Source organism: Microcebus murinus, chromosome 16 (genome assembly GCF_040939455.1).
Source record: "Microcebus murinus isolate Inina chromosome 16, M.murinus_Inina_mat1.0, whole genome shotgun sequence".
Classification (NCBI taxonomy): Eukaryota; Metazoa; Chordata; class Mammalia; order Primates; family Cheirogaleidae; genus Microcebus; species Microcebus murinus.
In genome coordinates, this window is record NC_134119.1 from 63341098 (window position 1) to 63402045 (window position 60948).

Here is a 60948-nt window from a genome sequence, read left to right on the forward strand (position 1 = left end):
CTCGCCTGAATGTTCTTTCAATTAGACAAAAAGGTGAGAGCACCCTCTGATTTGTTGTTAACAACTGCATTTAACTGTGTTTCTTTGCATGGAAGTGCTTTTGTCAGATTTTCCATGAAACTCACCAGTCAGAAGACCCTGTTGGGCCCCAGACCCCAGTTTGGGTTTCAATCTGTGGTCGTGACACCCAATAGTCCCTGAAACTCTCACCCTGTGGGAGTTTTCTAACCTATTAGGCTGAAACCCCAGTCCCTGCTTCTGTGTTTCTATGCCACCCAATGCATATATCGCTTGGGGCACTGCAAGTGGGGAAAATAGAAACCAGCAGCTACCAGTTAAAAAACGCTCTGCCCGGCTAGGACAGTTAGCCCTAGGAAGCACGTGCGGTTATGCCCACGCACAGATGACACGCCTGTGGCTCACAGCAGTGAAGTCACCTGCCCAAATCCACGCAGGTAAGACATACGGAATAGGAACTCAGACCTCTCTCACCCCGAACTCCACATCTGGCTTCTTCCTGTGATTTCCCTGTTTGAAAGCAAGCCAAGCAGAGACTGAGTCCAGCAGAACAGTAGTTCTGACTCGGCCCACTGGGAGGTTTCCCATGACGTCCATCAAGGCCGTTAGGATTCCGGTAGATTAGCCACCAGCTTCATGCCAATGACAGACAGGTCACAGGTGGGGTGGGCACCAGGAAAGAATGACGGGCATATGAGGGCAGAGGAAACGTTTAAAGAACAAAACCAAACCAGAAAAACACTAAAGAGTAAGCTGGCTAAATTTTTCCTCATCCGCTCTCTAAGCCGTCCCCAATGCACGACATTATTGCCACTGCCACGTGGGTTGAAGGTAGAGGTTTCTTTGGCTCGCCTGCTGGGGCCCTGCACTGTGACATAGGGATTTCTGTACCTGCTCCATCCCTACGGCATCCGTGGCCACGTGTGGCTATTTGAGCCATTAAAACAGGCATCCTGGGCCGGGCGCGGTGGCTCACGCCTGTAACCCTAGCACTCTGGGAGGCCAAGGCAGGAGGATTGCTCAAGGTCAGGAGTTCGAAACCAGCCTGAGTGAGATCCCATCTCTACTAAAAACAGAAAGAAATTAATTAACCAACTAAAATATATATATATATACAAAAAATTAGCCAGGCATGGTGGCACGTGCCTGTAGTCCCAGCTACTTGGGAGGCTGAGGCAGGAGGATTGCTTGAGCCCAGGAGTTTGAGGTTGCTGTGAGCTAGGCTGATGCCACGGCACTCACTCTAGCCTGGGCAACAGAGTGAGACTCTGTCTCAAAAAAAAAAAAAACCAGGCGCCCTCAAACTATGGCCCATGGGCCACATGCAGCCCACCAAGGACATTTATCTGCCCAGCCAGGGGTGTTTTTGCCGCTGCTGCCTGTCCTGCTTGACTAGTCCCCGGCCCACAGTGCGCATGTGTGGAATGTGTGCCGCACTCTCCAACGGTCTGAGGGACAGTGAACTAACGCCCCTGTTTAAAAAGTTTGAGGGGCCAGGCTTGGTGGCTCACACCTGTAATCCTAGCACTCTAGGAGGCCGAGGCAGGAGGATTGCTGAAGGTCAAGAGTTCGAAACCAGCCTGCATGAGACCCCGTCTCTAATAAAAATAGAAAGAAATTCATTGACCAACTAAAAATATATATGCAAAAAATTAGCCGGGCATGGTGGCGCATGCCTGTAGTCCCAGCTACTTGGGAGGCTGAGGCAGGAGGATCGCTTGAGCCCAGGAGATTGAGGTTGCTGGGAGCTAGGCTGACGCCACGGCACTCACTCTAGCCTGGGCAACAAAGCGAGACTCGGTCTCAAAAAAAAAGTTTGAGGACCCCTGCATTAAAACATAGCAAGTGGGGCTGAGGGGCTGAATCCTCAATTTTATTGAACTGCAATGAATTTTAACTCAAATGTAGGCAGCCACAGCTGGTTCTTGCGCAGCACTACTCGGTGGGTTGTGGAAGGGCGGGGCAGGGCCACCCCCACGGGAGCTCCCCAAGGCCTTACAGGTAAACTAGTTGTTTTAGGGGCACCCTCTAGGGTTAGATGGCCTGAGTTCAAATCCCAGCTCTGGGAAACCTTGAGGAAGTGACTTAATCTTATCTATACTTCAGTGTTTGCATCCGTCAAATGGACCAGCGGAAGAGAGCATTGCAAAATGTTATCAATTATTGAATCGAAGGGGAAGGCAAACAGGTGTTCATTGCATGATTTTTTCAACTTATCTGCGGGTGTGAAAATTTTCACAATAAAAGTTGGAAAACAAAGTGCTAACACTGTTCACCAGGGTATGCTGAGTATCCAAAGATGCAGCTAAAGTGCCCGGCACATAGAAACAATGGGTGTTTTTAAAAGTTGAACAAGCATTTACTGGGCAAATATCTACTCTCTGCAAGGTGCAAGAGACATAAAGATTTTAAAAAATAATAACTTGTCAATCATACCTTAGTAAAGTTGAAAAAAGAAATAATAACACTATTGAGTACTTCCTAGATGCCAAGGATGTCCTGTTTTATATATATATAATATATATATGAGATATAAATGAGCATATTTATATCATAAATCTATTTTTATATAAAGATAAAATATAAATATGTATAAAGACATGTGTATATGGTTCCCCTAAGCTACCATTTTACTGCATTTATTTTGTCATTCTCTTTCTATGTGTAAATATTTTTTCCTAAACAGTTTGAAAGTCACAGGCAGACATTGCCCCGGTACCCCTAAATAGGCACCAGTGTGCGTTTCCTTAAAACAAGGACATTCTCTTATATAATAGTGCGTTTATCAAACTCAAGAAACTAACATGAAAATAAACGATCGCATGTATAAACTTTATTGAGACTTTGTCAATTGCTGCAGGAAGGTCTCCTGTAGCAGAAGAAAATTCTAGGTCATGCACTGTCTTTCCACTTTCATCTGGAACAGAACCTCCATTATTCTTCGTTTGTTGTGACACTGATATTTTTGGAGAAGAGACGTCAGTTATTTTGCAGAATGTCACTCAGCTGGGGCTTGTCTGATGACATGATTACATTCAGGTCACACGTGTTTTGCTGAATTCCCCAGAAGTGACGCTGTGTCCTTTCTCCATGCCCGTATCAGGCACGGGATGCCCATTTGTCCCGTGACCAGTGGGGTTAACTCTGATCACTTGGTTAACGTGGTGTCTGCCAGGTTTTTCCTATTTTACATCACTATTTCCCTCTGGGTAATTAACAAGTATCTTGTAGGGAGATGATCTGAGACAATGTATTATCAATACATATCCTGTTACTCCTCAAACTTGCACCCACTAGTTTTAGCACCCATTAGAGAAGCTTACCTGAACCAATTATTATAATGATGGTTGCCAAATGTTCAGATTCCCTCATTCCTAATACATTCAGTAGTTGACTTTTTTTTTTTTTTTTGAGACAGAGTCTTTTTTTTTTTTTTTTGAGATAGTCTCACTCTGTTGCCTGGGCTGGATCGCCATGGCGTCAGCCTAGTTCACAGCAACCTCAAACTCCTGGGCTCAAGCAATCCCCCTGCCTCAGCCTCTGGAGCAGCTGGGACTACAGGCATGCGCCACCATGCCTGGTAATTTTTTCTATATATTTTTAGTTGGCCAATTAATTTCTTACTATTTTTAGTAGAGACGGGGGTCTCGCTCTTGCTCAGGCTGGTTTCAAACTCCTGACCTTGAGCGATCTGCCTGCCTTGGCCTCCAAGAGTGCTAGGATTACAGGCGTGAGCCACCGCGCCCGGCCTTGAGACAGAGTCTTGCTCTGTCACCCAGGCTGGAGTGCAATGGCATCATCATAGCTCATAACAACATCAAACTCTAGGGCTCAAGCGATCCTCCTGCCTCAGACTCCCAAGTAGCTGGGACTACAGACCTGCCCCACCATGCTCGGCTAATTTTTCTATTTTTAGTAGAGACAGGGGGTCTCGCTCTTGCTCAGGCTGGTCTCAAACTCCTGACCTCAAGCCATCCTCCTGCCTCGGCTTCCCAGAATGCTAGGATTACAGGCAGGAACCACCACACCTAGCCCTAAATTCCACTCTTAATTGTTATAATCACTCTTTTGCACACACCCTCAGCTTCCTGATTTCGTCCTATTCACAGGGTTATCTAGCAACCAATATGCAACATTTTACCCACATTTTACCCACTCAACCAATGTGCAACATTTTACCCACATTTTACCCACTCAACCAATATGCAACATTTTACCCACATTTTACCCACTCAATCAATATGCAACATTTTTACCCACATTTTACCCACTCAACCAATATGCAACATTTTACCCACTCAACCAATATGCAACATTTTACCCACATTTTACCCACTCAACCAATATGCAACATTTTACCCACATTTTACCCACTCAACCAATATGCAACATTTTACCCACTCAACCAATATGCAACATTTTACCCACATTTTACCCACTCAACCAATATGCAACATTTTACCCACATTTTACCCACTCAATCAATATGCAACATTTTACCCACATTTTACCCACTCAATCAATATGCAACATTTTTACCCACATTTTACCCACTCAATCAATATGCAACATTTTACCCACATTTTACCCACTCAACCAATATGCAACATTTTACCCACTCAACCAATATGCAACATTTTACCCACATTTTACCCACTCAACCAATATGCAACATTTTACCCACATTTTACCCACTCAATCAATATGCAACATTTTACCCACATTTTACCCACTCAATCAATATGCAACATTTTTACCCACATTTTACCCACTCAATCAATATGCAACATTTTACCCACTCAACCAATATGCAACATTTTACCCACTCAGTGCCCTCACCCAAGTAAGTGACCAAAGCTGGAGAAAATTCACACAACCCTGCTGAAAAATCTTACTTTAAACTCATGACTTTACAAAGGTTAAATTCAAATCCTCCAGTGGGCCCTTTCAGCGTCCGTTCACTTGCCTACTCTCCTATGTCATGTCTTCTCCACTGTCCCCAAGCTCCTGCTATCATCCCTTTGGAAAGGGATGGGGAGGGAGGAGCGGATGGGCAGGGAGAGTGGCTGGACACCAGTGTGTGTGGAGAACTCTTCACTCCTTTAGACCTCTCCCAGCACGACAGCCACCTTCTCAAGGAAGGAGCACACAGTCTATGCGGCCACCAGGAAACCCAGATTCAGCGCCAGCTGTTTATAATCACTCACGCTTGAGGCCCACGGAATGTTAAAGCTACTCATCTTGGAGCAGGCAGCAATTAGCCCATTGAGAAACTGAGTTTGGATGAGGCTCCTCCTCCTGGGAGAAGGGGTGGGGGGACATCACACCCCCACCCTGTCACAGCTGGCCCAATGTCTAAGCCACCCAAATGAGCGCTCAGAGACCCATCTCTACTAAAAATAGAAAAATTAGCCAGGTGTGGTGGTGCACTCCTGTAGTCCCAGCTACTTGGGAGGCTGAGGCAGCAGGATTGCTTGAGCCCAGGAGTTTTAGGTTGCTGTGAGCTAGGCTGATGCCACTGCACTCTAGCCCTAGTGACACACCGAGACTCTTTTGCATCTAACTCTGCAGTCTTTGATTTTTTTTTTTTTTTTTTTTTGAGACAGAGTCTCACTTTCTTGCCCAGGCTAGAATGAGTGCCGTGGCATCAGCCTAGCTCACAGCAACCTCCAACTCCTGGGCTCAAGCAATCCTGCTGCCTCAGCCTCCCGAGTAGCTGGGACTACAGGCATGTGCCACCATGCCCAGCTAATTTTTTCTATATATATATTAGTTGGCCAATTAATTTCTTCTTATTTATAGTAGAGATGGGGTCTTGCTCTTGGTCAGGCTGGTTTCAAACTCCTGACCTCAAGCAATCTGCCTGCCTCAGCCTTCTAGAGTGCTAGGATTACAGGCATAAACCATGATTTTTTTTTTTTTTTTTTTTGAGACAGAGTCTCACTTTTTGCCTAGGCTAGAGTGAGTGCCGTGGCGTCAGCCTAGCTCACAGCAACCTCAGACTCCTGGGCTCAAGCAATCCTTCTGCCTCAGCCTCCTGAGTAGCTGGGACTACAGGCATGCGCCACCATGCCGGCTAAGTTTTTCTATATATATTAGTTGGCCAATTAATTTCTTTCTATTTATAGTAGAGATGGGGGTCTCGCTCAGGCTGGTTTCGAACTCTTGACCTGGAGCAATCCGCCTGCCTCAGCCTCCCAGAGTGCTAGGATTATAGGCGTGAGCCACTGCGCCCTGCCTCTAATCCTGCAGTCTTATTTCAGCATTCTTTCTTTCATTGACTAAATTATACTTCCGTTTTGCCTATATATATTTGAATCAACATTGCCATTGTGCTGGTCTCTATGTGTGGAGCACTTCCTTTATGCCAGACACTGTACTTGACTTACATGATCAAGTTCAAGCCTCACAAGAGTGCTATGGGCAGGAACTATTACTATCTTCATTTCACAGTTAGGGAAACTGAGGCTTAAGAGAGGATTTCCCAGCACAGTTTCACCCAGAGTGACATTGCAGTGGTAGCCCAGGGAACAGAGCAGTGACAGAGCTGGGATTTAAACTGGCATCATCTCACACATGTCCTTGTGATGGGGGGGATCCTGTTCCTCTCCCAAAAAGGAGGCCGGGCGCAGTGGCTCACGCCTGTAATCCTAGCTCTCTGGGAGGCCGAGGTGGGTGGATTGCTCGAAGTTAGGAGTTCAAAACCAGCCTGAGCAACAGTGAGACCCCATCTCTACTATAAACAGAAAAAAATTAATTGGCCAACTAAAAATCTATATACAAAAAATGAGCCGGGCATGGTGGCGCATGCCTGTAGTCCCAGCTACTCGGGAGGCTGAGGCAGGAGGATCGCTTGAGTCCAGGAGTTTGAGGTTGCTGTGAGCTAGGCTGATACCACAGCACTCACTCTAGCCTGGGCAACAAAGCGAGACTCTGTCTCAAAAAAAAAAAAAAGGTACGTTGAAGTCCTAACCCCCAGTACCTGTGAATGTGACCTTATTTGGAAATAAGGTCTTTGCAGATTGAATTAAGATGAGGTCATTAGGATGGGCCTTAATCCAATATGACTTGGCATCCTGATTAGAAGAGGAAATTTGGACAGAGATTGGAGTGAGGCCTCTATGAGCCCAGGAACACCTGGGACTGCCAGAATCTGGAAGAGGTAAGATAGAAGGATCCTCCCTAGTGGCCTGGCAGGGAGCGTGGCATATTGGCCAGTATTGCATCCACCTATACATTTATTTCCGCATTTCTGATTGCCTTTGCATGTGCATTCTTTGAATTTCCTTTGAACTGGTGGCAATATTTTACCAGTTCCTTCACTAATTCAGCGAGATAAATATTTGACACATGTTTATTTTATATCTGTGTGAGATTCGTGATTTTTACCTTCTTAAAAATATTAACCTTAGGCCGGGCACAGTGGCTCACGCCTGAAATCCTAGCACTCTGGGAGGCCGAGGCAGGTGGATTGCTCGAGGTCAGGAGTTTGAAACCAGCCTGAGCAAGTCCCCGTCTCTACCAAAAATAGAAAGAAATTAATTGACCAACTAAAAATATATATACAAAAAATTAGCCGGGCATGGTGGCGCATGCCTGTAGTCCCAGCTACTTGGGAGGCTGAGGCAGGAGGATCGCTGGGCCCAGGAGTTGGAGGTTGCTGTGAGCTAGGCTGATGCCACAGCACTCACTCTAGCCTGGGCAAGAAAGTAAGACTCTGTCTCAAAAAAAAAAAAAAATTATCCTTTAACTTGTGCTTCAGCTCTGAGAGTGTGGCATCCCCCAACCCCAGACCTCAGCAGGACTCACTGGGAGGGTGGGGAGGGGACAGGTCGATAGCCCCAGGCCAATAGCCCCAGGCCAAGCGGTGCAAGAGAGAGAATCTTAAGGTCTATTCCCTGCTTTGGAACTTTGCCCAAAGAAGGGGGAAAAGCCCCCATGCAATAGAGGCCATGAAAGGAGGATTTCCAGTCTCAACGCCCTCAAAAACCCAGAAGTACTCTGACCTGCTCCAGGGAGGTGGCAAAAACAGGCCGGGTGACCAAGCTGTCAGTCTGAACCTGTGTAACACGCTGGTTAACAGCAGCTTAGCAGCTCGTGCTTGTCAAAACAAAAGTGCACCAGGCAATGAGAAACAGGCCAGACAGACTTGAACTCAAGTCTGCTGAAACAAAGCATGTCAGGCCTTTCAGGAGCTAAAGTGAAAAGGACATTGTAGATCATCTGTGTTTGTTCATTGCTTTACCCGAAAGGAAAGGGAACTTTCTTGTACCTTCCTGACAGGAGATACTTTTACAACTCAGAGCAAGACACCTACCCAGGTTAGGTTCTCACCTGCCAGGGGAAACTGTGCTATCTCCTTTGCTGTTTATTTTTTCTTTTCTTTTTTTTTTTTTTTTTGAAACAGAATCTTACTTTGTCACCCAGGCTAGAGTGCTGTGGTATCAGCCTAGCTCACAGCAACCTCAAACTCCTGGGCTCAAGCGATCCTCCTGCCTCAGCCTCCCGAGTAGCTGGGACTACAGGCATGCGCCACCATGCCCGGCTACTTTTTTTTCTATATATTTTTAGTTGACCAATTAATTTCTTTCTATTTTTAGTAGAAATGGTATCTCGCTCTTGCTCAGAGCTGGTCTTGAACTCCTGACCTTGATCGGCCTTCCAGAATGCTAGGATTACAGGCATGAGCCACGGAGCCAGGCCCTCCTTTGCTGTTTACATTTCAAAGAAATAGTTCCCACGCCTAGAGAAAGACACTTCCTGGGGGGGTAAACTGGCAGGGGACTTCTCAAGAGATTGGCATTCATCTCAAAAGGACAGAGAATGAAAAGTTTTCTTTCCTGAATGCTCTAAGAAAAGGGAGGGAAATGTTACATGGTAGTCCTGGTCTCGCTGTGCACCGCTGGCCTGCCTGGGTTCAAACCCAAGCTCCACTAATTATTAGCTGGGGGACCTAGGGCAAGTTTCTAAACCTCTCTGGGCCTAATGTTGCCAGCTTGTAAAGCGCAGGTGATTAATACTTACCTCATAGGATGGTTGTGGAGATTAAATACATTAATCCAAGTATGGTACTGAAAACAGTGCCCGGCACATAATAAATGGATTACTCACTGTGGGTCAATTACTTCGCTGTTCTGAGCCTCAGTTTCCCCAATCACCCCATCTGAGGATTTATGTGAAAAATTAAACAAGATGAGAGATGCAAACGCTGATGGCACAGGCCTGGCATCTGGTAGGACGTTCTTGACTTACTAACATTCTATGACTATAGTTACTATTACTGATGTTACACTGACATGCCTAGAGTGCATGTAGTATACAGTAAGAGCTCATGCTCTCCTTAATCTTCTGCTTTGTAACTATAATCCTTATTTCCTATTGTTATGTTGTTAGTGCTTCATACTATTCCCCATTATTAATAGGATATTGGCGATATTACTATTATTATCTCCCTGTTCCCTACATCTGATCCCCTCCCATCAAGCATTCTCAAAGCCTTGTTCCCAAGCCAGGCTTCTCCCCTCTGGGACCGCCAGGGCCAGGCCTTCATCCGACTGGAGGGGCCGGAGGAGTCCCCAACACCAGACAGAGACTAACAGCAGCACTCTCAGGCTCTTTTTTTTTTTTTTTTTTTTTTTTTTTGAGACAGAGTCTCACTTTTGTTGCCCAGGCTAGAGTGAGTGCCGTGGCGTCAGCCTGGCTCACAGCAACCTCAATCTCCTGGGCTCAAACGATCCTCCTGCCTCAGCCTCCCAAGTAGCTGGGACTACAGGCATGTGCCACCATGCCCGGCTAGTTTTTTGTATATATATTTTTAGTTGGTCAATTAATTTCTTTCTATTTTTAGTAGAGACGGGGTCTCGCTCAGGATGGTTTCGAACTCCCAACCTCGAGCAATCCGCCCGCCTCGGCCTCCCAGAGTGCTAGGATTACAGGCGTGAGCCACCACGCCCGGCCTACTCTCAGGCTCTTTACACAAATGCAGTGGGTGAAGCCACCGAAAGATCCTTAATAAACCAGATGGGAGAGTACTTGCTGCGGCGGCGGGAGTCACGGCAGGACAAGCATTTAGAAAGTTTCTTCCGCTTTTTGACCGGGTATTGTTTGAAAGGAGTGCAGCCGAAACTGTAACCAAAGGAGGCCTTATGCTTCCAGAAAAATCTCAAGGAAAAGTGTTGCAAGCAACAGTAGTGGCTGTTGGATCGGGCTCTAAAGGAAAGGGTGGAGAGATTCAACCAGTTAGTGTGAAAGTTGGAGACAAAGTCCTTCTCCCAGAATATGGAGGCTCCAAAGTAGTTCTAGATGACAAGGATTATTTCTTATTTAGAGATGGTGACATTCTTGGAAAGTATGTGGACTGAAATAAATCACTATTGAAATGGCATTGACATGAAGCTCATTCCACTGGAGTTCTGAAATCTTTCATCATGTAAATAATTTCCATGTCTCTCTTTCATAATAAACTAATGATCACTAAAAATAAATAAATAAATAAACCAGATGGGTGGCATGGAGGGTGGCGTCTGGGGACAGTGTGCACACCCAGATCAGACACGGCTTGCCTGCACCCCTCAGCATGGCTAAAAGCCCCACTCACCCCTCCATGCTGCCTGATGGTTTCCCCCATTTCCCCCTCACTCGTGGGACCACCCACAAGCTGGCTAGACACCAGGCGATTAAGGGAGATCCACCCCATGTCCCCCAGGGCTGTGGCTCTAGGTCTCAGCTCCTCTACTCTGTTGAAGGCCTAGGCCTGCCCGCCCTAGCTCAGCTTCAAGGGGTTACTGTGAGAAATGAGGTGGAAATTACTCCTTTAAGGCGCTATACAAAGTAATTAAGTCTTTATTGAAGCCTTTATGTGCTAGAAAACTAATCACACAGAGGCCTAAGGCACAGTCCCTGCCCTGGAGGAGCTCACAGTCTAGTAAGGAAGACGGAGGAGGAACTGACTCCCGGGAAGATGGGGGGACCAGCACCCCGCCACGCACCCCCCATTCCAGGCTGGCCTGAGAAAGTGAGTAAGGCAAGCTTGTCAGCCTCTCTCCCACCTTTGCTGTGACAGCTGACTTGCCTCCCGCTGTCCTAGGCGTCATGAGGGGTCCAGGGGGAGACCAGGATGAGTGGGGTACAGTTGCTGCCCTCAGAAAGCTAGAACACCCCGGCAGGATATATACAACAGTAACTTTATTTCCCGAAGCCGCAAACCAGTGCAGCGGAAGCTGGGGCTACTGGGAGACGTCGGACGGAAGACTAGTGGCTGGGCCAGCCCAGTCCAGTGGCGGGAAAGGGAAGTCATGGGAAGAGGGGGGTCCAAGGCCAGGGGAGTAGGCGAGACGGAAGTTTCCAGGTGGAGAAGCTCATAGTAGGACACCAGTGGCCAGGGTCAGTAAGAGAGCTGCCAACCCGGCCGTGGGAGCCGCAGAGCCTTTATTAGGGGTCTGCTGGCTCCCACCTTTCGTGGGATACTGCCCCAAATTACTGCGGTCCTGGTGGACAACAGCACCTCCAGCCAATCTGGACCCCTCCTTCCCTGAGCCCTCAAGCTCTCCTTCCTTTGCAGCGGTCTGGCTGGTTGGGGCTGGGGTGGGCTTGGTGGTGGAGGTGGAGGTAGCTGACGCCCGGGTGGAAGTGGTGACAGAAGTGGTCGAGGTCACAGTGGTGGCCTTTGGAGCGGGCACGAGAACAAGGGGTGGTATCCTAGACAAGAAGTAGGTCTTGTTGCGCAGATCAGAGTTACAGCGGGAGCCCTGGCAGCAGGAGCCGCTGAGTAGGAACCCCGGGCCTGTCACCCCATCCCGGGTGCATAGCTCATCCTGGACACAGCCGCGGACAGGCAAGGACACCGTCACATTAGCTGCAGGAGGGAGACACAGATAGGTCAGGGGTTGGAGGGAGGGAAGTTGGCATAGTCCGAATGAAACTTAGGGGCATCAGGGGAAGACAAGAGCAGAGAACCCCCAAAACGGATAGAGGGAGTTCTGCATCCATTAATCCAAAAATCTCAACTCAGGCCCCACTCTGAGAAACAGACACACTGTCTTTGGCACGTGGTGGACCATATTTCCCATAGTGCTTTGAGAGGGAAATCGTGCAGGCTGAACTATACGTGTGCCTTGGGACAACGTCTTGGTCTGGGACACAACACTTCTCACGAGGTCAAAGGGCAGAACGACCTTCCCCTACATCCCTCTCGCCATTGCCCCCCACCTCTCACCCCCTCCCATGTCCCCACCAAACTTCAGTCTTAGAGTCACTACATCTCCCATAGTTCACCTGGCAGAGTTCACCTGGGTGGGGTTTGAAGAACTTCTCCCACGGCTCCCTGAGGTAGGGGCCAGGACCCACCTCTCTCCTAACATTCTGGAACAAGTGTGGACCCCTCGAGTTTTAAGGGCTCAGAACTAGATTCCTCTCGGTGCCTGGGTAGGAGCTTAGAGGCTTAAATACATTTCCCATGGCATGTCCTCCTGTTCTGTACCTGGCAGTCCTCTATGGAAATGCATTCCCCCCCAAAATAACTCTGAGACAAAAGCAATATCCCCAGTGCTATATTGGGGGAAGAGACTGCATTTCCCATGATGCTCTACAACAGCGGTCCCCAGCCTTTTTGGCACCAGGGACCAGTTTCATGGGAGACAATTTTTCCATGGAAGGGGGTTTGGGGAGACCGGGAGGGGGAGGCGGGACTCAGGCGGTGACGCGAGCGACCGGGAGCAGAGCTGCGTTGCTCGCCTGCCACTCGGCTGCTACAGTGCGGCCCATGGGAAGACAATTTTTCCACGCATGGGGCGGGGTGGGGGCGGGAAACGGGGAGGCGGAGCTCAGGCGGCGTTGCGCGGCCCGGAGTTTGGGATCGAAGCGCTCCCAGAGAGACACTTAGCCTGCAGTTCCCAGAATGCGTCGGACGCGGGGGACCCTATGGGTAAAGGGCTCCCCACCGCCCGGGACGCCTCAGAAGGGCTACGACAATTCCCGCAGGGCCGGTGCTCCGGGGCTCGCTCACCTGCCGTCAAGGTGACGTTGCCATCAAAGCAGCCTTTGTAGACGCGGTCGCCGGCGTTGTAGCAGCTCACCACGGGCGGCGCGGTGCCCTGGCACGCCTCGCGGCTCAGCCCCACGCAGCTGTAGCACTCGGCGCCGTTGGACTCGTACGCGCTCTCGTTGCCTGCGGGGGACAGCGAGCAAGGGAAGGGGTCAGAGGAGTCTGGCACCGCGGCCCAGCCGCTAGCCCCGCCTCCAGGGCGTGGCCACGCTCCCTCGGTGACCCCGCCCACTGGCTCATAGCCCCGCCCCCAGCGCGCAACCTCCGCTTGCCTCCCGCAATGAAGCCCCGCCTGCGGCTTCTTGGCCCCGCCCCTTAGAGCGTGGCCCCGCCCCCAGCCTGTAGCCCCGCCCCGGGCCCGCCCCCACCGACCTGCGGGGTTGAGCGAGCGCGAGGTGAGGTTGAGCTTGGAGTTGCAGCGGTCCTGCGCGCACTGGTGCAGCTGGATGAAGGCCAGAAGCCCGTGCAGGTCCAGTCCGCGGTCATTCTTGCCGGGGAGTCCCGAACCGCAACCTCGTACTGCCACTGAGAATTGTCCGTGGACTGTGGAGAGCGGGGGTGGGGGTCAGAGGGGCGGGGCCTGGGGCGGGGCCTCGAATGGGACAACACCCGGGAACAGACAGGCTGGGCTTGGCTGGCGGGGCCGGCGAAGACAGATCCGAGGGGAAAGAACCGCAGAAGGACAGAGGGGCGGGGTCATAGAGTGTGAACCTCTAAGAGCTGCGTCCCAGGCGACAGAGGGTGACACCCAGGGATACGGAGGTCTCAGTGGCGGAGCAGAAAGGGTGGATAGGATGTGCCCGCGTCCCAGCCCGGAACCCCTCCAACCCCTGCTGGAGAAGGCCAGGCCCGGACCGAGGGGCGAGGGTGTGTCGAGGGGTCCAGGCCAGGCTGAAAGGGGGGATGGACCCTCATTAAAGGGGTGTGGCCGGGTTCAGAGAGGACTGGAAGAGGCGGGGATGGGCTGCAGGAGCCCGAGGGGTGCGCTGGACCAGGGGTCCCACTCACTGGTCTCCACCGCCCCCACGGCCTCTGTGCAGACGTCCACGCCCGGCGCGCACTTCACCGTCTTCATCTTGTGCGGAGAGCAGCCCTCATCCGCCTTCTGCACGCAGCTGTAGCACTCCAGGGCCTGCGCTCCTGTGGGCGCGGAGTCCCGAGTGATCTGGGCAAAGCCTACTCCCCCAGCAGAGAAATGGTCCTTCCCACGCCCTCCGTCCCCGGGATGAGACAGTCGTGCTGCACACACTTTTCCAGGGCAGAAGTAGGGAAAACCTTCCCGCGAATCCGGGGACGCGAGATACACTGCACCCTTTTCCTTCGTGCCCTGACGCCTATGATGGGAGCTTCCTGCCCACAGCCCCGCGAGCCCACCGTCGCCGATCCCTGCCGTGGAGCCCCTCATGCCAGGGCAGGGAGGACGTCTTCTCACGCTTCTCTGCTCCGGATGGGAGAACTCTGCCCATAGCCCCTCCGCCCGGGGCAGGGGAACTTTGCCCCAGTCCTCGCTGCCCACAGAGTGGGAGATGCTTCCCACAGCCCTTTCTGTAGGGGGCTGGGGCCGCCTCCTCCCTCAGAGCCCCCACTCTGTCCCCTCCGCCGCCTCCTGGCCGCAGACCCACCTTGGTGAGGCAGCAGCGGCAGCAGCAGCAGCCACCCTGTAGCCCAGATCACTGCCTGGGCACCTGCTTTCCTGGCGGGGTCCATGGCTCCGTCCTGCTCCCTCGGCGTCCCCCCTGGGTGTGCCGCCTCCCAGCCCGGGCCCTCTTACCTGAGCCCAGGATGAGTAACCTACCCTCGGGCAACGCTGGCCTTGCCCAACCGGGCCAAGTCAGCGTCCGCCGTGGGGCGGGGCCCCGCCCCTAGATGCGTCACCCAGAGGGAGCGCAGCCCCTGCCCCATGCGCTTGCTAAGGAGGGAGGAAAGGGCGGGCGTCCGGGCTCCCTGACGGTGCATGGGAGAAAGTCTGTGTGTGTTTGGGGAGTCGCGGTGGGGACAGAGAGTACTGGGGCTCAAAGAGAGACAGGGGCTAGCCAACATTCCGCATTCAGTGACTGTTTAATGAGCATCTATGGTGCGCCTGTTTTTGCTCTGGGTGACACTGGAGCTTAGACGGAACCAGTGCCTGTCTTTGCACCGCTCACAGTGCGATGGGAGCCACGGATGGCACTCAAATGATCATACAAATTGTTATTTACAACGGAGACTAGGACTGTGAAGGAAGAAGTGTAGGGAGCTACAAGAAAGTGTGGAGTCTAGGAGTAGGGGCTGGTCAGCAAAGGCTTCCCAGAGAAAGTAATTTGAGATGTGACCTCAGAGACATGCAGGATTTAGACCGGAGGGAGCAGTGCCTGCAAAGGCCTAGAGGTTGGGGGGTAGCACGGACATGCAGACACCCAGAGGAGAGCAGCGTACCTAGAGCTCAGAAAGCCCAGGGAGCAATCGTGGAAACTGAGGCAGAAGATCAGGTGGGGGCCAGACTGTTCAGGGCATTGCAGGCCCTGAGAAGAGATTTGGACTAATTCCGAGAAGACTGGAGAGACATTGAGGGGATCTAAATCAGCTGGGGGACGTGATCAGATCTGCTTAACATGATCAAATTGAGAAACAGTACAAATATCCATCAAGGCATGAATGGATCAGCAGCCGCTAAGGAAAAAAGAGAAGTGAATGGGAAAAGGAAGCGTGGTTCACTCATGCAATGGAATAGCACACGGCCACGGGGAAGAGCCAAAGACTGGGATATGCAGGAACATGGATGGGTCTCAAAAACTTGGTGATGAGCTAAAGAAGCTGTAAGCAAAACAGATCATACTGTGGAACTCCATTTATATGAATTTCTAGACAAAACTAACCAGTGGTGATAGGAATCAGGACAGGTGTCACCTTTGGGAGAAGGGCACCACCCCAAAGGAGCGACAGGGCGGAGTCCCCACTATCTTCATCTGGGTGGTAGCTACACGTGTGTGCAGATGTGTACACTTAGCACTTCACTGGATGTATGTTATTCTTCAACAAAAACAAGGACACAGGTCACTGTGGCCTCTGCATAAAAAAGAAAAAGGACTCTAGAAGAGGCTAGAGAGAAGGCTGGGAGGCCAGCAAGGGAGCTGGGCAGTTTTCCAGCTAAGAGACAGAAAAGTCACCCCTGACCACTGGCAGTGGGCGTGGCACACACAGTGAGACCAGACTGTTGACACCTGACCGTTCAGAAATAATGTCACAGAGCACTAACATCCGACAAGGCCACGCTGTGACGGTGAAGGGTCAAGACAAAATCAGGACCACTCTGTAATAAGGTCTGGACATAGATACAAACAAGATCGTTGTGCAAACCACAAAATGACTAAGCATCCCCATATCCTGGCTAATATAAGTGGCTGCTTATATTATATTATGTATATATCGCAACTTTAACCTTGCCTGGTTTCTCCTACCTCGTAAATAGGATTTATGAAAACACCTGATCACAGCATTAGCCCTACTTCGTGACAGTATCCTGTCCAGGGCAAAGCCCCACTTCCTTGCACCAGCCCCAAAATCGCCACACACGAGCTCAGATCTTAAAATAAGTCTTTTCTAACAACCCTTTACTGAGACACCCCACATGCACACCCCAGGATGTGCATTCTCCCTCCTTGCCAGGAACAAGAAGTGCAACTCACTCAACCGCAGGTGGGGACCATTGTCACAGGCAATTGGTGATGTGACTTGGCCTGAGTGTAGGAAAGGAAAGGTGAAATGTGGAAAGATCTCAAATATTTTAGGAGGAAGAAGTGCTAGAAATTACTGGTGGATCAAATGTGAGGGAAGAGGCAACGAGAGGTTTCCAAGATGATTCCAGATAGTTCTTGCTATAAACCACATCATGACAGTAACACTATGTATTCAGCATTTCTTATGTGCCAGAAACTTCTTTGAACATGGGGCATGAATTGTCTCTTTTAGTCCTCATGCATGGTTAAGGCAGTATGATTTATGGAACACCAGCTCTGTGCTCAGCACTTTCTTTGACTCCTCTCTGATTGTCATGACAGCTCTGCAAAGAGAGGACGAAGCCCCATTTCACAGATAAGGAAACTGAGGTTGGGAGAGGCTGGGAAGTGGCAGAACTGGGATTTGAATCCAGGGCCGTCTCTAAAGGCTTCTTTGCCAGGGCCAGAAACTGGTCTTAGGCCTGAGATGATGTTTTGCAAAGACCCTTAGTTTGGGAGCCAGACGGACTTGGGTTTGAACCCCTGATCTGCTGTGTGATCTTGACCAAAGTAAGTGGCCTCTATAAACGAAGACAATGACAAAAGCACAAGTGTATTCAGTGCTTCCCGTGTGCCCGGCTCTTTTCCACACCCTTTACACACAACAGTCCTCTGAGTCATTTCTGAGATAGTCAATTTACAAATGGGGAAATCAAGGCAGGGAGAAGCTTAACAACTTGCCCAGGGCACCACACAGCTAGGAAGTGATGCAGGCAGAATTCGAACCCAGGCAGTCTGCCTTGAGAACCTACTGTTAGGCCCACGAGTACATTGGTCACCTGCTGGGAAACTTTGACAATTCCTTGGCTTCTGTGTCCTTCAGTGTCCCCAACTGTAAAATGAGGATCTTAACAGTACCTGCCATGCAGGGCTGTTGTGGGGGATTAATGTCAAATGTATGTGAAATGCTTAAAAAATAGGGCCTAGTTCCAGGTGCTACAAAGCATTAGCAATTATTACTAGTAATACTAGGTGAAATAGATGACTATTATTACTGTTATTAGTGGCTAATAATAGCCCCCACTTCTCCAGCTCCAGCTGCATGCCAAAAGAGGTGCCTGGCCCTTTTATAACACCCCCTCCTTGAATTCCTAACGAGGGGGTAGAGAGGAGGAAACAAGACCCCGAGAGGGGAAGGTACTTGTCCAAGTTCACGCAGCAAGGGAAGTTGCAAAGTCAGAAGTCAGACCCCGCGGCATCGTGCTGGCTCGCTGTCCAATGATAAATAGCGGTTGTGCTCATAAAGATACTATCTCTTCCCCAGACCCTATCGGGCACCCCCGTTTCCAACAATGACAAGCATCTCAGTCACATAGGTGGGGTCACTTAGCATCATGCTAAGGCCCAGAGAGAGAAAGTGAATGACTTCTTGTAGAGTCATTCAGCACTAGCCCCCGCCTCCCAGCCTTGGAATCTCACCCTCACTTCTGGTTTTCTATGTGACCCTATGTAAGTGCCTTCACCCCTCTCTGAGCCTCCAAGGTGTCCTTTTTATAATAAAGGAAGGGGTGTCTTTTGTGGCAGAATGAAACACTATAAAGTCCTGAATTGGACAGACTGAAATTTTAATCCTGCCTCTGCCACCCTCCTGCTGTGTGACCTCAGGCAACTCAATCTCCCTCTCTGGACTTCGGCTGCCTCCTATGCCAAATGGGGCTGAAACCCCTACCTCCTGAGGGACAGAGAGAGGACCCAGGGTGACAGCACTGTTGTTATTGTGTGTGGTTCTGGGGCAGGAGGCCCTGCAGGCTCCAGCTGTGTGGGAGAGTTTCAGGGAGGAACCCCAACTGGCCCAACCGGAAGAACTAGCGTCTTGGGAGGGAGTGGGACCCAGGGTGGGGAGTCTCCTCTTGCTCGGGCCTGCCTAGATTCTGGGCGCTGACCCCCACCTGGCCTAGGACCAGAGAACTCTCCTCCAGCTCCCCTCCCTGCGCAGGCTTCACTGCAAAGAGATGCACAATCCGGTTGGGGGTGGCCAGTGAGGAGGCGGCCCCAGCACTGGAGGTCACGCTGCTGGGCCTCAGTCAAGGCTGGGGCCACATCCACTCTGGGTTTCCTGTCGCCTGGAGCAGAGCAGGCTCTGAGCCCAGTGAGCCCAGCCTGTCTCAGACCCACCCCCTCTGGGACACACTGTCTGGGACAAGTTGGGGAAGGAGTGGGGTCAGGGGCGGGGCCGAATGCCACGTTTTCAGGGCACAGTGGAAAATGAAAATGTGGGGATCTAATTCGAAAGGCAGGAAAAAGCGCTGTTCAAGGTACTGCCCCGTAATTTGAGTGACCTGGTTGCTGGGTTCCCCTTCCCACCAGCTGTCCACCACCATGCTCCACCCCAAGATACCATGAGGAACAAGCACTCCGACCCCCATCCTCCCGTGCCTGTACCAGGCCCCTGCCAGCGGCAGGGAGGGCATGGGAGAGAGAACTTGTCCCGGGGAGGCGGGGCTGCCTGTGAGCTGAGCCACCAATCCTCCCCGTCATGCTCCATTGTCCCCTCAGTCTTCACTTCCATCTGCCAAAGGTAAAATTATTAAGAATTTCCAGAAGGTGACCACAGAGCATTCGACAAAGGAGCAGGGCTCTTCTGAGCACAGGGAGCCGTCGTCTACACTGGTCACATACCCGCAAAGCCGGATGCAGTAAGGGCCTGCTTTGCAGAGGGGCTGGGGGCTGAATGTATCCAAGAATCCAGGTGTCTCACATCTGGAAGTGGAGGCCAAGGGGACCCCTGGAGTCCCGGAGGACCTGGGGATTGGGGTGTTTGCACTCCCAGGCTTCTGGAGCACTAAATCTGGATACTAAACGAGACTGTTTTTTGGGGGGGTCAGCTGTCTCCAGAGTGACAACTTAAGAGTGGGGCAGCCCAGGGGACTGTGCAGGCCCACAGTAGGCATCTGACCCAGCCTAGGGGTCAGGGAGAGCTTCTTGAAGGAGGGGACCCCTTAGATGAGACCTAAAGTATGAAAAGAAGTCAGCCACAGAGCTCTGCCTGCCTTGCTGACAACCGTCCCCAGCATCACTTTCCCATCAATTTATTCAACCCCCAGATGTTTCCCCCACACCCAGTCTGCACTAGGCCCTTTGCTGTGTGTGCCAAGGGCTCAGTAGTGACAGACACAGCCCCAGTCCCTCCTGGAGCTCCCAGTCCAGACAGGGAGACAGACTCAGCAGCGATGACCCTGGTAGTCAAGGCCGTGGTGGGAGAAATACAGGGTAGAGTGACCAGGGTTGGCATGGGGGAGGCAGGGACAGAGTGGTCAGGGCTATGGCGGGAAGCCTAGAGAAAGCATCTGACCAGCCAGGACAATCAGGGAGGGCTTCCTGGAGAAAGACAAAACACAGGAGCTAAAATCCAAATGATGAGTAGAACCTGGGTGCAGTAGGGAGAGGTGCCTAAGCAAAGGGAACAGTACCTACAAAGACCCAGAGGTGAAAGGGAAACGATGTGTTTCTTTCACTTTCATGGAAAGAGACATGCCCTATGGCGCTGGGGACAAGGCAGTGACCAGGACAACCCTGGTTCTGCCTCATGGAGCTCCCAGTGCATAAAGGACACGGATGCATCAGCAGGGATGACCCAGGGTCCTCGGGGCAGGGATGGGGGAAACTTGGACGTCCCGAAGGGGCCCCAGACGCCTGGGCTGGAAACCACAGCAGCAACCCCTGTTTTCCTTCCTCCGTATTTAATTCGGTATCACAGGAGCACCAATAAATAGTTCCTTCCCGCCCCTGCAATCTTCCTCCCGCCCCGGGCAGGGCCTCAGGGGCCGGCGATCCCGTCGCGGAAAGACTCCTGCCACCTAGAACGCCAGGGCTCGGGCCAGCAGAGCCGCAGCGCCAGCAGAATTCCCGGGAGAGTTCCAAAGGGGCGGGCCCGGGTTTTCCGGAAGTGGGCGGGGCCTCGGAGCGCCGCTGCCAGCGTGCGAGGGCGGAGCCTCGCAGGGACCGCCCCCAAGCGGGCGGGGCGCTCAGGGGGCGTGGTTTTCATCCGCTGCGGTCACGATGACGTCCATCCAGATGCGCATGGCTTCCGGGCTCGGGGCCACCATGTAGAACAGGCGTTCGTAGGTTTTGACGCAGAACGTCAGGCGGGGGTTGGGGCTCTGGAATAAGCAGCGGAGTGACAGTGGTTGAGACAAGGGATACCAGCCACAGCCTGGGTTCGAATCCAGCCTTGCTACTTACTGCCTGTATGGCACTGGGCAAGTTACTTAAGATTGAATCTCAGTTTCCCTGTCTTCCTAAATGATGGTACCTACCTCATTGGGTTATAAGGATTAAATGATTGAACACAGGGAAGTGATTAACATTAATAAAAGTAGAAGGCTGTTATTAAATTAGGAACAAGAGAAATTTAAAAGTTAGACCCATGGCCCCTTCTCCCAGCCTACCTTCCCCTATATTAGAAATATAGACATTCAAATCACACCTCCCCAAAATCTAGGTCCCCCGGTACCTGGGGATAGTATCTAGAACCCACTTATTGAGTACTACTTGTCAACCCCCCCCCCACGTTGAGTAAATCCTTTACGTCTATTATGTTGTTAGCTCTCAATAACCCTGACAGAATGGGTTGTGTGCCCATTTTGCACACGAGAAAACTAAGTCTGGAGAAGGGAAGTCACTTTCCTTGTCACACAGCTGGGATTCCAACCTGAGTCCTAGAGAGCCACAGTTGGCTACTTTACAGAGCTTTCTAAATATTGTATCAATTGCCAACATTTAGATTCCTGTCCCGGCACTTTTATGCACGTTCGAATTCCTGAGTTCTCCAGGGAAAAATAAACAAGCCGTGACGCCAGGGGACCCATTCCCATTTGGCAACTGCTGGCAGCCTGACTGTCTCCTTCAGATGTGCCCAGACTGCCCCAGTGCTGACTCTGACCTCATTTCATTTAGTCCAGTTTGACATCAGAGTTTGCCAAATGTTTGCTCTAAAACTTTTGCTCCAAAAAAATTAACAGGGGCTGAGAGCCTGAGTCTGAGCTCGTAAGGTTTGGTCCCTGTGGTGACATGACCTGTTGGTGTCCTGTGCTAGATGGTGAGTACCCTCGCAGTGGGAGCTGTGGGTGGCTTTTCCCAGGACAAGTCAGGGATGAGATAAGGCTGGGTCAAGGGGCTCGGACTCAGAGGGTGGGGTGGCACTGAGGGGCTTCATTCACCTTGAAGGCACAGCGCAAGTGGTCGTAGTAGACTTCCTCAATGGCCTGGAAGTAGATGACACCTTTGAGCTTGGTCTCGTCCTTGTCTGGCAGGGGAGGTAAGGGAGAAAAAGAACCAGTAAGACATGTGTATCAGGCCAGGTGCAGTGGCTCACGCCTGTAATCCTAGCACTCTGGGAGGCCAAGGTGGGTGGATTGCTCGAGGTCAGGAGTTCAAAACCAGCCTGAGGAAGAGCGAGACCCTGTCTCTACTATAAATAGAAAGAAATTAATTGGCCAACTAATAGATATAGAAAAAATTAGCCGGGCATGGTGGCGCATGCCTGTAGTCCCAGCTACTCAGGAGGCTGAAGCAGGAGGATCACTTTAGCCCGGGTGTTTGAGGTTGCTGTGAGCTAGGCTGATGCCACAGCACTCACTCTAGCCTGGGCAACAAAGTAAGACTGTCTCAAAAAAAAAAAAGTGTGTGTCTGTACGTGCTGGGTGGGGAGAGAGCACTGGGCCCAAGTCCTGGGACTGGGTTTCCAGTGAGGAACGTGGTGACAGAGTCTGAAGGTTCCTAAAGTACCATGGTTGGGAGGTGAGTGAGTGCTGATGCTGGTTGGGAAACTGGACAAGATTGGGGACTGGGGGGTGGGGAGCTGGACCCCTGCATCGCTGAATGCCTTGGTCTCTGATAATGGAGGAGCTCGAGGAGAGCTTCAGAATCATTGCTTCCCCTAGAGGGAAGGGGAAGGGGTCTTGGACTCCTGGGTATTGTTGGGGGGCTGGGGGAAGGGGCCCTGACAATGCAGGTTCAGACTCCTGAGTATCTTAGGAAAATGGGGCCTGGAGCTGGGAGGTTGAATTCTAGGAGACTTAAGGAGGAAGGGACTGGGAATTTGCATTCCTGGGTGATGGGGAAGGTGGGAGCTAGGGACCCAGATTCCTGCATCCTGGGGAGGGACAGGAAAGTGGGTGCTTGGACTGCTGAGTCCAGAGGGAGGAAAGGGCTGGGGATCCAGATTCATGGGCCTAAAAGAGCAGGGAGCAGGGGGCCAGGCCTCCTGCTGCCTGCCGGGTTGGGGGAGGGAAGTGTCCTGGGGCCCAGGCAGCTAGACTGGGCTTACCCGCGTAGTAGGCCAGGCGGCGGGCTTGGCGGTCAAAGCAGAACCATCGCTTCCTCCAGGTCTTGATGCGGCCGCCCATCTTCACCAGGGGTCCGCGGCAGCAGCACCCCGACACCCGCACTTGCGGGCAGCTTTCCGGGCTGTGGCCCCAGCGTTCCAGGTGCTGCCGGAGATCCAAGACACGCGGGCCTGGAGGGTGGGGTGGGGGTGCGGGCGGCGCCTGGGGAGGAAGAGAGGGGGCAGCTGAAGTGGGGTTGGGGGGGGATTCCACATCCTGGAGCGCCCCCAGGAGAGCCGGTCACAGCAGCTCTCGTGTGAGGCCCGCTGCAGCCTTTCGGGGGAATGTTCAGCCAACAGCACGTTTAGGGACTGTGACACTCTGCCCAGGGCTTATGACCATCAGCTCCTTGACGCCTCACCACCGCCCTTGGGACAGAGCTACCGTGAGCCCCACTTTACAAATGAGCGAAATGGGGTGCAGAGAGATGAAATGACACACCCGAGGTCAACAGAGCTTCTAGGTGGCAGAGCTGGATGCAAACCCAAGTATTCCTGACCTAGAGCTTGCCCTGCAACATCAGAGGCATATCAGAGAAATGGAGGGCCTCTGGGCCAGGGTCCCCAAAGTGGGGTCCTCACTGTTGAGTGTGTAAAACAGGAACCAAATGGTAAGTGATCATTAGAAGAGAGCACTGTTTACATTATTACTATTGTTATTCTTTTTTTTTTTTGAGACAGAGTCTTGCTTTGTTGCCCTGGCTAGAGTGAGTGCCGTGGCGTCAGCCTAGCTCACAGCAACCTCAAACTCCTGGGCTCAAGCGATCCTCCTGCCTCAGCCTCCCGAGTAGCTGGGACTACAGGCATGTGCCACCATTTCCAGTTAATTTTTTCTATGTATATTAGTTGGCCAATTAATTTCCTTCTATTTTTAGTACAGACGGGGTCTCGCTCTTGCTCAGGCTGGTTTCGAACTCCTGACCTCGAGCAATCCGCCCGCCTCGGCCTCCCAGAGTGCTAGGATTACAGGCGTGAGCCACCAAGCCCGGCCTTACTGTTGTTATTCTTATTGTGATGGAATCAGTGATTTTAGTCCTGTGCTAAGCACTTTCTAGGTATAATCTCTCTGCCCCTTCAAGCTCTCCTGGGGGCTGAGTACATTTACCCCCATTTTACAGATGTGGAAACCAAGACTCAGAGTGGTTAAGTCACTCCACCAAAGTCACACAGCAGGAGCTGACTGAGCCAGGACTCACTAGGCAGAGTGGTCATCTTAGCTGGTCATAAAGGTTAGGGGGGCAAGAAAGAAGGAAATATGAGTGTCTACTGTTTATGAGAGCCCAAACCTGGGCTGGCCTGATGGAACCTATTCTTCCCAAATAATCCCTGCAAAGAACGGTAAGATTCCCAAGGTCAAACTGACTCTTGGGAAAATTCATCTCAAACTTCTGCATGCCAGCAGACCGCCTGGGAATTTTGTTAACATGTAGACCCTGATCTGGTCATTCCAGGGTGTGGTCTTGGATGGGGGTGGGGTTCTGCCTGTCTGACAAGCTCAGTGGCAGGCGGTGGGAGAACCCATGTTGTTGGTTCCCTGCTGAGTATCAAGGGCTTAGGAAACAGTGGCCAGGCCGGAGAGCAAGAAAGGATGAGAAACGGAGATGACTGTCGCAGGTTGGAGGCAGGGCAGATAGAGGAGGAGGAGAAAGGGGTCGGCAGCAGGGGAGGTCTGGTTTAAAGAGCACCCACGGGGACCTGGACTCCCACCAGATCCACACAAGAGCACTAAGGTCACCTCCAGGTATGGAAGCTTCCAGTACCTGTCAGGCTCTGTTCCTGCTGGTCACAGTGATCCCCTTGTTTCCTCTCCAAAACAGCCCATTAATGTCCCCACTGGTCAGATGAGGAAACTGAGGCTTCTAGAGAGGAAGTGACTCACCAAAGTCACCCAGCCAGGATGTGGCAGAGCCAGGCTCCAACCCAGGAGGACAGCAGGGATGGGCCGGGAACTCTCCACCAGCAGACCGTGTCACCTCCACGGAACCCAGTTCCCTGTGCTGACACTTGGGGGTTACCACCGCCCCCTCCTCCCGGGGCTGTTTCAAGGATGAGCGAGCTGCCGTCGGGGTCTCCAAGCCCGCAAGCCCATTCTAGGAGCGAATCCCAGAGACATTCTTGCGCATGCGCACAAAAGACAGCAGGGGGTGGACGGGAAGGGGACGAAGCACACAGGGACAGTTTAATAAATGACAATACTGCGCTAAACATCACTTCCCCAAGGGCGGGGATTTTTATCTGGGTCACCACTGGAACCCAGGGCCTAGCACATAGTAGGCACTCAATAAATACGGGCTGAAATGAATAAGGGAAGGACAGATGGTTGAGGAAACCAAAAGCAGGTTGGGAGTGATGTGCTCATTCATGGGACAAATAAATTCACAAAATATGGTTTGATTAGCGCACGTGGAAAAGTATAAATATAGATCTGAAGGTTTCTCAACGCCAGAAGTGAGATCAGGGAGGAAGAAAGTGACCTTCACCTTCTGGACACTGTGTATGTCATTGTTTATAACAATATGTATCGTAGGTAAAAATGTATCATCAGTAAAAATAAAACCTTAATAAGGAAGCTGTCAGCTAAATCCAGAATGTGCAAAAATCTACAGGATAAATGACTTGATTCTTTTCCACAAATAAATGGCGTTTTTTCAAAAATGGGAAGAGAGAACTATCAGAGAGATTAAAAGAGATGTAAGAGGCCGGGTGCGGTGGCTCACGCCTGTAATCCTAGCACTCTGGGAGGCCGAGGTGGGTGGATTGCTCGAGGTCAGGACTTCAAAACCAGCCTGAGCAAGAGCGAGACCCCGTCTCTACTATAAATAGAAAGAAATTAATTGGCCAACTAATATATATAGAAAAAATTAGCTGGGCATGGTGGCGAATCCCTGTAGTCCCAGCTCCTTGGGAGGCTGAGGCAGGAGGATCACTTGAGCCCAGGAGTTTGAGGTTGCTGTGAGCTAGGCTGACGCCACGGCACTCACTATAGCCTGGGCAGCAAAGAGAGACTCTATCATACATACATACATACATACATAAATAAATAAATAAATAAAATATTCCTGTGCAGATTGGGATATATGTGTGGGATTAGTAAAATAAAGTTAGCAGGTAAAACAAGAGTCACTGCTGACAATTATTGAAGCCTCATGGTGGGTATGTGGGGGGTTATGAATCTATTCTCCCTACCTTTGCATTTATTTGAATATTTCTATAATAAAAATTTTATAAAAGAAATAAATATAAACAACATACATTTTTAAATGACTTTTAAAAGTTCCAGCACATACTTGCCCTCATTCTGTAGTAAATGCTGACATTATCACCAATGTACAGAAGGGGAAACTGAGGCGCCGAGATGTGTAACAAGTTAGCTAAGGAGAGGCATGGGTACTGATGACCATTACAATGTCATGGGAACAGGAACTGGGTCCTTTTTGGTTCCTTTCCCTTGCCAAGCCCAGGACACTTTTCTTTTGCATTAGAGGAGGGGAAAGTGTGGAATATGAAAAGGGCACAGGCCGGGAGAACAGGGCAGGGACAGGGGTGGGTGAGGGCAGGACTGACCGTGATGGCAGGAACGGAGCCTGAGGAAGCTTCTGTGTCCCTTCTCCTGCCTTCCTGTGGATTCAAGATGAAGGAGTCAATGAGGATGGTGACCCAGCAGATGTAGGGGGAAGGTACTAGATTCCTGGATCGGAGGGAGGAGGGGCTGGGGCTGGACCCCTGGGTCTGAGGGGGGAGGGGCTGGGGCTGGACCCCTGGGTCTGAGGGGGGAGGGGCTGGGGCTGGACCCCTGGGTCTGAGGGGGGAGGGGCTGGGGCTGGACCCCTGGGTCTGGGGGAGGAGGGGCTGGGGCCGGACCCCCTGGTCTGAGGGAGGAACAGCTGGGGCTGGACCCCCAGGTCTGAGGGAGGAGGGGCTGGGGCCAGACCCCCTGGTCTGAGGGAGGAACAGCTGGGGCTGGACCCCCAGGTCTGAGGGAGGAGGGGCTGGGGCCAGACCCCCTGGTCTGAGGGAGGAACAGCTGGGGCTGGACCCCCAGGTCTGAGGGAGGAGGGGCTGGGGCTGGACCCCTGGGTCTGAGGGAGGAGGGGCTGGGGCTGGACCCCTGGGTCTGAGGGAGGAGGGGCTGGGGCTGGATCCCCTGGTCTGAGGGAGGAGGGGCTGGGGCTGGACCCCTGGGTCTGAGGGAGGAGGGGCTGGGGCTGGATCCCCTGGTCTGAGGGAGGAGGGGCTGGGGCTGGACCCCTGGGTCTGAGGGGGGAGGGGCTGGGGCTGGATCCCCTGGTCTGAGGGAGGAGGGGCTGGGGCTGGACCCCTGGGTCTGAGGGAGGAGGGGCTGGGGCTGGATCCCTGGGTCTGAGGGGGGAGGGGCTGGGGCTGGACCTCTGGGTCTAAGGGAGGAGGGGCTGGGGCCAGACCCCCTGGTCTGAGGGAGGAACAGCTGGGGCTGGACCCCCAGGTCTGAGGGAGGAGGGGCTGGGGCTGGACCCCTGGGTCTGAGGGGGGAGGGGCTGGGGCTGGACCCCTGGGTCTGAGGGAGGAGGGGCTGGGGCTGGATCCCTGGGTCTGAGGGGGGAGGGGCTGGGGCTGGACCCCTGGGTCTGAGGGAGGAGGGGCTGGGGCTGGATCCCTGGGTCTAAGGGAGGAGGGGCTGGGGCTGGACCCCTGGGTCTGAGGGAGGAGGGGCTGGGGCTGGATCCCTGGGTCTGAGGGGGGAGGGGCTGGGGCTAGACCCCTGGGTCTGAGGGGGGAGGGGCTGGGGCTGGACCCCTGGGTCTGGGGGAGGAGGGGCTGGGGACATGGACCCCTGGGTGTGAGGGAGGAGGGGCTGGGGACAGGACCCTGGGTCTGAGGGAGGAGGGGCTGGGGCTGGCCCCCTGGGTCTGAGGGAGGAGGGGCTGGGGCCGGACCCCCTGGTCTGAGGTGAAGGGGCTGGGCCTGGACACCCGGTCCCAGGTACACTCTTGAGTTCCTCAGCATGACGCTCTGGGGCCTCACCCTGGCCTTGAGCAGCCGCTCCCTCTCGGCCACGGCCTGCTTCAGGAGCCTCTCCATGTGAGCGATGTCGGGGTGGAGGGCCCCATAGCTAGGAGCAGGAAACAAAGATGGTGGCTTTTAGTAGCAGGACCTTTTCCCCACAGCTCCCACCTACTCCCTGATGTCTCACCTATTCCCGGGGCCATAGTTCAGCAGCTGGTAGAGGGGGTATCTGCTGGAGTCCCCCACTGGTGGCGGGAGAGCTGAGGCCTCCAGGGGTCCTGGGGGAGAGGGGACCGGGTTACTGGGCTGGGACGGTCCCTGGCCCAGCCCTTCTCCTTCTCGCCCTGCAGCCATCTGTGCCGGTTTCCTCCACCCTCTGCAGGGCGGTGCTGCTGGGGGCAGAGGGCAGGCAGGGGCGGAGTCCTCACCCTTACAGTGGAGGGACAGAGGTCGAGAGGATCCTCTCTGGCTCGCCCTCTCTCCCCTTTTCCGGGGAAGGCTCCCGGTCCTCTGGAGGCCAATGGAGCCCTGAAAACACACAAGAAACACGTTTGATCTCAACCACAAGTCAAAAACTGCCTGGTGAGGCCAGGCGCAGTGGCTCATGCCTGTAATCCTAGCACTCTGGGAGGCCGAGGCGGGTGGATTGCTCGAGGTCAGGAGTTCAAAACCAGCCTGAGCAAGAGCGAGATCCCGTCTCTACTATAAATAGAAAGAAATTAATTGGCCAACTAATATATATAGAAAAATTTAGCTGGGCATGGTGGCGCATGCCTGTAGTCCCAGCTACTTGGGAGGCTGAGGCAGGAGGATTGCTTGAGCCCAGGAGTTTGAGGTTGCTGTGAGCTAGGCTGATGCCACAGCACTCACTCTAGCCTGGGCAACAAAGTGAGACTCTGTCTCAAAAAAAAAAAAAACTGCCGGGTGAAACCACCCCGTCATTGGCACAGACCAAAAACCTCCTGTCACCGTGATGCTGAGTGACAGAAGCTGGTTGCTAAGACTACACAGAGTGTAACCCCATTTACACGAAACAGGCAAATTAACAGAAGGACAGGAAGGACAATTGCAGTTGCCAGGGGGTGTGGGAGATTGGGGGTTTGTGGGGTAATAGATAAGGGGTTCAGAGTTTCTTTTTGGGGGGTAACAAAGATGTCCTAAAATTCATTGTAGTAATAGTTATCCATCCCTGAATATCCTAAAAGACAGAATGGTACACTTTAAATGGATGAATTGTATAGGACATGAATTATATCTCAATAAAACTTTTTTAAACAAAATCCACTGTGCTGGTGGATGTGTAGGAAACCCAGATGTTCTCACACGATGCTAAGAATGTTCTACTGGAATTACCTTTATGGAGATCAATTTGGCAGGGCTTTTTAAAATTTAATTTAATTTTTTTGAGACAGAGTCTCACTCTGTTGTCCAGGCTAGAATGTCGTGGCATCAGCCTTGCTCACAGCAACCTCAGACTCCTGGGCTCAAGCGGTCCTCCTGGCTCAGCCTCCAGAGTAGCTGGGACTCACAGGCACATGCCACCATGCCCAGCTCATTTTTTCTAGTTTTTATAGAGGTGGGGTCTCACCATGTTGCTCAGGCTGGTATCAAAGCTTAAGTGATCCTCCTGCTTCAGCCTCCCAAAGTGCTGGGATCACAGGCATGAACCACCACGCCCAGCCAAGCCCCACCAATTCCTAAGTGCTTACCACGAACCCACACAACTGAAACAGACCTTTTTTTCATCTACTATAGATTGAGTAAGCCTCATCCAAAATGCTTGGGACCAGAAATGTTTAGGACTTCTGATATTTTTGGATTTTGGAATACTTGAGTTGGGGCATCCCTAATCCAAAAATCTGAAATCTTTAATGTTCCAATGAGCATTTCCTTTGAATGTCATGTTGGTGCTCAAAACGTTGCAGATTTTGGAGCATTTCGGATTTTAGCTTTTCAGATGAGAGGTACTCAACCTGTATTCTCCCCTACCTCGTGCACACACTCTCATATTTTCTACTTTACTTCATTTTGTAAAAATTAGTAGCAAGCAACCCCATTCAGTGAATGTTCTAACCATTGATAAGTTGGGATCCCCAGTTGTTTTTTTTTTTGTTTTTTTTTTGTTTTTTTTTTTGAGACAGAGTCTCGCTTTGTTGCCCAGGCTAGAGTGAGTGCCGTGGCGTCAGCCTAGTTCACAGCAACCTCAAACTCCTGGGCTCAAGTGATCCTTCTGCCTCAGCCTCCCGGGTAGCTGGGACTACAGGCATGCGCCACCATGCCCGGCTAATTTTTTATATATATATCAGTTGGCCAATTAATTTCTTTCTATTTATAGTAGAGACGGGGTCTCACTCTTGCTCAGGCTGGTTTCGAACTCCTGACCTTGAGCAATCCGCCCGCCTTGGCCTCCCAAGAGCTAGGATTACAGGCGTGAGCCACAGCGCCCGGCCAGGGATCCCCAGTTTTTTAAGGTATGAAAAGATACTCAAGAAACAAGTAGCTGCACTGCTTCTTGGGAAGCCTCTGTTTGGTTGTTTTTAAAATTTCCTCCCAGGTGCACGTGTTGTTATTTTGCCAGGGGATGGGTGGGGTGTTAGGCAAAAGAAAGAAAGAATAATAAACCTGGAGTCATAAAAATACCCCTTGATCAACCCTCCCTGCCTCCCCCTGCGCTCTGACATGAGTTCTGGAGACCCCAGTGTGGGGCGCTGCTCTCAGCCCCTCCCTCCCCACTGACCAGCGAGACAACGGGACACGGGGCCGTGGGGGAGGCACCTGCAGGGAGCTGTGGACGGAGAAGAGGCAGGAGGAGGTGGAGGTGGCAGCGGCGCGGGCAGTGGGGTCCTGGAGCACCAGCAGCTGGCGGTCTGTTTTCTGTGTGAACAGCAGCTGCAGGAGAGAGGGGGGAGGCACACCGGACCTGGAGGGGTCTGGAGGGAGGAGGGGCTGGGGGCCTGGACCCCTGGGTCTGAGGGAGGAGGGGTAACGGGCCCATGAAATCCACATACCTTAGTGAGGGCCTGGTTGGGCTCAGAAAAGTCCCCACCCGGTGTCCCCTGCAGGCGGTTGAGCTCGAGCAGCCGGCTCCGTTCCTGCGCAGAGACATCAGGGACAACTGTATCTCAAAGTCAGAAGGGGCCATCCCAGCTGCTTTCCCGGATGCCAGGAGACATCTGGGGTGCGGGGAGGTGGGGAGTTGCCCCAGGGGGAGGTGAGGACAGGGTGCCAGGTGCGGGGAAGCCCACCTGCGTCAGGGCCTGAAGAGCCTCCTCCTTCTTCTGGTTCAGCCCCCAGCTCTCGGCCGCCTTCTGCTCCCCCAGCGACTTGAGCTGCTCCTCTAGGACTTGGATACGGCGCTGCAGGGCACCCCCAACTGCCCTGGTTACTCGCTCGGCAGCCCCAGGGGCCCGGCTGGCTCTCCAGGCCCACCCTCCACAAACCCAGGTCCTCCCTGAATGCCGGGGTGTGCTCCACCCCCTCACAGAGACCACGGGATCGGAGTGTCCCGGGATGGGAACTCAGTTCGGCTCCGTGGTGCCCTCTTCCCTTTTGGGGGTCCAGAAGAGATCTGGGGTGGACTGGAGGAAATGCAGACAGAGGGACAGACAGACAGACAAACCAGAACACATAGAGAAAACAGCGATCAAGACAGACCCAAACAGATAGACATACAGAGAAAGGAGACAAGACAGAAATAGAACAGACAGAAACCATCTGAGACAGAGGAGAAGAGGGAGGGACAGGAAAAAGATCCAGAAATAGAAGTGGGGAAAGGAGACCCACAGCATGGCTTTCTAATGCAAAACTTTGGGAAACTCTGTATTAAATTAGTCAAACACGTCTCCTCTTCCCATAGGACTGGGCAGACCTTGAACATGAGCTCCTAGGAAGAGCTCGTGGAGCATCCTTTTGGACCGGGGTTTGGGAAGCAAAGAGCGTAGTGGAGAAGATTGAGTTGCTTCAAATCCTGGCTCTACCTATTCCTTCTGAACTAAGCAACCTTGGAAAAGATTACTTAAGCCACCTTGACCTTCAGTTTCACCATTGATAATATGGAAAAGAAAATACTAGGACTTGCCTCACAGGTTTGTTGTAAGGACTGGATGAGTAAATACTCATGAAACGCCCAGAACCATGTCTGGCACGTGGCAAATGTTCCAGGAGCATCAGCTATCGTTACTATTCTGAAGAACGAGACACAGGCAGGAAACGGGGACAGAGAAAGGGGCAGACAAGGAGCAGAGGAGACGGAGAGGAATGGCAAGGGAGGCAGGGCCAGTGCAGCGTGACTCACCCTGTGCTGTGCCACGCTGGCCTGAAGTTCCTGGACCTTGGGGTCTGGTGCCCGGGCCCCAGAGCTGTCCCGGTCCTCCTCCTCCTGCCGGCTCTCCTGCTCCAGTTGCTGGAACTCCAGGTCCTCATAGGCACGCTGGGCCACGTCCAGCTGCTCCCTCATCTGTGAGTGGGGGAGCCAAAGGGTCCAGGGAAGAGTGGGTGGGGGCCAGGACTCCTCCTGGTCAATGAGGAAGGACCCCCGGTCCTGGGGGTGAGGAGGCTCAGGGCCTAGACTCCTGGGTCCTGGTGGAAGAGGGGCCTGGACACCAGAGGGCCTCACCTCCTGCACCCTCTGCAGAAGCTTCTCGCGCTGGTCCTCCGGCTGTGAGTCGAGCTGCCCCTGGGCCTCCTGCAGTCTCCGGCGCAGACCCTCCACGCGATCCCGCTCCTGGCTCAGCCGCCTCTGTTCCTGAGAGAACAGCCAGGTTGTCAGCCTCAGCCTGAGCGCAGGCAGGGAAACAGAGGCCAGTCGGAGCTTAGACCCCTGCCTGGGGCGTCAGCTCCACGAGCACAGGGACCCTGTCTGTCTGGCTTCACTCTGGTACAGGTCTGCCCCAGAGTGGTGCCAAGTAAACAGTTATTTGAGAAACAAATGAAGGAATGAACACAAACATGTCCACGCTGTGTGATACTAGGGACCCTGAGGGGTGTTGGACATGGATCCTGTCCTCTAGGTGGGGACACAGCCAGTAAGAGCCCACAACGATCAGAGCAGTGAAACACAAAAACTATGGGATCCTGGGGGGGGAGAAATGTCTGCCAGTGTAACTCAAGGCTTCCTGGGCCGGGCACAGTGGCTCACGCCTGTAATCCTAGCACTCTGGGAGACTGAGGCGGGTGGATTGCTCGAGGTCAGGAGTTCGAAACGAGCCTGAGCAAGAGCGAGACCCCGTCTCTACTACAAATAGAAAGAAATTAATTGGCCAACTAATATATATAGAAAAAATTAGCTGGGCATGGTGGCGCATGCCTGTAGTCCCAGCTACTCGGGAGGCTGAGGCAGGAGGATTGCTTGAGCCTAGGAGTTTGAGGTTGCTCTAAGCTAGGCTGAAGCCACGGCACTCACTCTAGCCTTGGCAAGAAAGTAAGACTCTGTCTCAAAAAAAAAAAAATTAGCTGGGCATGGTGGTGCATGCCTGTAGTCCCAGCTACTCGGGAGGCTGAGGCAGGAGGATTGCTTGAGCCCAGGAGCTTGAGGTTACTGTGAGCTAGGCTGATGCCATGGCACTCACTCTAGCCTGGGCAACAAAGTGAGACTCTGTATCAAAAAAAAAAAGAAAGGCTTCCTGGATTTGGGGACTTCCAGGGGAGCCTCAAAAATCAGGGAGCAATGGAGTTGAGTCAATCTCTCTCCCCTGCTGCAAGACCCTATTGCAGTGGTCCCTACAAAGAAAGAAAAGAAAAGAAATGCAATGAAATCAGGGAGCATCCAGACCTGGGAAAACAGAGGGAACTGGAAGGGCATTTGGGCAGAGGGAACAGCATGGCACAAATGCATGAAAGTTGAAAAGTACAGGAAGTCTGGGGGGCAAACCCCGGCCAGGGCAGGGCAGAGGAGGATGTGCTGGTGGGAAGAGACAAGGAACATGGTGGGAGATGACAGTGGGGAGGTCAGCACACGCAGCTCATGTTGAGTTTGGTCAACCTGAGAAGCCCTTATTCTGGGGCAATGGGGAGCCATGGAAAGACTGGAAGGATGGAGTTGGACCTGGGTTTGGAATCATCCCTCCGGGAGATGGATTAGAGGGCTGGGGACAAGCTCCTTCATGCATCCTCCAAGCAGTGAAGGTGAAAGCTGAGCCATGGCCCGGGCAGTGGGGATGGAAAAGAGACGGACTAGGGAGAGAGGTGCAAGAGCAGAAAGGACAGGACCTGGCGACTGACAGGCTTGAGAGTGAGGGACAAGGAGGTGTGAAGGGCAGGGTCTAGGACTCTGGGCCGGTGACCAAAGGGACAGCAAGACAGTGTGGCGAAGGGAGTTGCTGAGGTCAGCTGTGAAAATGGTGAATGAGAAGGAGCCAGATTTCTGGGTCTGAGGGAGGAAGGAGCACCTAGCAGGCAACATCCTAGGAAGCAGGGCACATAGATCTAGACCTCAGGAGAGAAATCAGGCGAGCTAATGATATGATGATACTGTTTTGTTTTATTTATTTACTTTTAAGACAGTATCTCACTGTTACCTGAGTAGAGTGCAGTGGCATCATCATAGCTCACTGCAACCTCAAATGTCTGGGTTTAAGAGATTGGCCTGCCTCAGCTTCCAGAGTAACTGGAACTACAGGTACAAGCCGTGCTGCCCAGCTAACTTTTCTATTTTTAGTAGAGACAGGGACTCATTCTTGCTCAGGCTGGTCTCAAACTCGTGGACTCAAAGGGATCCTCCCGCCTGGATCGCCCAAAGTGCTGAAATTATAGGCGTGAGCCACTGCACCTGGCCAACATTTATTTATTTATATTTTTATTATTATTACTATTTTGAGACAGAGTCTCGCTCTGTTGCCGGGGCTACAGTGCCCTGGCGTCAGCCTGGCTCACAGCAACCTCAAACTCCTGGGCTCAAGCGATCCTCCTGCCTCAGCCTCCCGAGTAGGTGCGACTACAGTCGTGCGCCACCATGCCCGGCTAATTTATTTATTTATTTTTTTAGTTGCCCAGATAGTTTTTTCTATTTTTAGCAGAGATGGGGACTCACTCTTGCTCAGGCTGGTCTCCAACTCCTGAGCTCAAGCGAACTTCCCGCCTCAGCCTACCAGAGTGCAAGGATCACAGGCGCTCCAGCCCCTGGCCAACATTTAAATAGCGAAGAGCTCCGAGGCAAAGGAAGAGGCCCTGGTACATCTGGCCCCAAAATTCACAGTCAGGGAGGGAGGAGGAAAAGAAGATGGGGCACCTGGCTCCCACCCTCTCTGGAGCCCATGTGTGCGCATTTGGGGAATGGGGACAACCCCGGAGCACACCAGGAATACCCATCTGACAGACGAGGAAGGAAACCGATGGTGAAGACCCAGCGGGCCAAACAGACCTGCTCCCGCTGCTCCGCGGCCACCTGCTGCCCCAGCAACTCCCGGAGCTGCTCCTCCTCCCGCCGAGCGGCCACTCGCTCCCCGGCCAGCTCGCCCCGCAGCAGGGCCACCTCCACCTCCATCTGCGGAGAGAACGCAAGGGCTGGCGGCTCGGACGCCTGGGTTGAGGGAGGGCCCAGGGGTCTGAACTCCTGAATTCGGAGGGAGGACGGAAGCCAGGGACCTGGATTTGGAGGGAGGACGGGCTGGGTGGGGGCCTAGAATCTGATCCCGCAGGAGGAAAGGGCTGGGAGTCCGGCCTTGCGGGTTCTCCTGGACTTGGGTTCAGACTTCCCAAGGGGTCCCAGCCTCACCTCGATCTTCAGCTCCTTCTTCTGGCGCTGCAGCTCTTTCACTCGCTGCTCCATCAGGGCCACGCGAGTCAGCGCCTCCAGCTGCTGCCCTCGCAGCCGCCGCGCCGCCCCTCGCACCCCATCCCCAAAAGGGGTGGACGCCGGAGATGCTGGGAGGACCTGTACCGGAGGCGTGGCCTCGGGCTGAAGTCGGAGAGGGCGTGGTCAAGCGGAGAAGCCCCGCCCCCTGCAGTCACCAGTAGGTCTGGTCCGCGTTCCACATTCCCCCCTGCGGGTCTCAGTCCGCCTAACTCCACCCCCGGGCGCACAATGGGTCTGAGGCTCTTTTATTCCAGGTTGGAGCGGGGGAGGGTGCAGGTCTGGTGACCACCCGACCCCAGAGGTCGCAGGACAGGGAGAAAGTGTCTCTGTTTCTCTGTCCAGGTCCCATTCTCTTGGCATCACCTTCTTATAGTCCCTGGATCTCTCCCTCTCCCCCTTCCGTCCTCCCCCCCCCACGTCTCTCCAACTCAGTATCTGTCTTCCGTCTCCAAATCACTAGATCTCTTCCTCCCTCCTCTCAAGTTTTCCGTCTCTTTTTCTGTTTCTCTGGGCACCTGCATCTCTGCCCTCTATTTCTGGGGTTCCTCTGTGTGTCTCTCTATCTCTCTCTGAGTCTCTGTCTCTGAGGGTGTCTCTGTCTCTGGGTCTCCCTTGGTTGGGTCTCTCTGGCTCCGTGTCCGGGTCTCTGTCTCTTCAGTAGTCTCTCCTATCTCTGGGTCTGTCTCCCTATCTCTGAGTCGTCTCTCTGTCTCTGTCACCGTTCGGGTCTATCTCTGTTCTCTGGGCCTCTGCATGGATCTCTGTCCACCTGGTTTCTGTCTCTGTGGCTGGGTGTCCCGGTCTCCGTCTCTCAGGAGTCTAGTCTTCCCCCATCTCCGGGTCTCTGCAAGGTTCCTGCACTTGCCTCCGTGCCCGTCACCCGTTCGGGTCTGAGTCCGTCTGGGCGTCCCGCGGCTGTCGCGCTCCGGGCCCTCACCGCGTCGCGGCTGCTCTCGGTGCTGCTCCCTTCTCCCACGTCCTCCTCGTCGTCCGCCTGCTGCTCCGCGCCCGGGTGGCTCGGAAGCTCCGCCGGGTCCTCGGGCGCCCCCTGCTCGCGGGAGTCCTCGGGGTGCCCCTGGGGCCGGGAGGGCTCTTGGGGCTGGACCTCCGCGTCGCACTCCGGGACGGGCGGCGACGGGGTCCCCAGCTCGGGGCTGCTCGGCGTCCCCATGACGGCTTCGGGCTCCTGCGGGGCGGGCGGGCCCGGCGCTCTGGGGGCGGGGCCTGGCGGCGCGGCGGGGGCGGGGCCCGGCGCGGCGGGGGCGGGGCCTGGCGGCGCGGGGCGGGGCCCGGGAGCCCGGGAACGCAGCGGTCTGCTCCGGAGCGCGCGGCGCCCCCCGGGAGGCGGGGCCTAAGAGTTCAAAGGCTGGAGCTGAGCATTGCGGGGCGTGGCCCGGAGTTTCCAGGGGCGGGGCATGAAGTTGGGGCGCGAGTTGATGGGTCCCAGGGCGGCACGCCCCCGGAGGCGGGACCGGAATTTGAGTCCCGGGTCCAGCGTGCCCCCTACTGGCCTCCCCGACCCCGCCTCTCTCCCCAGTCCAGGTGTCAGGCCTCTACCCCCTCAGCAGCCCGCCACGATCCCTCGGGCTACCTTAGAGCGACCCCGTCGTCTTCTCCTTCCGGGACTCAGGAGTCCGACTCCCGCCCCTCCTCCCCGGCCCGAAGTCTCGGTCCTGACCCCACTGCGCAGGGCAGCGGCGCCCATGCCGCCCTCCCCAGGGATCCAGCAGTGGGGGCTCCCAGTCTCCCCCTCTCTGAACAAGCCAGTCGCCTGAGCCCCTGAGACTCCCAAACTCCAGCCCTCCTCCCCGCAGCCTCGGCCCCTCACCAGCTCCGGCTCGGCGCTCCGCTCTGGGCTCAGGGCACTGCGGCTTCTGCCTACGAGACAGGTGGCTGGGGAGGAGAGAGGAGCGAGAGGCCGCCCGTCCCCCTCCCCAGCAGCCCGGAAGTGGAGGGGGGGACAACAGGTCCAACAGCTCCCGAGGGAGGAGGGAGCGACCGCAGCCCCGCCCGCAGCCTAGGCATCCGGCCATCCCGGCCCCACCGGCCCCACCCTTGGGGAACCCAGCATCGCGACCTCCCACTCTGCCTCCAGCACCCCCACGCTTGTCCCCTGGAGGGCTGGAGGGCCAGGTGTCTTGGCCACTGCTATATATATACACACACACGTGCCTCCTTAATGCCGACCCTGGGAGTCCTGAAAGGACGACAGGAATGGAGATGGGGACCTCTCCTCTCTAATGAGCCCTTTAGAAGGGCCCCAACCGGTCTGGGGAGCTGGACAAGAGAAGGGGGTACCTTGAGCTGAGTCAGAGACCCGCCCAAAAACAGAGGGAATGTGCCCCCCTCTCCCACTTTGCTATGGGGTGAAGGGCAGGGGTTAAAGGTTCCAGCCAGACCTTTTCCTCTCTGGGCAAAAACAGGAAAATAACTGGTGTATGAAAAGGGATTATCAGATGTCAAGAGCTATGCTAAATAATTTATACATGTTAGTCTAATTTCACCTTCACAGCAGCCCAGCCAGAAAGGGATTACTATCTCCCTTTCATACTTGGTGAAACAGGCCAAGGGGGATAAATGTACCCAAGGTCTATCCATGTTGTAAAAAACGTTAACACATCAAAAATCCACGTTCTTTACCATTATGTACACTGTCACTCCAAGTCAGGAAGAGCCCGATCATTCCAAATGATAGTAACAATAATAGCTAACGCTGCTCGTGCAGCGTGCCAAATACTCACAAACTGGACTGTCAGATCATCACAACACCCAATTATTATTATTTCCATGTACTGATAAGAAAACCGAGGCCTAGATAAGGGAAGTCCCTAACCCTGGGCTCACAGAGGGAAGTGGCCCAAGCAGGGCCATGAGAAGACTGCCCCAGATACGCACATGCTTTTGATCTTGTGAGTTAGAAATCTTGCAGGCTCCCTAGACCTTCACCTTGCCCTGCTCCCCTGGCCTCTCCAGGGAACCAGAACTAGCCCCAAGTCTCTCAGCCTGGAAACCCAACTGATTCCCCCAGAAAACAGGCAGAAGTCAGATTTATGGCAACAAAAAAAGTTTTATTTCAGAAGCTCCAGGGGCTGGTTTGGGGGTGGGGTGAGAGAGGAGATGCAGGATGGTGACACCTCTCCCCTCGCCCCACCTAGTGCATTCTTCATGGATATGAGCACCCGACAGAGGCAGGTCAGGAAGGAGGGGTCTGGACCCCACAGCGCATATTGGCTGGAACGGCAATGTCTGAAAGGAAGAAACCAAGGTTAAAACCAAAGGGCCAAGCTAGAACCCCAGACCCCACTGGTACCCAGAAATCCTAGGAGCCCTTCTTCTTTAGAGAACTAGAGTTCCAGCCCTGAGCCAACTCCTTCAAACCCAGGAGTCCAGGCCCAGCCCCTCCCCCCTCAGACCCAGGGATCCAGCCCAGCCCCTCCTCCCTCAGACCCAGGGGTCCAGCCCCAGCCCCTCCCCCCTCAGACCCAGGGGTCCAGCCCCAGCCCCTCCCCCCTCAGACCCAGGGATCCAGCCCAGCCCCTCCTCCCTCAGACCCAGAGGTCCAGCCCCAGCCCCTCCTCCCTCAGACCCAGGGGTCCAGCCCCAGCCCCTCCTCCCTCAGACCCAGGAGTCCAGCCCCAGCCCCCCTCCCTCAGACCCAGGAGTCCAGCCCCAGCCCTCCTCCCTCAGACCCAGGGGTCCAGCCCCAGCCCCTCCTCCCCCAGACCCAGGGGTCCAGCCCCAGCCCCTCCCCCCTCAGACCCAGGGGTCCAGCCCTCCTCCCTCAGACCCAGGAGTCCAGCCCCAGCCCCTCCTCCCTCAGACCCAGGAGTCCAGCCCCAGCCCCTCCTCCCTCAGACCCAGGGGTCCAGCCCCAGCCCCTCCTCCCTCAGACCCAGGGGTCCAGCCCCAGCCCCTCCCCCCTCAGACCCAGGGGTCCAGCCCCAGCCCCTCCTCCCTCAGACCCAGGGGTCCAGCCCCAGCCCCTCCCCCCTCAGACCCAGGGGTCCAGCCCCAGCCCCTCCCCCCTCAGACCCAGGAGTCCAGCCCCAGCCCTCCTCCCTCAGACCCAGGGGTCCAGCCCCAGCCCCTCCTCCCCCAGACCCAGGGGTCCAGCCCTAGCCCCTCCTCCCTCAGACCCAGGGGTCCAGCCCCAGCCCCTCCCCCCTCAGACCCAGGAGTCCAGCCCCAGCCCCTCCTCCCTCAGACCCAGGGGTCCAGCCCCAGCCCCTCCCCCCTCAGACCCAGGGGTGCAGCCCCAGCCCCTCCTCCCTCAGACCCAGGAGTCCAGCCCCAGCCCCTCCCCCCTCAGACCCAGGGGTGCAGCCCCAGCCCCTCCCCCCTCAGACCCAGGAGTCCAGCCCCAGCCCCTCCCCCCTCAGACCCAGGGGTGCAGCCCCAGCCCCTCCCCCCTCAGACCCAGGGGTGCAGCCCCAGCCCCTCCTCCCTCAGACCCAGGAGTCCAGCCCCAGCCCCTCCCCCCTCAGACCCAGGGGTCCAGCCCCAGCCCCTCCCCCCTCAGACCCAGAGGTCCAGCCCCAGCCCCTCCTCCCTCAGACCCAGGAGTCCAGCCCCAGCCCCTCCCCCCTCAGACCCAGGGGTGCAGCCCCAGCCCCTCCCCCCTCAGACCCAGGGGTCCAGCCCCAGCCCTCCTCCCTCAGACCCAGGAGTCCAGCCCCAGCCCCTCCTCCCTCAGACCCAGGGGTCCAGCCCCAGCCCCTCCTCCCTCAGACCCAGGGGTCCAGCCCCAGCCCCTCCTCCCTCAGACCCAGGAGTCCAGCCCCAGCCCCTCCTCCCTCAGACCCAGGAGTCCAGCCCCAGCCCCTCCTCCCTCAGACCCAGGGGTGCAGCCCCAGCCCCTCCTCCCTCAGACCCAGGGGTCCAGCCCCAGCCCCTCCCCCCTCAGACCCAGGGGTCCAGCCCCAGCCCCTCCCCCCTCAGACCCAGGGGTCCAGCCTCAGCCCCTCCCCCCTCAGACCCAGGGGTCCAGCCCCAGCCCCTCCTCCCTCAGACCCAGGGGTCCAGCCCCAGCCCCTCCTCCCTCAGACCCAGGGATCCAGCCCCAGCCCCTCCTCCCTCAGACCCAGGGGTGCAGCCCCAGCCCCTCCCCCCTCAGACCCAGGGGTCCAGCCTCAGCCCCTCCCCCCTCAGACCCAGGGGTCCAGCCCCAGCCCCTCCCCCCTCAGACCCAGGGGTTCAGGCCCAGCCCCTCCCCCCTCAGACCCAGGGGTCCAGCCCCAGCCCCTCCTCCCTCAGACCCAGGGGTCCAGCCCCAGCCCCTCCCCCCTCAGACCCAGGGGTTCAGGCCCCTATCTACTCACCTATCTGCAAAGGTTTGGGCAAGTTCAGGTTGTCCATGACTTTCACAAACTCCTCGCAGCTGAGGGTGAGCCGAGGGTTCAGAGTCCGCTCCTCCTCCACAGTGGACACTGTGAGCCCTAGTGGCCAAGGGAGGGGAAGGAGAGTCAATGGGTGCAGTGCCTAGGGCCTCCCAGAACAGCATTTCCCAGGAGGCCTTGGGGTGCCTCTCTGGCCTGGGACCAGCAGGCTCTTCAGAGTACGTTCCTGAGATTGCCTTCCCTCTCGATGGGCACTATGGGAAATGTAGTTTCCCACTGTTCCCTAAGATCTACAGGAAGTCCCAGGAAAACCCGTGCCCTACAGAATTCTAACAGTCCTATGGTATCTGCATCCACACACAGCATACTCAAGCACTTAATCCTTTTGGCCAGAGGAATTTCTGGGAATTGTGGTCTCCTGTGCAGCCCTTTGAAAAGTAATGTAAGGCCCCCAGCTCGTCCAGGAAGTCCTCACCATGGTAATCATGAGCAGGGTAGATCAGACAGTCGCCTGGAAGCGTGAAGATCTTTTCGTGAACCGAGTGGTACAAGGTCTTAGCACAGCCTGGGGAAGAAAAGCCAGAGGTGAGCAGATCAACAGGACGGGAGAAGACCCTACCTCCTTCCCTCAAGACAAATGTGGGGACCAGGTACAGTGGCTCACACCTGTAATCCCAGCACTTTGGGAAGCCAAGGCAGGAACCACTTGAGGCCAGGAGTTCACCACCAGCCTGTACAACATAGCAAGACCCTGTCTCTACAAAAAATTTTTTAAATGATCCCAGCATGGTGGTGTGCACCTGTGTTCCCAGCTACTCAGGAGGGTAGGTGAGAGGATCCCTTGAGCCCAGGACTTAGAGGTTACAGTGACTATGTTTGTGCCACCACACTTCAGCCTGGGTGACAGAGTGAGACCCTATCTCTAAAAAAAAAACAGAAAGAAAGAAAAGAAAAGAAAAGGGTGGGAGGGTAAAATCACTGTAGCTAAACCGTCTCCCTCATCCCCTCACATCCTGCCAATACCACTTTGTCCAGATAGAGAAGGGGAGGGACATTCTAGGCAGGTGGAAAAGCAAACACAGGGAACGGTGAGAAATTCAGCATGGCTGAGTTACAGGTTGGGATGGGACCTTAGAGCACCAAGGCGTAGTGCCCTCACCCTGGGATACCAAGAAAGGCATCTAGGCAAGGAAGGTGGACTAGAAGTTAAGAAACCAAGACATAAGCCAAGGAGGAGAGTGGAGCCATAGTTCCAACAGGAAGCTCTGAGTGCTAAGCTGGGTCGGGGCAAACCTGTCTTCACCTTTTATTCCAGCCTAATTCTTCAATGTCATGACTGTGTCGAGAAGGGATAAACGCGAGATTGGAAGCCTCAGAGAGAAAAAGACAGAGACTGAGATGCAGAGATGAGGAGAGAGGGAAGAGGGAGCAAGAGGCCTGGCCCCTGGCTTCCCACAGCCATCTCATATCACTTCCTCCTGCAAGGCAGTGAAATCCTCCGAACCTGGTGTCAACCCCACATTCACACACATGCTCAAAGGGCAGCCACACCCTGAGACTCTGAAACTAAACCCTCTTTCCATAGGGAAATCCCTGCATCTCACTGCCCCCAGCAGCTGAACCCCAAATGTCTCACTGCTCCCTAGCAATTAGACCCCCCGACTAACAACCTCTTAGCAGCTAAATCCCTGAATCTGGCCAGGCGTGGTGGCTCATGCCTGTAATCTCAGCATGAGAGGGAGGCTGAGGCAGGAGGATCCCCGGAGCCCAGGAGATCGAGGCTGTAGTGAGCTGTGATCACAGCACTGCACTCCAGCCTGGGTGATAGAGTGTGACCCTGTCTCTTAAAAAAAAAAATCCTGGCCGAGTGTGGTGGCTCATGCCTGTAATCCTAGCACTCTGGGAGGCCAAGGCAGGAGGATTGCTCAAGGTCAGGAGTTTGAAACCAGCCGGAGCAAAAGTGAGACCCTGTCTCTACTATAAACAGAAAGAAATTAATTGGCTAACTAATATATATAGAAAAAATTAGCCGGGCATGGTGGTGCATGCCTGTAGCCCCAGCTACTCGGGAGGCTGAGGCAGCAGGATTGCTTGAGCCCAGGAGATTGAGGTTGCTGTGAGCTAGGTTGACACCATGGCACTCACTCTAGCCTGGGCAACAAAGTGAGACTCTGTCTCAAAAAAAAAAAAAAAATCCTTGAATCTTACCACCCCAGAGCACAAACTCTTGAATAGAATTCCACCCCTACCCTAAACAGACCTCCAGCAGGTAAATCCCTTATGGTGGTTTAAAAATATGCCACACATTCTCTTATACATTTCTCTGTGAAATAATTCCCCCTTCTCTGACTTTGTGATCTGGACTAAGTGACTTCTATCTAACAGTAAACATAGGATGTTACAGAAAAGACAGATTGTAACTTCTGAGTCTAGGTCATAAAAAAAATTAGGGCATCTGTCTGTCTGTCTGTCTGTCTGTCTGTCTGTCTCTGATCATCCCCTCTGTGGGAACGAAGCTGTCTTGTCCTGAAGGCACTCTAGCAGCCCTGTGGAGAGCTCCCGGTGTGAGTAAGCGAGGCGTCCTGAGAACAACCATTGGTAACTCACCAGCCACGTGAGTCAGCCGCTTTGGAAGTGGATCCTCCAGCCCCAGTCGAGCCTTCTGATGACTGCAATCCTGACTAATGGCTTAACCGCAAACTCATGAGAGACCCAGAGCCAGAACCACCCAGCCACGCTGATCCCAGATTCCTGACTCTCAGAAACTCTGGGAGATAATAATGCTAATCATTGTTTTAAGCCGCCAGGCTTTGGGGCTATTTGTTACACAGCAATAGATAACTAATACTCCCCTGAATCTCCCTGTCCCCCCACAGCTAAACCCCTGAATCTAACTCCTCCCATACTCCGGCAACTAAGCTCCTTGAATCTAAATACGGACCCCTCCTGAAAAATCTAATACCCATTCATTCATTCTTGTCACTCATACTTAAAACCCTGACACACATGTAACTACATGAAGATCTTGGGCCGAATAAGAAGCCGGTCACCTTGCTGGAAGTCTGTCCGTCCACACCCTCGGATCAGCAGGGCATCTCCAGTGAAGGCCATGCTGTGGTCATTCAGGACAAAGGTGACACAGCCTGGGGTGTGGCCAGGGCTGGCCCGAGTTTCCAAGGCCTAGCAGGGATGGAGGAATACAGAGATAGTCACCAACATTTCTTCAAGATGAAACTGGGCCCAGAAGCCCTCCCTTACCCTAGGGTCATATTTAGGTAAACTTTTTGGTAAAAAATTAAGTTAGATTCCCCGGCTTAAACCTTATACTAGAATAAACTCCAAATGGACTAAAGCCTTAAATACAAGAAAAAAAAAACCAAAACAACAACCATAAAACTGTGACAATAACAAAAATACAAATGAATATCCGATGTCTGGTTAGGAAGGGACATTCAAATGGGATCCCTAAAGTCATAAATCATCACGGAAAAGATCAATGGTTTGGCTTTAAATCAATTTGAAGTTTCTGATTGGCAACACCACAATAAACAAATTTAAAGGGAAGCAATATGCTAGAAATATATATTCGTAACATGTATATACTACGCAGAATATACCACACATATATACCATACAGTGGTCAATATACTTAATATACAAACACATCTTGCAGATCAATGAAAAAAAAAGCATACCAATAGAAAAATGTAATACTAAGGTCATTAAAAGTAATATTGTTGAAATAAAACTTGATACTTTACACAAATATACAGTGACCCAAAAAGATCTTAATATCCATTAAGTGCAAAAAAAGTGTGCAAAGCAACGTGTATGGTAGGATCTTTTTAAAAGGCTTATTCATTAACTCTAAATATATATTTTATCCTGTTGGCTTTTCTTTTTCTTTCTTTTTTTTTTTTTTTTTTGAGACAGAGTATCACTCTGTTGCCCGGGCTACAGTGCCATGGCATCAGCCTAGCTCACAGCAACCTCAAACTCCTAGGCTCAAGCAATCCTCCTGCCTCAGCCTCCCGAGTAGCTGGGACTACAGGCATGCGCCACCATGCCCGGCTAATTTTTTCTATATATTTTTAGTTGTCCAGCTAATTTCTTTCTATTTTTTTAGTAGAGACAGGTCTCGCTCTTGCTCAGGCTGGTCTCAAACTCCTAACCTTGTGCGATCCACCTGCCTCAGCCTGCCAGAGTGCTAGGATTATAGGCGTGAGCCACCACAGCAGGTGTAACTTCATTATTTAAAAAAAAAAAAAAAAACAATCCAAGTTAAAAGACAAAACATCTCAGAGACAGCCAGGCACAGTGGTGCATGCCTTCAGTCTCAGCTACTAGAGAGGCTGAGGTGCAAAGATGGCTTGAGCCCAGGAGTTTGAGTACAGCCTGGGCAACATAGTGAGACCTGTCTCTAATAAAAAAAAATTATATTGGCTGGGCACGATGGCTAACGCCTGTAATCCTAGCACTCTGGGAGGCCAAGGCAGGCGGATAGCTAGAGGTCAGGAGTTCGAAACCAGCCTGAGCAAGAGCGAGACCCCATCTCTACTAAAAATAGAAAGAAATTAATTGGCCAATTAACTATATATAGAAAAAATTAGCCAGGCATGGTGGTGGCATGCCTGTAGTCCCAGCTACTTGGGAGGCTGAGGCAGGAGGATCACTTGAGCCCAGGAGTTTGAGGTTGTTGTGAGCTAGACTGACACCACAGCACTCACTCTAGCCTGGGCAACAAAGCAAGACTCTGTCTCAAAAAAAAAAAAAAAAAAAAATATATATATATATATATATATTGTAAATAATCATAATACACAAACATCTCCCAAGCATCAATAACTCCCAAAAGTGGAAAGTGGGCAAAAGAAAAGAACAAGCAATTCATGGAAGAGGAAAAATATAATCAAAAACCACCTGAAAGGATGTTCAACGTCCCTCAAAAGGAAAGGAGGAAGATTTAAATTTTGAAAGTCCTTGCTTTTGCCCATGAGTTGGGCAATGGTCAGAGTTGCCAAGGGTATTTGAGGCAAGCTCTTTTATTTCCTGGGGTGTGGGTACGACTCAGTGGAGTCATTTTGGAGGGCAGCCTTGCAGATATATCAACACCTCAAATGTGCACACTTGATGATTTCTCAAAGCCACTTCAAAGACTCTGCCATTAAGAACCCCTGCCACACAGGCAGTCCTTGTTATCTAAATCCCCACGCTCAGCTCCAGGGAAGCAAGAGTTGTCAGAAAAAATTGTTACCCTAATGATCTGATAACCACTAAGATTAGTGTCTTCTTCACACATCCCTCCTCCCCTCTGGATAGAGGCTCCTCCCACCAATTAGCATCTTTGTCCAGGCCAGTCATCTGCTGATTATTCAAGGACACCAAATGCAAACCCAGTCACTCACGTCTCCAGCACACATTCATTCCTTCCTTCTTCCCTCAGAGATCTACAATTTGGTTCTGGGCATCAATGTGCCAGCCAAGCACTTTCCCAGCCTCCCTGCAGCTTGGGTAGCTTTTGATGCAGTTCTCTGGACGGCAAGAGGATTTCTGGGAAAGCTCTTCTCTACTTGCTAAAAGGATCGGGCACCACCCCCTTTCCCTCTCTTTGGCTCTGAACATAAGGCGTGATGGCTGCAGCTGCAGCAGCCACTTTGCAACCACGAAGAAAAAAACCAGGAGACCCCCCCACATCAAAGGCAATAACTACCTTCTTCCAGATTTCCTGTTATAGGAGAGAATTATATTCCTATTTATTTAAGTCACCATGTGGGTTTTTCAGTGCTTGGTGTGTTTGAGGAATAGCAGGAGTGGGAGTGAAGTGAGCAAGAGTGGGCGGCAGGATATGATAGAAAGATAATGATAGACTCAGATCAAGCCAAGTGAGAATGGAGCCATGGGAGGAATTGAGCCAAGATGTGACTAGATCAAATGTCTGTGTTTTTAAAAATCTACCATTGAGTCACCTGATTTAAGATGAAGAAGACATTACAGTAGAGTGGTGTAGGGTGTGGTGGGGGAATGGTCTTTTTAATAGAGTTCTGGGTCAACTGGATATCTATTTGGAAAAGAAAAAGTTATCTCGATCCCTACCTCACACCACACACGAAAATACATTCTCAATAGACTGCCGATTTAAATGTAAAAAACAAAACAACAAAGCTTCTAGAGAAAAACAGAACAGCATTCTGACTTAAAGTAGGCAAAGATTTCCTTGCACAAAAAGTGTTAATGATAAGGGAGGGCCAGAATGGATACACTGGACTTAAATTAAAAACTTCTGTTTATTAAAATATACCACTAAAACAGTAAAAAGGTAGACCATAGAGGGGGAGAAGGTATTTACAAACATATACAACAGTCCCCCTTATCTGCAGGAGATGTTCCAAGACTGCCTGCCAAAGGATGTCTGAAACCTCAGATGGCACCAAACACGACATTCACTATGCTCCTTCGATCTGATAACTGAGAATGGTACTAAGTGATTAGCAACCACATAACACACTTGTACACAGTGTGGATCTGCTGGACAAAGGGATGAGTCACATCCTGGGTGGGAGGGAGCCGGATGGTGCCAAGATTTCATCGTGCTGCTCAGCATGGTATGCCACTTAAAACTTATGAATTGTTTATTTCTGGAATTTTCCATTGGCTCTTTTCAGGCTGCAGTGGACTGCAAGTGACTGACACTGCAGAAAGGGAAACCGTGGCTAAAGGGGACTATTTATCCGACAAAGTTGTTGGATCTAGAATATATAAAGATCACCTACAAACAGGACTACCTAATGGAAAAATTAGTAAAGACCTGAAAAATGACTTCACAAAAGAGGACATCCAAATGGAACAAACATAAGAAAAGGTGCTTGATTGTCACCTGTCATCAGGGAAATAAAAGGAAAACCACAGTAAAATGCCACCACGCAACACCGGAATGGCTGGAATGAAAAAGACAGACGTAGAGCGACTGAAACTCTCACACACGCTGGTGGGAGAGTACGTACACACTGCTGCATGGTTTGTACTAAAGCTAAATCTACACATACCCTGTGGCTCACCTCTCGGTATACAGATGGTCCTCCCAACTTACAATGGCTCAACTTACCATTTTTCAACTTTATAATGCGCTTTCAGTAGCAAGTACCCATACACCCATTGTGTTTTTCACTTTCAGTGCAGTATTCAATCATTTGCATGAGATATTCAACACCTTATTATAAAACAGGCTTTGTTTCAGATAATTTTACCCAACTGAAGACTAATGTGAGTGTTCTGAGCACACTGAAAGTAGGCTAGGCTTAACTGTGATGTTCAGTAGGTTAGGTGTATTAAATGTGTTTGCAACTTAGGATATTTTCCATGTACCAGGGGTTTATCTGGACATAGCCCCATCATAAGTCCATTCTTTCTTTCTTTTTTTTTTTTAGACAGAGTCTCACTTTGTTGTCCGGGCAAGAGTGCCGTGGTGTCAGCCTAGCTCACAGCAACCTCAATCTCCTGGGCTCAAGCGATCCTTCTGCCTCAACCTCCCGAGTAGCTGGGACTACAGGCATTTGCCACCATACCTGATTTTTTCTATATACATTTTTTTCAGTTGGCCTATTAATTTCTTTCTATTTTCTATTTATAGTAGAGATGGGGTCTCACTCCTGCTCAGGCTGGTTTCAAACTCCTGATCTTTTTTTTTTTTTGTCATTATTTTTTTTTTGTTGTTGTTGCCTTTTCTTTTCTTTTTTTATTTTAGCATATTAAGGGGGTACAAATGTTAAGGTTACATATATTGCCCATGCCCCCCTCTCACCTCGAGTAAGAGCTTCAAGCATGTCCATCCCGCAAATGTTGCACATCCTACTCGTTGTGGTTGTATATACCCCTCCCCTCCTCCCCCTCTCACCCTTCCTACACCTGATAACTATTACTCCTATGTGTCCACTTAGGATTTGATCCGTTAATACCAATTTGCTGGTGAGTATATGTAGTCAAACTCCTGATCTTGAGCAATCCTCCTGCCTCTGCCTCCCAGAGTGCTAGGATTACAGGCGTGAGCCACCGCGCCCGGCCCATAAGTCCATTCTTTATACCCAACAGAAATGCATACAGGCTGGGCATAGTGGCTCACGCCTGTAATCCTAGCACTCTGGGAGGCCAAGGCAGGAAGATTGCTTCAGCTCAAGAGTTACTAAAACTAGAAAAAATTAGCCAGGCCTGGTGGCAAATGCCTGTAGTCCCAGCTACTTGGGAGGCTGCGGCAGCAGTATCACTTGAACCCAGGAGTTTGAGGTTGCTGTGAGCTAGGCTGACGCCACGGCATTCTAGCCCGGGCAACAGAGTGAGACTCTGTCATGCACTAGAATGTTCCTAGCAGTACTATTTGTAATAGCCAAAAACTGGGAACTACCTTCATGCCCATCAACAGTAGAATGGATAAATAAACCGGGGTGCATTTATTAATATATAACCAAAAATGATACAGAGGCCGGGCGAGGTGGCTCACACCTGTAATCCTAGCACTCTGGGAGGCCGAGGCGGGTGGATTGCTTGAGGTCAGGAGTTCGAAACTAGCCTGAGCAAGAGCGAGACCCCGTCTCTACTATAAATAGAAAGAAATTAATTGGCCAACCAATATATATATATATATACAAAAAATTAGCGGGGCATGGTGGCACATGCCTGTAGTCCCAGCTACTTGGGAGGCTGAGGCAGGAGGATTGCTTGAGCCCAGGAGTTTGAGGTTGCTGTGAGCTAGGCTGACGCCACGGCACTCACTCTAGCCTGGGCAACAAAGGGAGACTCTGTCTCAAAAAAAAAAAATGATACAGAATGAGAATGAACAGACTATACCTACACAGGACAGCATGGGTGACACTCACGGCAGGAGCAAACGTGGACCAGGCACAAAAAGTGGAGTGGAGTACAGGCAAGTGGAAGGGAGTAGACTGGAGTGGAATGGAAGAAGTGGAAGGGAATTTAGTGGAATGGAACATCTCAGAGTGCTGGCTACACAGTAAGGGTGAGTGATGTTTCATGGAGCTGAGGTTTTGCTTCTGCATCTAGATATAAAATATTTATCTTGTAGAGAGGGCACATGGAGTAGCAGGCTCTAACTCTTGGCGGATTTTAAAGAAAAGACAACAGATGATGAGGATACAAACAGGCGGGAGCTGTGGGCAGGAAGTGCAGGGGGTTGGGGGAGAGGGGAGAGCTGCCAAGAGAAGAGGTGGGGGGACACACCATGCTCAGTCCCTGGGGCTCCCCTTCCTGGCTCTGGATTCACTTATGAGAACCCCCCTTCCAGGCATCAGCCTTAGAGGCCAATGAGCCTCCTCTTCTCCCTCCCAGAGATATTTTACCTGGTTGCTAATTTCCCCAAACAGATTAAACCCAAAGAATTCCTCCAGAAGACACCTTGTTATTAAACTTCTTCTTTTTTTTTTTTTTTTGAGACTGGGCTAGTGTGCCGTGGTGTCAGCCTAGCTCACAGCAACCTCAAACTCCTGGGCTCAAGCGATCCTCCTGCCTCAGCCTCCCGAGTAGCTGGGACTACAGGCATGCGCCACCACGCCCGGCTAATTTTTTCTATATATATTTTAGTTGGCCAATTAATTTCTTCCTATTTTTAGTAGAGATGGGGTCTTGCTCTTGCTCAGGCTGGTCTTGAACTCCTGACCTTGAGCAATCCTCCCACCTCGGCCTCCCAGAGTGCTAGGATTACAGGTGTGTGAGCCACCATGACTGGCCTAAACTTCTGAAAACTAAAGACAAAGGAAGAAACCTTGAAACTAGGTCAGATGCAGTGTAGCCAATTTATAGGGTTAATAATAACTTCACAAGTGGTTCTTCCTACCAAAGTTATGCTGGTTTCATAAAAGGAATTTGGAAGTTTTTCTTCTTTCTCCATGCACTGAAATGCTTTAAATAGCACTGGAGTTATTGTTTCCGTGAAGATCTGGGTGGGTTCATTGTGGGTCTGGGTATATCTTCTTTTTTTTTCCTTCTTTCACATCTTCAATAAAGTACTGCTAAAAAAAACTACCACCACGATCAAAATAACAAACATTTCTGTCACTTCCAGAAGCTTCCTTGTGCCTCTTTGCAATCCATCCTTCTTCCAACCCTGTCCCCTGAACTGCTTTCTGTTATTATAGATTAGCTTGCATATTCTAGAATTTTATGTAAATGGCATCAAACAGTTAAAAAAGAAAAAGAAAAAGCAGTCGCTCAAGCCAGATGGCATGGATTCTAATCTTGGCTCTGGTATTATAAACTGTGTGACTTTGATCAAGTTATTTCGCCCTCCAGGCCTGTCTGCTCATTTGTGCAATGGGGAGAATAACTGAATCCACCTTGTAGGGCTGTTATAAATATTAGATTATTTCGTGTATGCAAAGAACTCAAGAAAATGCCCAGCAGCGGGGTGCGGTGGCTCATGCCTGTAATCCTAGCACTCTGGGAGGCCGAGGCGGAAGGATTGCTCAAGGTCAGGAGTTCGAAACCAGCCTGAGCAAGAGCGAGACCCCGTCTCTACTATAAATAGAAACAAATTAATTGGCCAACTAATATATATAGAAAAAATTAGCCGGGCATGGTGGCGCATGCCTGTATTCCCAGCTACTCGGGAGGCTGAGGCAGGAGGATCGCTTGAGCCCAGGAGTTTGAGGTTGCTGTGAGCTAGGCTGACGCCACGGCACTCACTCTAGCCTGGGCAACAAAGTGAGACTCTGTCTCAAAAAAAAAAAAGAAAAAAAAAGAAAATGCCCAGCACACAAGTGCTTTATAATAAAAATAATGTTTTAAAATTTGAAAATCGCTGATCTAGTGGAATCCCAGGCCTCCTGGGTTCAAATCCTGGCTCAGCCACCTCCTTACTGGGTGATTTTTGGGCAGGTCACTTTCCTTCTCTGTCCTTCCTTACCTGTGGAATGGGAAGATAATTCTGATCTCACTACATGGTTATGAAGGTTCAATGAGATCTACTTGTCAGAAAAGACACAATGGAGGCTTAGGGGCCAGAGTCAGCCCACAGAATTGTTTTGTTTGGACTGCTCAGTAGTTACTAGAAGCCTCAATGTGTTGTCTTCCTTTCAAAAGTGAGAGATTTCTCAAAAATGTATATTTTCAGCTTTTATTTAAAAAAAAGAAAAGAAAAGAAAAGAAAAAGAAGGCTTGGCAATAGACAGACTACACCCCTAAACACAAAGAACCCACTAGAAATACGCGGTGGGCATCTCCCACGTATGGGGACATGTACCTGAAAATGGGCCACCCCACCACTCCCCGATGCCTTGGGCCAGTGTCAGCTGCTGTCTCTTAGGTCACTTGTGCACTTGGTTCTCCTAGAATGCAGCTGGCGTTAGAAAAGAAGGCAAACATTTCAACCAAAAGAGTCTTGTTAAAGCTATGTGTTTCAACAACAACAAAAAACGGGGGAAGGCGAGAACCTATTTCTCTGTGCCAATAAACCCCAACAGTGTCAAGAGCGAATGTTTTTGCCTAGAAACGACCGCGTGCCAGGAAAGCTCTGAACGCCTTCCAGGGCTTCACTCGTGTAATCCTCACAATACCCAAGAGGCACCAGTATTGTACCCATTTTCCGGATAAAGAAACTGAGCCCAGAAGGGTGAAATACCTCCTCCAGGTCATACAGCAGGAAGTGGCAGGAAACTGTTCACTCGCACAGCCTCTGTGGGCATTTAAGTTTGTGAACTTTGTATTATCAGGTCTGAATTAACGGTTGTTATTATCTTTCTGTATTATCAGTAAGGAGAGGACATAAGGTCAGAAAGGGGGCTCCGGCCTTCCTTAGGCTTTGAGGAGGAAAGATGCACATTCATTTGGGGGCAGGTGAGAGGGGCATCAACCCTACTGCAGGACAATCTGTTTTAAATGTCCCCTCTGTCACGTGGGGAGCTAAAGAATTTGGTGCTTAAGAGCAAGACACCTGAAGCCAGGCAGCCTGAGTTCAAATCCTGGCTCCTTCACTTCCAAGCCAAAAGAACCCCACACGTACTTGGCCTTCAAAATAGGAGGAGGGGCCGGGCGTGGTGGCTCACGCCTGTAATCCTAGCACTCTGGGAGGCAGAAGCAGGTGGATCGTTTAGTTCAAGACCAGCTTGAGCAAGACGTCATCTACCAAAAATAGAAGTTAATTGGACAGCTAAAAATATATAGAAAATTCCATAGGAACATGTAAGGGAAAAAGGAAAAATAAATAATAAATAATAAAATAAAAATTTTTTAAAAAAGGAAAAAAAATATATAGAAAAAATTAGCTTGGCATGGTGGCACATGCCTGTAGTCCCAGCTACTCGGGGGACTGAGGCAGAAGGATCGCTTGAGCCCAGGAGTTTGAGGTTGCTGTGAGCTAGGCTGACGCCACGGCACTCACTCTAGCCTGGGCAACAGAGTGAGACTCTGTCTCAAAAAAAAAAAAAAAAAAAAAAAAAAAATAGGAGGAGGGAGGGGGTGATATTTGATTCTGAAAATCCTTCAAGATAAACATTGACAAAATTCACTCACAGAGTTTAGTATAATGCCTGGTGAGAAGTAAATATTCAATGTGTGTTACTTATTATTAAATTATTATTACTAACTAATACAAAAATATCTACAATCTACTTCAGTCTATAGGAAAGAGAAGTTTTAGCAGAACAAGCTAAAGGACACCCCCTGAGGAAATACTCAGACACATCCAGAACTCGGGACATTTTACAAGACAGCAGGCTAGGAAGCTTCAAAAGCCAATGCCATGGGACAAAAAGGAAATGAAACTATTCTAGATCGAAAGAGAATTAAAAATTTAATTAATTTAAAATAAAAAGCAAAATACAAGAAAAGGAAAAGGAAAAAAAACACACACACAACTAAATAGACCTAACAACCAAATACCATATGTATGAACCCTGATTGGGTCTTGATTCCTAAAATCAGCTGTAAAAATTATTTCTGGGGCAACTGGAGGAATTTGAACCCAGGCTGATGATATAAAATTACTATACATTTGTTTAGAGGTGACAAAGAGTTTGTAAAAGAGTGGTTCTCAAAGTGTAGTAGGGGGAACTCTGAGGGGCTGCATGATCCAAACTATTCTCCTAACAGACTTTAAAAAGCCAGCCGGGCTGGCCACGGTGGCTCACGCCTGTAATCCTAGCACTCTGGGAGGCTGAGGCGGGCAGATTGCTCGAGGTCAGGAGTTCAAAACCAGCCTGAGCAAGAGCGAGACCCCGTCTCTACTATAAATAGAAAGAAAATTAATTGGCCAACTAATATATATAGAAAAAATTAGCCAGGCATGGTGGCGCATGCCTGTAGTCCCAGCTACTCGGGAGGCTGAGGCAGGAGGATCGCTTGAGCCCAGGAGATTGAGGTTGCTGTGAGCGAGGCTGACGCCACGGCACTCACTGTAGCCTGGGCAACAGAAAGAGACTCTGTCTCAAAAATAAATAAATAAATAAATAAAAAGCCTTTTGACCCTTTTCATTCTCATTCTCCTACAAGCATTCGGTAGAGTTTTCCAGAAGTGCCACGACCGGTGATGATGTCTTTGTTCTGATGGCTGACGGAGTGTGGTTGTATTTTTTGTGTTTTGTGCTTGTATTTCAATTTACTATAGGTTTGAGAAAAAGCAAAATAAAAGGTTGTGGGTAAGGAGTACCTAACATCTCCACCTCATGCAGCCTCAACTGTTCCTAAACTTGAAGGCTCTCCCCAGCTGCAGAATATTCCAGCAGCTCTGCCTAACCCCAAATTCTTTCAACAAATTCATTCTTCCTTTCCCTGATGCATCAAGTAAGAGATACATCTCCACAGCTATTCTTTCAACTGTTTCCACTCGCTGCTAAATGTGAAACTAGCCCCCATCGGCTAAACACAACACAGGCGGTGCATTCTTTCAGCCTGCTGGCCTTGCAGTTCTCACGGCCTACACTGCCCCCTGGTGGCGAGAAGGCTCTCGGCTTCTTTCGCATTTAGTTCCCAAGTTTTTTCTTTCCTTCCATATTCAAAAGTATGGGCGTGGTGGCTCACGCAGTAATCCTAGCACCCTGGGAGGCCAAGGCGGGCGGATCACTCGAGGTCAGAAGTTCGAAACCAGCCTGAGCAAGAGTGAGACCCCCCCCACCCCGTCTCTACTATAAATAGAAAGTAATTAATTGGCCAACTAATATATATAGAAAAAATTAGCCAGGCATGGTGGCATGAGGCAGCAGGATCCCTTGAGGGATTACTATTACAGAAAAAAAAAAAAAAACTAAAGCTAAATCTACCACAGCTAAACCCTACAACATTCATTCATTGAAAACATCACTCTCAAATCCAAGAAATGCTTGTTAGCACCAATTATGTACACTGTACATAAATGCCTGTTTTACCTGCTACCAGAAAAAGACTCTGTAGCCATTGTAGCTAAGCCCTTTATTGTAAAATGAAGACTCTGTAGCCATTGTAGCTAAGCCCTGTCATCCACATTTCCACTAAATGCTCTGACTCAAACTCTCCCTATTTAGCAAAACCCTCTAACCTGGAGGCCTCACCTGATATTTTGTCCCAAGGAGTTTGAGGTTGCTGTGATCTAGGCTGACACCACGGCACTCACTCTAGCCTGGGCAACAAAGCAAGACTCTGTCTCAAAAAAAAAAAAAAGTACAGTGGTCCCCCCTTATCCGAGGAGGATACATTTTTAAGACCCCCAGCAGATGCCTAAAACCACAATTAGCACCAAACCCTATATTTACTATTTTTTTCCTATACATACCTATGATCAAGTTTAATTTGTAGATTAGGCACAATAAGAGATTAACAACTAATAATAATAAAACAGAACAATTGTAACAATATGCCAGCATCACTACTTTTGTGCTTTGGGGAGATTATTAAGTAAAATAAGGGTTACTCGAACATGCACTGTGACACTGGTTAGTCGACCTGGTAACCAAGACAGCTACTAAATAGATGGCCTGGACAAAGGGATGACTCACTTTCTGGGCAGGCCAAAGCAGGACTCCGAGAGTTCATCACGCTACTCAGAACGGCACGCAATTTAAAATGTATGAACTGTTTATTTCTGGAATTTTCTGTTTAATATTTTCAGACCTAGTTTGATTGAGGGTAACTGAGACCGAGGAAAGGGAACCCACAGAGAAGTGGGGACTGCTGTACTTAAACCATCCACTGTTCCTATGTCCTCTAACCCCAAACCCAAAAAAGTCCTTTTCCCTTATAGCTCAATACTGAACCACCATCAGCTAAACCACCTCCTTTATTTTGGGAACAAACACAAAATTAAAATTATTTGTTCTGTTTAGAGGACAGCGAACTAACTGATAGGTGCAATTTGGAGATACATCAAAAAAATAAGATGGCATGGGATGGAGAGAGGTGTATATTATAAAATTTTTTTTCAGCTTTTCTCTACGCTTGAAATTTTTCATTATAAAATGTTGGGGGGGGGAATGACTTGTTCCACAATTTAAATATTTAATTCCAAGTAGAAGGAAGCACTGAAACCCACACATGGGCCGAGTAAGGATCACCTGAGGAGCTTTTAAAACGTGCTGACTCCCGGTGTCCATCGTGAATGATTAAATTAGAATCTCTAAAGTGGGACCTGGGGAATCAGTATTTTGAGCAGTACCTCTCTAAATCAACATATTTAACAGGCAAGTCTAATTTTCTGAATCTGCCGCCCCCCCCCCATGGGAGCTAAAATATTCAATTCTCAATCACTGCTTATTTAAAAAGAAAATTCATTCTACAGTGAAGTCTGCAATGAAATTCGGCCCACCTTGAGTATAAAATGTACAAGCAGTTCAAAAATCTGTTTGGCAGTTTCTACTAATGTTAAATAAACACATAAACATCTGTCAAGGCTATGACCCAGCAAGTCCACTCCCTGAATTTGCACAAGAATCTTCATAGCAACATTATTCTTTTTTTTTTTTTTCTTTTGAGACAGTCTCACTATGTTGCCCAGGCTAGAGTGAGTGCCGTGGCGTCAGCCTAGCTCACAGAAACCTCAAACTCCTGGGCTCAAGCGATCCTTCTGCCTCAGCCTCCCGAGTAGCTGGAACTACAGGCATGCGCCACCATGCCCGGCTAATTTTTTCTATATATATTAGTTAGCCAATTAATTTCTTTCTATTTATAGTAGAGACGGGGTCTTGCTCTTGCTCAGGCTGGTTTCGAACTCCTGACTTCGAGCAATCCACCCGCCTCGGTCTCCCAGAGTGCTAGGATTACAGGCGTGAGCCACCGCGCCCAGCCAATCATTATTCATAGTAACCCCAAACCAGAAACAATCATCCAAAGGAGGATGTCAACTTGCTTTTAATCTCAGAAAAACAAAAAAAAGAAAGTAAATTAATATAAAATAAAAATAAAAAAATAAAAGCAAAGGAGGATGGATACGTAAATTATGGTATATTCAATAGTAATAACATTCATCGAGCGTCGGGCAAAAGGGAGGTGGAAGGAGGGGATGGGTATATACACGCCTAATGGGTGTGGTGTACACTGTCTGGGGGATGGACATGCTTGAAGCTCTGACTCGGGTGGGGCAAGGACAATATATGTAACCTAAATATTTGTACCTGTGTAATATGCTGAAATAAAAAAATTAAAAATAAAATTATGGTATATTCACACAATGAAACACTCTACACGAGGGGGTCGACAAACTATGGCTGGTAGAGAAAATTTGGGTCTTTTAACTTTTTATTCTTTTATTTATTTATTTTTTTAGAGACAGGGTCTCACTGTGTCACCCAGTCTAGAGTGCAGTGGCAGCCTACTGTAACCTGGAATTCCTGGACTCAAGGAATCTTCCTGTCTCAGCCACCCAAGTAGCTAAGGGCTACAAGCACACACCACTATGCCCAATTAATTTTATTTTTTGTACAACTAAGGTCTCACTGTGTTGCTTAGGCTGGCCTCGAACTCCTGGTCTCTCAAATGATCCTCCCACTTTGGCCTCCCAGAGTGCTGGGATTATAGACATGAGCCATTGCACCCAGCCTAATTGTACACTTTAAATAGGTGAATTGTATGGCATGTGGATTATATCAATATATCTATTACAGAAAAAAAAAAAACAACTGAAACTAAATCTACCACAGCTAAACCCTACAACATTCATTCATTAAAAACATCACTCTCAAATCCAAGAAATGCTTGTTAGCACCAATTATGTACACTGTACATAAATGTACAATGCCTGTTTTACCTGCTTCCAGAAAAAGACTCTGTAGCCATTGTAGCTAAGCCCTTTATTGTAAAATAAAGACTCTGTAGCCATTGTAGCTAAACCCTGTCATCCACATTTCCACTAAATGCTCTGACTCAAACTCTCTCTATTTAGCAAAACCCTCTAATCTGGAGGCCTCACCTGATATTTTGTCCCCAAAGTCAGCCAAACTCTTTAGCAACTCTGATCAGAAAAAAAGCCCCACCAGCATTTTCCCTCCCTCTGTGGGCAACTCCCTTGACCCTCTACCATATTGCCCCAGTTGCAATTCCGGCCAGAAACCAGCCCCTGCAGGCGCCAGCAGTAAAGAGAAGGAAGCAGGAACCTTTGACCATTCCTATGTGAGGAAACCACAGGGCTGGGACTCAGCGCGAGATTTAAGGAGGCGCTCACTTGCAGGTTCTGAGGCTGTATTTACATATCCCTATGTGTTAGTGCTTCCTTAAATCTTGCACGCTAGTGACCCCACTCAACTCACCCTAATCTTGACCTTGGGCAACAGGATGCTCCTTCCTCAAACAGTGGTTCTCAGAGGACAGGACTGGGTCTCTTGCTCAGAATCAGCCTCAGAATTCCAGCCCTCAATCAACTTTTATGGAGATGCCAGGCCAAAGGAGCTGCCCCAAAGCCTTAGGAATCTCCATAAATGCTGTTGACTTAAGGGGTTCTGCCAGAGACACACCTCCCAGAACCTCCTGTCCCAGCGCCCCACCTGAGTTTATGGTGCCCTCCTCCCAGAAGCATGAGCTCAGGGGTCAGGAAGCCCAGGGCCTGAGGTCTCCCCTCCCCCAGAAGCCAGGATCTCAGGCTAGTCCCCTCTTCCATTAAGTTCAGGGAGTCCAGGCCACCACCCTCTTGGGGACCCAGCATCCAACTCACGAAGCGCCCGAAGCGGATGGAGTCTCCATCCTCAAGGTGCAAGTCCGCCTGGGCCCCACTAAGGCGGGAGATGACAGACTGGCAGCCGGGGAGCAGGGAGCGGAGCAGCCCTGAGCCAGTAATGTGGTCTGCGTGGCAGTGGGTGTTCACTGGGGGAGAGAGGAGGGACAGGTCCAGCAGGGTGTGGACAGCATCCGGGGTCCCCGTGCCCAGACCCCTTCTCGCTCAGGCCCAGGGGTCCAGGCCCCCGGCTGCCCACTGCACGCACTCGGCGGCCCGCCCCCCGGGTCCCCAGACTGACCGGCGTACAGCAGCCGCAGCCCCAGCTCCTTGACCAGCTGGGCATCCCGGGCCGCTGTCTCCAGGACCGGGTCGATCAGAAGGGCCTCCCGGGACTCCCTGTCGCCCAGCAGGTAAGTGTAGGTGCAGCTTTTGGGCTCAAACATCTGTCGGGGGACGGGGCACAGGTGAGAGCGCGGACCAGGTCCCGACCCCTGGGCAGCGCGGAGTCCAGGCCTCGGCTCGGTCCTCTTCGCAGGATCCAGAAGCGGAACCCCCAGGCCCCGCTCTCGCCCGGGGCCAGGAATCGGGAGCCCCACGCCCAGGAGCGGCACCTTCCTAACACCCCAAAGCCAGGGCCCGCAGAACATCCTTTCGGAAGGGACCAGGAGCCCGGCCAAGCCCAGGCCCCCGACGACTCGCAGTTAAAGGACCGGGGCCCGGCCCCGGCTCCCACGCGCGCTCCGCAAGGGCCAGGCGTGTGGCTCCCAATCTCACCCGATCACAGGACTCGGGAGTCCCGTCCCCCCGGCCCTGCCACCCCGCACCTGCCGCAGGAGGACGGGCGCCGCGGTCCCGGCGCGCCGGCTCAGCCGCCGCCAGACCACCCCCGGCGCGGACCCGGCCATCGCGCCCTCCGCCGCCCGGGAGGCGGCAGCGGCCGGGCCTGCCTTAAAGGGGCCGCGGGCGCGGGGCGGGGCGGGGCGGGGCGGAGCCGGGCGGGGGAAGTGGGGGCGGGGCGGGGAGGGGGGAGGGGGGATGGCTCGAGGCGGAAGACCGGGGAAGGCAGCGCGCGACGCGGGGACGCTGTGACCCGGAGACACTGAAAGAGCGAGGGGAGGACGCTCAGAGAGACACAGAGTTACTCCTGTAGAAACAGAGACAGGGATCTGGGAGGCCGAGGCGGGCAGATTGCTCGAGGTCAGGAGTTCGAAACCAGCCTGAGCAAGAGCGAGACCCGTCTCTACTATAAATAGAAAGAAATTAATTGGCCAACTAATATATATAGAGAAAAAATTAGCCGGGCATGGTGGCGCATGCCTGTAGTCCCAGCTACCCGGGAGGCTGAGGCAGGAGGATCGCTTGAGCCCAGGAGATTGAGGTTGCTGTGAGCTAGGCTGATGCCACGGCACTCACTCTAGCCTGGGCAACAAAGTGAGACTCTGTCTCAAAAAGAAAAGAAAAAGAAACAGAGACCGGGAGAGAAATAGAAACCCAACGAGAGACCCCTCCCCCCCTTACACTCACTGCCTGGGGCCATCTCTTTGCAGGTGGTTGGATAGTCATTGTTTGGAAGAAAAAGAAG

General features: G+C 51.7%; 3 protein-coding genes and 1 pseudogene across 3 annotated transcripts; 1 reads left to right on the top strand and 3 right to left on the bottom strand.

Annotated features, from left to right (window-relative positions):
- The window catches only part of LOC105869604 (10 kDa heat shock protein, mitochondrial pseudogene), a 26904-nt pseudogene extending 16502 nt beyond the window's left edge, over nucleotides 1–10402 (top strand).
- A 783-nt stretch (nucleotides 10403–11185) lies between these two features.
- LYPD3 (LY6/PLAUR domain containing 3) lies at nucleotides 11186–14863 on the bottom strand. Its single transcript, XM_012761575.2, has 5 exons — nucleotides 14683–14863; nucleotides 14069–14200; nucleotides 13433–13603; nucleotides 13022–13183; nucleotides 11186–11872 (listed from the first exon to the last, which is right to left on the bottom strand). Exons 1-5 carry the CDS (start codon nucleotides 14765–14767, stop codon nucleotides 11376–11378), a joined length of 1047 nt encoding a protein of 348 aa, XP_012617029.2. The 5' UTR covers nucleotides 14768–14863; the 3' UTR covers nucleotides 11186–11375.
- A 5615-nt stretch (nucleotides 14864–20478) lies between these two features.
- Nucleotides 20479–37115, bottom strand: PHLDB3 (pleckstrin homology like domain family B member 3). Its single transcript, XM_012761237.2, has 15 exons — nucleotides 36853–37115; nucleotides 35835–36017; nucleotides 35481–35603; nucleotides 32739–32867; nucleotides 32418–32579; nucleotides 31369–31479; nucleotides 31132–31215; nucleotides 30899–31012; nucleotides 28552–28651; nucleotides 28311–28401; nucleotides 28142–28229; nucleotides 26705–26758; nucleotides 23084–23303; nucleotides 21975–22060; nucleotides 20479–20915 (listed from the first exon to the last, which is right to left on the bottom strand). The coding sequence occupies exons 1-15, from the start codon at nucleotides 37084–37086 to the stop codon at nucleotides 20781–20783; spliced, it is 1914 nt and encodes a 637-aa protein (XP_012616691.2). The 5' UTR covers nucleotides 37087–37115; the 3' UTR covers nucleotides 20479–20780.
- A 1847-nt stretch (nucleotides 37116–38962) lies between these two features.
- On the bottom strand, nucleotides 38963–60337 carry ETHE1 (ETHE1 persulfide dioxygenase). The gene is made up of 7 exons (XM_012761242.2): nucleotides 60191–60337; nucleotides 59665–59809; nucleotides 59364–59512; nucleotides 44302–44431; nucleotides 41727–41816; nucleotides 41234–41350; nucleotides 38963–39161 (listed from the first exon to the last, which is right to left on the bottom strand). Exons 1-7 carry the CDS (start codon nucleotides 60269–60271, stop codon nucleotides 39109–39111), a joined length of 765 nt encoding a protein of 254 aa, XP_012616696.2. The 5' UTR covers nucleotides 60272–60337; the 3' UTR covers nucleotides 38963–39108.
- Nucleotides 60338–60948: the final 611 nt, after the last annotated feature.

Bases quoted from the DNA above. Each gene is read 5' to 3' on its own strand.
- PHLDB3 (XM_012761237.2), bottom strand. From the start codon at position 37,086: ATGGGGACGCCGAGCAGCCCCGAGCTGGGGACCCCGTCGCCGCCCGTC. The intron at 32,580-32,738 runs GTGAGGCCCTCT...CCCCACTCACAG, and splicing joins TTCTGCAGAGGGTGCAGGAG to ATGAGGGAGCAGCTGGACGT. The intron at 31,480-32,417 runs GTGAGTCACGCT...GGTGCCCTGCAG, and splicing joins CCAGCGTGGCACAGCACAGG to CGCCGTATCCAAGTCCTAGA.
- LYPD3 (XM_012761575.2), bottom strand. From the start codon at position 14,767: ATGGACCCCGCCAGGAAAGCAGGTGCCCAGGCAGTGATCTGGGCTACA. The intron at 14,201-14,682 runs GTGGGTCTGCGG...CCGCGCCCACAG, and splicing joins GCCGCTGCTGCCTCACCAAG to GAGCGCAGGCCCTGGAGTGC. The intron at 11,873-13,021 runs GTGAGCGAGCCC...TCCCTCCTGCAG, and splicing joins CAACGTCACCTTGACGGCAG to CTAATGTGACGGTGTCCTTG.
- ETHE1 (XM_012761242.2), bottom strand. From the start codon at position 60,271: ATGGCCGGGTCCGCGCCGGGGGTGGTCTGGCGGCGGCTGAGCCGGCGC. The intron at 59,810-60,190 runs GTGCGGGGTGGC...GTCCCCCGACAG, and splicing joins CGCCCGTCCTCCTGCGGCAG to ATGTTTGAGCCCAAAAGCTG. The intron at 59,513-59,664 runs GTCAGTCTGGGG...TCTCTCCCCCAG, and splicing joins GCTGCGGCTGCTGTACGCCG to TGAACACCCACTGCCACGCA.